General features: G+C 32.5%; 4 protein-coding genes across 6 annotated transcripts; 2 read left to right on the top strand and 2 right to left on the bottom strand.

Moving 5' to 3' along the window:
• The first annotated feature begins 30,903 nt into the window (after positions 1-30,903).
• On the top strand, positions 30,904-36,659 carry LOC100813003 (auxin response factor 5). The gene is made up of 14 exons (XM_006601280.4): positions 30,904-31,716; positions 31,820-31,932; positions 32,118-32,216; positions 32,328-32,384; positions 32,506-32,658; positions 32,768-32,852; positions 33,083-33,173; positions 33,487-33,651; positions 33,768-33,890; positions 34,009-34,084; positions 34,224-34,359; positions 34,445-35,721; positions 35,903-36,093; positions 36,268-36,659. The coding sequence occupies exons 1-14, from the start codon at positions 31,599-31,601 to the stop codon at positions 36,383-36,385; spliced, it is 2,802 nt and encodes a 933-aa protein (XP_006601343.1). The 5' UTR covers positions 30,904-31,598; the 3' UTR covers positions 36,386-36,659.
• A 2,443-nt stretch (positions 36,660-39,102) lies between these two features.
• Positions 39,103-41,666, bottom strand: LOC100812467 (probable methyltransferase At1g29790). The gene has a single exon (XM_003550367.5). The coding sequence runs from the start codon at positions 41,478-41,480 to the stop codon at positions 40,212-40,214; it is 1,269 nt and encodes a 422-aa protein (XP_003550415.1). The 5' UTR covers positions 41,481-41,666; the 3' UTR covers positions 39,103-40,211.
• A 937-nt stretch (positions 41,667-42,603) lies between these two features.
• On the bottom strand, positions 42,604-50,326 carry LOC100781090 (probable pre-mRNA-splicing factor ATP-dependent RNA helicase DEAH5). Of its 3 annotated transcripts, none has more exons than XR_005889448.1 (5): positions 50,128-50,326; positions 46,841-50,051; positions 46,126-46,522; positions 43,453-43,596; positions 42,604-42,894 (listed from the first exon to the last, which is right to left on the bottom strand). XR_005889448.1 is itself a non-coding variant. In XM_006601279.4 (4 exons), exons 2-3 carry the CDS (start codon positions 50,038-50,040, stop codon positions 46,129-46,131), a joined length of 3,594 nt encoding a protein of 1,197 aa, XP_006601342.1. In that variant the 5' UTR covers positions 50,041-50,051; positions 50,128-50,326; the 3' UTR covers positions 43,067-43,596; positions 46,126-46,128. The 3 variants fall into 3 exon arrangements, 1 of the variants encoding a protein (XP_006601342.1); XR_001385770.3 differs by lacking the exon at positions 42,604-42,894 and adding an exon at positions 44,004-45,335 and having other exon boundaries at positions 43,067-43,596; XM_006601279.4 differs by lacking the exon at positions 42,604-42,894 and having other exon boundaries at positions 43,067-43,596.
• Positions 50,327-58,442: 8,116 nt separating this feature from the next.
• Positions 58,443-69,909, top strand: LOC100780547 (3-isopropylmalate dehydratase large subunit, chloroplastic). Its single transcript, XM_003549406.5, has 15 exons — positions 58,443-58,649; positions 58,752-58,865; positions 58,956-59,126; positions 59,980-60,132; positions 60,243-60,311; positions 60,417-60,533; positions 61,374-61,448; positions 61,583-61,660; positions 62,031-62,126; positions 63,804-63,853; positions 64,501-64,555; positions 64,681-64,812; positions 65,460-65,507; positions 65,631-65,789; positions 69,660-69,909. Exons 1-15 carry the CDS (start codon positions 58,599-58,601, stop codon positions 69,798-69,800), a joined length of 1,509 nt encoding a protein of 502 aa, XP_003549454.1. The 5' UTR covers positions 58,443-58,598; the 3' UTR covers positions 69,801-69,909.
• The last annotated feature ends 1,830 nt before the right edge of the window (positions 69,910-71,739 follow it).

The following is a 71,739-nucleotide window of genomic DNA, read 5'->3' as shown; positions in this document are numbered from 1 at the left end:
TATATAGCCAGTGACATTTTATTTGCTAACATTCTCTTTTACCTTTCTTGAGAGAAATCTCAATTCTTGAGTACTCCGTAGAGGATGGTTTCCATTCAAATGTTAATTTCTCCTACTTATTTTTATCTTCTTTCTCCATCCAAACAAAACATATATAAACAAGGAAAAAAAATTACTAGAATAAATCATAATTCACACACTTGATTGATCGAGTGAGATTTCTCCAACACCACTGAGTGAGAGGAATGTGTATCTAACATCTTTCAATGGTTGACATTGTGGTTCCTTTTGTGAAATTATCTCTCTCTCTCTCTCTCTCTCTCTCTCTCTCTCTCTATATATATATATATATATATATATATATATATATATATATATATTATTAAAATCTTATTACTTTCAAAAAATTTACTATTATTTTTCTTTTACATAATTTTTTTAAGATATATATCTTTATCATTATATAAATTATTGTTTTGTTATGAAATGATTGAGTGGCTGAACTAGTCCAAAAAATTAATTATATTTGTATTTTTTTAAAAATAAACTAATCATTATTTTTAAATATTATTTTTTTTGTTTATTTGATTAAAATCTTAACTAGACATACTTAAGAATTATTTATTTTAATTTTAAATTTACTATTTATTTAACAAGGTATAGGCAGCCGAGTAGTTATCATTAAAAGACCTAGACTAAAATTTGTTGCATACGGTCCAAAATCTCTTATAGGCAGACACAGAAAAGTAGTTATATTTTACTTCACTGTGTATCTTAAATTAGTATCATGCTAAAACCCCCTTATATGACTTTAATATCATACCTAAGTTAAATCATTTACTTTTGACAAGAATAATCCCTTATATCTTATCTTATATCTTATTTAATGTATAATTTTATTTTTTTTACTTTAGTCTTTGTTTATCTAAAAATATAAGTCATGTAGAACACTAACACATATTATGTAGAAAATACTATTTAGTTGTATAATCTATTACAAGATAATGAGATATATGCCTTTAAAAACTAGTATAAATATTTATTGGAAGGAAGCTTATACATAATGTCATACATACCTTTTTAAAAAAATTAAAAAAAGAAAATGAATTTAAATTTAATTAATTAATAGTATATTTTAAATTTTTGTTATTTGACACAGTGGAGTATTGTAGCAAATTAAAATACTCACAAGCCCTTCAAATTAAAATATAAAAATAGTGTTGCATGTGTATATATTTTATTTTATGTACTTTTCTTTTTCTTTTTATAAAAAGGACGTCTAGGTTCGTATCCGCATAGTTGTACTCAAACAGTGTCACGGACATCACGGACCCACGGCTCCGTTGCTACTTTTTAGTACCAACAGTGGCAATGCAACTACAATTTTTAAACTGTTGGCCTTTTACAGTTAAGTGATTATATTAATATTTTTTTAAAAGTTTGTTTATTAAAAATTCCTTTAAATAAATATTTGAAATGTCATTTTATAATCCAACTAAAATGGAATCACACTGTAAAATTTTTTTTACACTGTTATTTAATAATATATTATCAATTTCCATGTATGATAAAATTAAAAAAAATTGTAATAATTGTTTTTAAAATTACATACAAGATTATATCTAATTAATAAAGTGTAAAGTATTTATAATAATAATGTATGGAAATTAAACGCTATCATGCTATTAATATCTAAAAAAATATAATACAATTAGCCATTGAAATGTTAGTTTATCATATATATATATATATATATATATATATATATATATATATATATTTTTATCAAATTAGCCATTTTATATACTTAATTTTGTTGAAAATATTTTAAAAAAATTGATGATTTTTTTTTAGAAATCAGTGTGACAAGGTTTAAGATATTTGACAAATTAAATTAATGACTGAATTTTTTCAAAAATAATATAGTGAGGCGTGTAGCTGAAAAATAATTTGAGAGTTTACTCAATTTTAAATTTAAATAAAAAAAAGAAAAAAAAGGAAAGTCAGTAATCTCCCACATGAATTAAATTTAACAATTTGGCACTGCTATATTGCAGTTGCAAATCGCCATTCCCTCACGTAGTCCCTGTTAATTTATGGGCTCCGCTCCTTCTCCTTTTTGACTTCATCAACTAATCCAATTAATTATGAAGCTGAACAAATTAATACCTATCATTTTCTGACAATTTATTTTTATACATCTTCAAATAAATTGTCTATAGAGATTCGGATTGTTGATGGGGATGCATTAATGCGCCATCAAAGTTATACGCAAGCATGTGCTATACGTACGTACTTATATATATATATTACTCAAATCAATAAAAAAAAATGGAAAACAAAGACGTGTCATTTTGAAAAATATTAGTAAAACAAATAACATCTGACACCCATGATCCATCATCCTCGATCTATTCAAAGTTTCAACAATTTAGTTTTCATGTGACATTATTTTCAAATTTGGATTTCAATAAAATGTTCCTAATTGTAAATGTACATTTTAAAATACTAACGTTTTAATATAAAACAGATTTTCTCGATAAATAACGATTGTAATTACATAATTTCATGTTACATGTAGAATATGCTATTCACTTGTTTTTTCTTTTAAGGGATTATATATCTTGGATGTACAACATTTTACCTTGCTTTTTTTTTTTTTTTGAGAGAGAGAATCCTGTTACCTGTATAACAGTTTAACTTAAGCCACTGTGACAATTTTAATTTAAATTTTACAGATACTCTTATTTATATAAAAAAAGGTATAAATGAAAATTCTCAAATTACAGTGCCTATAGTACGTAGATGGCACATGCTAGGTATACGCCGTTTGGACTATAGCGCCTGGTATTCCATAGCCGCACTAAAGCAAAATTTGCGCAGCCACTTTATATGATAATTCATGCTGTGGATGCATAATCACAAGCTTTCGGTGCGTACAAAAACCATGAGAGATTGCCACATTTTTTGTTCCAGTTTTTCGATTTTGTCGCTAATATCATCGCCATAATAATATATAATTAGTTTAATTCTACCACGCCCGTAATTAAGATGAGCAAAAAATGGAATTTGATTACTTTCCACATGCGCTGGTGCTTCCTGAAATGGAGTCTCGATCAGTAAAGTGAACGAACGGTTCTTTCGGTTTGATACATGGAATTTATTGTGTATGTGTTGTATCTATGAATTTAATAAAAACTTAAGGATAAGGTTTTACATTATGAGGTACAGGTACTGCATATAATCTTCTGTCAGAAATTAGCAATATCGTTGCCACACTCATCCATGCACATAAAGGAAATATTATTAACAATAAAAATAACATATATGAAGAGATAAGAACAAACTAACATATTTGCATCAGATTCTTGAATATATGTATAATCAAAGCTTCATGTTATGATATAATGCTTAGCTAGCTATATACTTGCTGGCTAGCATAGCAATTTTATTATACTTGGAAAAAAAAAGTTATAAAAAGGAGAAACGTCTCCAATACTATGGGATAGAATGTGAATACCATATTATAACCGTAAAAAAATCATCTAAAAAATTACTTATTGAATTGTAAATAATTCAACTTAATTGTAACTACTCAATTAAGAATTTTCCTATTGAGAGTTACTTGCCAAACAAGACCTTGGGTGTACGTATGAAATTGGTTGGGTTAGCATAGTAAATACGTATTCACATCTGTTCTTGGGTGTACGTATGATTAGCACATTGCATAGACCTTTGTTTGTATATGTTAGTATCGATTTTTGAGAATGCGCCAAAATGACAATCGGTTGCGTTGTTTGGTAGTTTCATAGATAAATAACACATATCTAATTAATACGAATAAGACTTGATCACGAATATTTGTTTATATAAATATACCATACGATGCATCTAATTTAATTAAAGAGTAAATTTATAGTACTACGGCTACTGCTGCTGGCATTTGCAAACCTCAGCTCTGTATCTCGTCCATGTTGACCTATTGATTTTTTTTTCCTCTTCATTCTCGCACAAAAATTTTGACTTCTAAAACTTAGAAATAAATTATGTCAGTACGTATGAATACTCTATATTAGATACAACTGTCAAGAAATTAAAAGCCATACAGCTCTAACCAATCAAAGATTCCATGGACTCGATCGATCGTGTGGTAACTTGTGAACACAAAATGAAGTTTTTCTTCTCTTTCTGACAATGTATGTTAGTTTTTTTTCAATTACGTTTTAGTATATATATGTTAAGTGAATGGAACTCTATTGTTTTTGTCAAAAGCCACTTTTGTACCAACAGGATTGGATCGAGTAAAAGGGATTAGTTTCTGACAACATTAAATCGAAGCTCAAATTTTTGTTGAAAAAAGTATCCTCATTTAAGTTCTGATCTTATTTTGAACAAAATTGTCTCAGAAAGAAGAGACTGAAGAAAAAAAAATGTCCCTTGTTTTATGTAATACAAAAGGCCATATAGAAGCATAGAGTAACGGACCAAGACTTGTCTATCACGTACTCATTCATTCTTTTACATTTGACCTTTTGTTCCTAAGTTTAATTTCCATCACTTATTATATATTGCTTCCAATATGAACTCAAAAGAAAAAAAAACACGTTGATTTATTTGTGAATGATCTGAAAATTTCAAACCTTCGTCAGAAGTCTCATGACAATTTTTAATTATAGAATTCTATTTTTGGAACATTTTTTTCCTTCTTATTATTATGTAAGCTCTATAGTTGTATTATATTTAATATAAATATGGTGGTAAATGAAGTATTCGATCCGCATCTCGTGCCCCTGTCATTATCGAAACAACCCTTCTGGGCTAGCTACCAGAAAAATTGCGGTGGAAAAGGAATTATAATATATGGATTGAACAGAATAGTACTAATGTGTTTGTATTATTACTTCAGAGAGATTGCAAACGCGTGTTCATACTAGTACTACTTACATTCCATGATTCTTTTATTATACTTATAGAGCTCTATTTATTCAAGAACATATATAAAATATAAAAACAATGATTAGCAGAGTTTATGCAGAGAGAGAGAAGCTAGCTTGGCGACCTGCTCACTGGTCGTTGACACACTTTTTAATTTGCAGCTACTTCCTGCTCGCAAAATGATCTGCAATGAAAGGAATAGGTCAACAACTGCTACATAATTTAAAGTTCACAGAATTACAGTTTTGATCCTCCATTCATAACAACTTTATGCAGTTAAATATTTCGTAGTAATAGATTTTAGTGACGTGACATTAGTGACTAATATGCAGTTTTGTTCTCCCATGATTTAATTTATATATAATATAATATCATACATGTATTGTTTTAAATAATGGAATAATCCTATGGAGGGGTGTATGAAATTTAACTGTGATGAAGCTTATCTTCCAGTAGGAGTAGCTTCATGTAGTGTTGTCATAAGAGGTAATAATGGTAGCTTTGTTCGGGCTTATTCTAAAAGGTTAGGGCGCTATTCGATTTTAGAAGTAGAGCTATGGACTATTTTATATGGCTTATGTGACAAAGGGATACATCGGTAGTGGTGGAAACATAGTCTTTTGATGCTATACAACTATTGGATGATAGGAGTGGCGAGAGGAAGTGTTTTAAAGAGCTTGTAGCTGAGATTAGAAAAAATGTAAGGAAAATTTCGAATCCAGATCCTCTCCAATTGAAAATAATTGAAGAGTCTCCGATTAACAAATTTTCAACCATTAGATTAAATTGAGGATTTAGATTTGATCACATTTCCAATTAACAAATATTGTTGTTTTAAAAATATATTAAATTTTTCTAATATTCAATCTCTTTCATGCACGAGACCAAAATTCCTTTCTCGTTCACATGGCTGCTTCTACTAGCAAGATTGGTTTCGGACGATTGATGTCGAACATCGACAAACGACTTTTCTCCTCTCTCGCTTTTTTTTGACATGGTTTAAATCTGGCGAGGTAGCTCTTCTCTCTCCCTTTTCCGGTGCTTTTGGCGAGGTCACATTCTTTGCGGGTTTCCGTTCAGGTAAGGTGCCCTTTTCTACGCGATTTCTGTTTTAGTCCTTTTTCTCGATTTTTATTGTGTGTTTTTGCCTTTTTGGCTTTTCACATTTCATGGTTAAGAGTGATAACCAACAAATCATGAGTTTGTTGTTTCTTAACTTTGTTATTAATTGTCTCAATTTTCTTCATTTTTTTAAAACTAATTCCTCTTTGTGTTCTTTCTAGTGAAGTTGAAATCTTGCATTTAAAGTGTTGTGATTGTTTAGGAATTAGAATCTCCCTAGTCTCTATTGCCTTCTTTTGTTAGAGATTTTTTCTCTAAGTTTGTGCTATGGATTTGTAACAACTATCATGGATTGAAGATAGAGAGACTATTGTGATTATCTTTGTCTTTGGTTGTAGATAGAGAGATTATTGTAACAACTAACACAGTTATAAAGTTGCAAACTTTACTAAATGAGTACGCATGATTTTTTAGGTTACTAATTCTAAGTAAAGGAACCAACATGAAATGGAAAATGATAGTGAAAAGTATGAACTGGATTCTATCTATTGTAATAGAGTGATGATTGGTTGTTTGGATTTCGTAGAATAAGGGTTATAAAATGAGCATTTGGAGAAATTAGACAAAAGAATTTGTATAAAAATTGAAGTGTGTATTTATTTAACTTTCTTATTTTATTTTATTTCCCTATAAGTACTTCTTGATAAATTTATCCAAATAGGCCTTAAAGGCTTTCCAAAACTCCGGAGGTAAATAATGTTTATCATGTATTAGTTGTATTATGCTGTCAAATGGAAATTGCCTTTATGATTTAGAAGTTATATTCATGCATTTTTTTATTGTATGGCATTTGAAACTCAGAATGACAGTAACTCTACCAAATAGCCCTTTACTCTATATTTGTCATCTTAAAATCAATGAAAAAAGTACTAATAGTTTTGGTGGCATTTACATTCTTTTATATGTGCATGTTGCTAATAATTATTTTGATTTATGCAGGAAGGATACAAATTATAAACGAGTTGCCATGGCTAGCCTCATTTGTGCAATTTACATGCTTGAATTTGATAGACAGGAGAACAAAACACAAGAAAATGCTCTTGCTCCAAGTTAGTGGACTCCCTTCAAGTACAAGCTCACACAAATATTGATTGATGAAAGAGATGGATCCATTTTTGCTGCAATATTTGAATGGGATCGATCTGCAGCATTGGTTGACTTTCTAGCAATTAGACCAAATGGTGTCCCTAAAGCTAGTTTTGTTTTGAGAAAATGGGTCTCTCATATGTATAGTAACAATAGTGACTATATCAGCATTCAACTTCAATCTTTGTACTCTTCAACACCTTTTCAAGTATCACATCTATTTAATGAGAATGATAATTTTTATTAACTTGAGATTCTTTTTGTCTTTAAGTTGGTGTGATTTAATGTTTCTATAGATATATTGAAAAATGGTACAAATGGTACTCATGAAAAAAAAAATGTCTTTTATACAACCATTCCAGTGCCTTAAATTATATGCCCTGCAATTATAACATTTGAGACTATTGCCTTTTTTTTATTATTTTCCAAGCACCTATTAAGCATAATACCGTTGACAAAAGTTGTTGACATCAATTACAAAATATGATCACAAATATCTTTATACATTTCTTTAGTTAATATGATCACAAACACATTCCACCAAAAAATAGATCATATATACATTTCATCCAAAAGATATTAATATAAATCCATGAAACTTAAATCAAGCGCAACATGTAATAAGAATCTAGTCAAGGCTATTCAAAGATTCTTAAAATTTATGTCATCTAATGTTGAAACATCTTTGTCATCAAAGGGTGCCTTCATTATAACAAGACAAAATACCCAATATTACAAACTGAAAAAGAAGTAAGGAAATATAATGTAAGTTAAGTGATTGTACCATCAAGAATGATGTGAAACTAAATTGATTATCGAATGTTTGAGGTAGATCAAAACATGGAGCTGTCGAAGATTGGATTTCACACAATTCATAATTCTAAAGTTTTCATAACCAAAAATAATGAATAAGAAATAATTTGTATATGAATAGTTATACACACACACACACCTTAGATGTTTGACTTCGTGATTGACATCTAGTTATAGTTTTTGTCTTTTTCTTTAATTGTAACTCAAGCCAACTTTTGAGATGTTTTTGGTTGTGCCTCTTTGTGCTAGGTCGTTGCTTGAACCCCTTAGGTTGTGTATCATCATTGATCACCAATGCAGCAACACCATTCTTGTTCTTGTTAGTGCTTTGTGCTTGTAAGCGAAGCTCTTTTATTTTCTTGAACACGACATCTATACTTTCGTCTACCAGTTGACAATATTCTTTAGAAGGAGATACATCAGATGTCACCCTAATCAATTTAGATGCCAAATGTCGATACCTCTTTGTGCTAGAAAGTCTAGGATCCTTTTCAACCTCTCTTTCCCTAAAATCATGCATAATGCCACTACGACCTTCTCTTGTCCACCTCTTAAGAATGTATTTTTCGGGAACAACCTTTATATCATTTGCTTCAAATAATTTCAATGCGTGAGAACAAAGTATGTCAGTTGTCTTAATTTTTTTACAACTATAAGATATAGAGATTGAAGCACTATCAAATAAAACTTTCCAAGATCTTTCATGGTTTATCCTTGTGATGATATATTCAAACAAAGGGAGTGATTCATTTCTTTCTGAAATGCAAGAGGCTAAGAATAATGCAAACTCTTGTTGGAATAAATCAAACATAGTGTGTGTATATGTGTGTAAACTTTCCCCATTTGTTTCAATATTGAAGACATTTCATATCGCAACTTTACTAGCTTATGACGAGAGTCATACTCACAAACTAGCTCATTGTAACGTTTATTCTCAACAAGTCATTCAAAGTGACAAAAGAATTTTTTTATATCAACATCTGGCTTCATGCAAGCTTTGAAATGAGAATTTAAGCTCTCACTTATTTGAGTACTTTGCATCCCAAGTGTGAATGCTTCCTTCATGTAACAAGAAGCCCATTTTTCTTTTAGGACAAATTGAATTAATCCAGTTATTTTCTTAAACATCGTAGTTTGCAATCAACTTGGTCCAAACCTCCTCAAACTCAACCTTAGTGTCAAATTCATACATGCATTTCTTGAAATCTCTTAAAAATGGCTTCCTTCTTTCATCAAATTGCTAAGGTGTTTAATTCCGTTTTGCATCAACTGCCATGTACATAAACCATGATGCGTCTCAGGCATTACTTCAACAAGTGCCTTGGCCATTGCTTGGTCTTGATCAGTGAAAATGGTCTGAGGCTTTTTATGACTATGTGCTTCCAAGAATGTCTTAAATAGCCATTTGAAAGATTCAACCGTTTCATCATATAATAAAGTTGCACCAAAGATTGTTGAACTCCTGTAATGGTTAAAACCTGAAAACAAAGCTAGTGGCCTATTTGCTTGATTGGTACAATAAGTAGTATCCAAAGAGACAACATCACCAAAATACTCGTAATCCAACACCATTTTTGCATCTGCCCAAAATACATTTGTGATTTGTTCATCGATGTCCATTTGGTATGCATGAAAAAATGAGGGATTCTCTAATAATTGTTGTTGAAAACATTGTAGTAGACAACCAACTTCCCCGTACACCATATTTCTTTGTCTTTTTGCTTTGAGATAATTCTTTGCATCTAACCGAGTATATCCAATATTAGCTTTATGCCCCACATGTGTGCTCATAAGCTGAAATGATGCCTTTTGGCATAATCCAGAGTCTTCACCTAACTCAATCTCGTGAGCTTGAACTTCTGTTATTTTACGATGTGAAGCAAGCATGTGTGTTGTCTCTGGAAGTTGTAATGGGTGTTTATGCTTTCCTACAAACTCATGGATTATATATTTTCCATTCTTCCCCAATGACAAACCAACTCTTACAGAGCGATTAGTTCTGGTCTCAGTTCTGTGCTTGGTAGCTTGTCCATCTCTTTTATTTGGCTTTCTAATCCCTTCCTTGTAACAAACATATCTACAAGAGATTATAACACCATCTTACTTTCGCTTGTTTTTGAATTGCTTTCTAACTCCAAAACCTACTTTCTCGCCATATTTACTCCAAAATTTCCATGCTTCTTCTACATCTTGTAACTCTAAACCAATTTTTGGCTTCCAATCACCATTTTCTTCTGTCATGTTTAGTATCCTAATTTAAAAGGAAAAAATACACTCAACATTTAATTAATAATAAACTATTAATTTGGTCTTTGTTTTTATAAGGCATTGTCATATTAATCATCACACAACTCATGATTTCACTAAAAAGAAGCAAGTTTTATTAATTAAAAATACTCAGATTTTTGTATTTTATTTCAGCAGATATAACATAAAGAAGTAAAATATACAGGAAAAAAAACAAGATGAAGTGCATAAAATAGCATGGATTATTAATCATAAACTATTGATTTGGTCTCTGTTTTTATAAGGCATAGTCATATTAATCATCACACCACTCATGAAGCAAGTTTTATTAATTAAAAATACTCAGATTTTTGTATTTTAATTCAGTAGATATAACATAAAAAGTAAAAAAAAAATATACAGAAAAAAAAAACAAGATGAAGTGTAGAAAATAGCATGGATTAAATGTGCACACATACCTGCTGAAGAAGTGGAAAAAATAGCGTGGACCAAGACCAAACTTGAAAACAATGCGGAACACCACCACTGCGCAAATATATAAAATGAATCAACCTTTCAGTTCTTCCATGAGTGAAACTTGTGAGTTAAAAAATATGAGGTAAAACTGTAAAAGTAAAACAATGAGTTTTGTTAAAATTCATCATAATCATTAATTTTAATCTAACGAAAATTATTAGTTTAAATTGAGATTATGCAGTTTTTTTTTTAAATTGAGGAGATCCATTCTCGAAAATTTCAGCTTTACTATTGAAACATATTCACATATAAATGAATAAATTAGCAGATTCATTTGTAAAACATGAGTTATCTCTACAATCTGATGTATGTTTTTATAGTAGTGTGTTCAGTTTCACAATCCTCTCGTTCAGGGGGATGCTGATGTACTAAACTCAAATTTGAGTAATATCTAGTTTTCTCTTGAGTATTTTGTCCAAACAACTAAAAAAACCCTAATTTCGACTAGGTAACATTGGAACTTAGGAAAGGGGCATCGTTTATCACTCTAGCCAGCGTCCTCAGGAATGATAAAAATTCACGTAAAATCATTCTTTCAACAATTTATCACAATATTGCTGGAAAACGTACTGTCGATGAACCTAACAATAGCTCGTGCAATAGTGCTTGGAAAGTTCCCTCATCGCAACAATCTTCATCTATTCCTTCCCGTTTCTTCGGTCTATTTGTTTCTGTCTCAAATTGTTCCGAGATTTTAATTTTTTTTTTCCTTTTTTGTGTCGGTAGCTTTAGGTCTCCTTTCATATTGTCATTCTTGATGTATCGAGGGGGTGAAATAAATAACTTCCCCACTACAATAGTTTTATTTATACAAGGTAAGAGTAAATTTACTTTGATAATGAGAACTTCGTTATCTTCTATCTAAGTTTGGCCTACCTTTGTTATTTGCATTTTTAAATTTATTTGGTTGGTGGTCTGGTGTATTTTTTTATTCCACCTTTTACTTTTAGTTAACTAACAACTCATTCACACATAATAAATTAAACCTATCTATATATAGCTGAACCGGTTGGGAAGTTCGATGTGTAGTTTCGCGGTGAGGGAATAATTCCTAAAAGAAACGCTATGAACCTATGAGAATCTTGGACCCAACATTTGGAATTTTGGTTGTATATGTCGATGCATATGTTAACACGAATGCATATACATAAAGAGAAAAGATAAGGAAGCTTTTGACGCAACCAATAATATGAAAATTGAGCCAGAGTGCAGTTCTGATAAGAAAGATTATTGTTGTGTATCGATAAAAAGTGTAGGACATAAAAGTATTATTGTTTTAATGTGCTCCATCTTAGAAAATAATGTTTAAATTAACTTAATTAACCGTTTCACTGTGACTCCAAAATAAAAGCGCGCTTATGAGGTCCTTGCATTGTCAGAGGCATAATTTGGACGGTAATCATCTTAGAAACTATATAAGAATATTTTCTTGTTATACAATCAATATGATAGATTACATCACACCTACAAAGACCCAAGATTCCTCTTACACTTAACTCAGAATCGTAGAGATGAAGAAATATATACTACACTTTACATTTAACAATTGTAATGTACTCCATCTAGGGAAGCTCACTAACCAATCTGATTGGTTGGCAATGAAAGCTTTATACACATTATATTAGTAATTTAGTATGATACATTCCGTACCCAAAAGGAGTGCCTTTTAGTTATCACTTCATGAACAAAACTTGTTACCTAATTCCCTTTTACTCTTTTCTAAATCCAAATTTAAATCAAATGACAGCACGGTTTTGTCCTCCACTCTCTCATCATCACACTCTGTTAGTCACTATCTTTATGTTAGCTGCAGCCTTACCACTATGGTTTGCAAGCTCAGCTCAAAGTTTATCACTCGAACACGCCACTCATGAATATTAGCAATCAACAATTTATGCACGCACTTGTTGGGTATGGGAGTTTCTCATCTTAAAAATTCCAATTCCCAATAAATTTGATGAAGAATAATACTTTTCTTCTACTTATTAGGCCCCCTTGTACTCTCAATATTTGAAACAGAGCAAAGTAGCAGGTCATATATAACATGGTATATTTGACCTACATTATTCTAGTTAGGAACCATTTTTCTATGGTTGTTTTTCTATTGATATTCTACTGAGAAAATATTGCATTTATATAATTATGCAACAAAAAGGAATAAAAAATACTAGATAAATTATATATAGGAAATAAATAAAGAAAATTATACCATTGAACTCATAAATCAACTGTACAACATTATTATAGCTTAATTGATAATCTTGAATTTGAGTTATAAGTGTTTGGTTATATTAAATACTTAAAAAAGCTTTATAGCATGTAATCATCCTAAAAACTCGAGTAGAATTATTTCTGATAAAGATTCTTGTGGTCCAAAAAAAATGATTTCATATAAAGAAAATAATAACTAGCTTTTTTGTTGTTGTTGAAATATAAAGAATATAACTGTATGCTATATATGTCACCCGTTACTAGCTGTCTAATCACATCCTCTTTTTAAAATGCTTTTTGATCTATATATGTAGACCCCCGATCGTTGAAATGGAAGTATAAAATGAAAATTAAGGAATATTAAGCATTCTCTTTTGACGTGAATAAGTTATGGTTGACGAAGTTAACAAACATCATGATGCCAAGAGGAGACTTCACTGGCGCAACAGTTATGCATTATGATAGAGAGATTAATGTGCCGGACAAATTTTGGTGGGTGGGGACATCGCCCCTAATTACTCAATTCAAATCCCTAATCATATCCATTAACTGTTTTAATTTTTTTAGTCCATCAAATGATTGAAAATGATTGACATGCACTAACTACTACATCAATGAACCATTCAATTAGAAATTGCCCACGTTACGTACAGACACAGATTACCTCCTTCCTTCTATTTTCATGTTTACTTAATACTTCTACTAATAATAACCTTCATAATAATTTCAAGCATATAAATTAAAATCATGCCTAAAAAATACCTAAGTTCTACACTCTGAATTGGTTTAGTCCAATGCCTACTCAATGCACATAAACAATGATACAATCTGTGTTTAGGTCATTTTCACAAATCACTCTATGTTAAACCCATTTTTTTATGAACATTTTCACCGATCAATATAATCACTTTGTCTCATGCAAGAATCAATAAGAGTGTAAATTTTCTGGCCATGAATGACCATCCATTCTCTAATTATTATGCCTCCCAATCCCATATCCCAATTATTGTTGATTGGTATTTAGGTATAAAATAAATTATGTTGGAAAAAAAATTATTAGTTTTATATATATTTACAATCCTTATGAAGATTAATCACCGTTTTCAACAAAGATTATTTTATATTAATATTATGGTAAAAAAAATCTTTATAAGATCTGGATGGTCTAAATGATTTTCATTTATCAAAATGCAGGTGATAGGTCTTCGGCATTACACATGTCCAAAGGGGTCAAAGTACATTATCAGAGAGAAGTAGCAAAATATGGACAATGGACGTAAATTAATGGTTGACACTTGACACTCATCATGCTCTTTGTATTTCATACATATACATACGTAAGTAGAATGAGTACAAGCATGTTCCAATGCCGGATTCTACGGGTGACTTTTGTCATTTTTGTGTTATGTATATTAAACAAGAAGGCCTCACATGGGAGTTGGATGCAACTGAGAATAATTCACCAACTCCAAGCACCACTCTTCTTTCTAACTCTTGAGAATAAGTTAACAAATATATAATAACTTACTTATGTAATACTGTATAATTTAATTTAAATATGAATGCAGTTTAGCTTTCTCAAAATGATGGCTGTAAGTGTTTTTTTTTTTACAAGACGGGTATCCTCTAGACATCTTATTCAAGTTTAATATGATTATTATAAATAATAAAATTATTTTTTGATTTAATTTTAATGCAGTTATATATTTAATTCCTTAATATAAGACTATTAATTAAATCAAAATAATCTCATAGGTGATACAGTAGTAAAGAGGTCTTTTATAAATGGTTCATTCCAGAAGATGATGACGATAAAAGCAATTAATATGAGGTGCACAAATTAAAGAAAAGATAACCGCAAGGGTCAATGATAGGGCTTGATGCTGATGAAATTTGCAGGATCTCAAATCTTCATCATAAAATGATTGGCAAACGAATTGGATTTTATTCAAATATGGACCCCTGGGGTGCATTTATCGAGATCTTCCACCGTTGCTGTCGCATACAAATAAAATTGTGAATCCAACGTCCAAGCTGCAAGAGTAGTCAGATAGCAAATTATTTTACTCAACCCAGATTATTTAATTTCAGTGCAATGTATATACATTTGAAGAAATTAAATGAATTCAGTCCACAGATAGTCATGTCATCATGCAACTTTATCTTCAGTGTTTACTTCTTTTTATGCCCTTATCCTTACAAATTTAGCTAATTTATACAAGTGGCCTGCCATTATTTTCACTTTTCAGTCAGATACTTAGACATTATCGTATTGGACTAAATTTATGATTTTTTTAGTTTATTTCGAGAGAGGAAAAATCGTTTTTTTTTTCATTTTTGAGAACTTTAAAGAAAAAAGTGATTATTATTATTATTATTATTATTATTATTATTATTATTTCTTTTTAAAAAGTTACATCCAAACATATTATAGCTCACACGCGTTGCCTCATTTCAATAGTACGAAAAAGTTAGAAGTCCTTTTAACTTGAAATTTCTTTTTGGTATATGAAGAAGGTACTAACACAATTTTTTAAAATAAAATAAAATAAATCTTTAATGTGAAAATCCGTGGGAAGAAGACTAAAAGAGTAGGAAATATATACAAAAAAAATAGATATATCTCTTTAATCTTTATGGCATTATCGTATCACTTATAAGAATAACAATTAGAATTAAACTTAATGAATACTCACAAAAATTACCTACAATAAATAGGTTTTACTATCAAATGAATTTGCCTCGATGAATACTTGTAAGATTTTGTTGGTATGATCCGTATGGATAATATGTACCCAACCTACCACACACTATAATTAAGGTCTAATGGAGTCAAATGTAAATTAGAACCAAACTATTAGATGATAAAATAAAATAAAAATAATAAAATTAAGTCAAATAACTTTTTCTCAAAATTAACTCAGTCCTTTCCATGAAAAATTCTAAAAAAAAAAAACTACCCCCATTTCACGTGACGTGAAGAACCCAAGTGCATACAATAGAAGTGATTTTCTTATAGAAAATTGGGTTGATTTGGTACGTGGGAGCAAAGACACCATTGATTCCTACCGGATAGTGGCTAGTGGCTACTTTGAAAAAATATATGTTTGAGTTATGCTCACGCATGTTTTTAATTGATGACTTTAATATTTTGTTATTCATAATTTATTTAAAATTTAAAATAATATGGAACCCATTTTAATTATTCTCATTTTCTTATATTTAATATTTCTTAGAAACACTTTTAAATTCACTCATGTTGGTAAAGAATATAAAAATGTCATGTTATTAAAGAAAGCATAAAACACTTACAGTAAAACCCTCTATTGTATGGGTATTTTTGCTCATAAAGACTTATAAGAGAAGGAAAAATAAAATAAATTTATCCACAACTTAAAAACAGTTAATTCATAAATGAATTTGTATAAATTCTCTCATTTAGTTTTTCAAAAGTTAATTTTTAACTTTTGCATAAACTAATTTTTACTTATACAATTAAGCTAATTATATTTTTCTTCCTACGTAACTCCGCAAGTGAGGCACGTAGGAAGGCCTTCATTGGAAAAGAAAAGCAGTGAACTGTGAAGACCCAAAAATATCAAAAAGTTCCTTCTGCTATTCTTGGGTCTCTTTTTATTTTTTATTTTTGTGTGTGTGTGTGCACATTGTTCTTAGATCTTTGAAACTGGATTTCCAACATAAGCAAAGGATGTGTCCATTCCGTGAACCTAAGACCCATGCAAGACAAGGGCTTTACCTAATAGTTAGAAATGGTCTAGCTTTTACTTCTTGCACCTTCCTTTTGTCTTCCTGCATCTCCCAAAAAACACAAATGGTCAAGAATACCCCGGCATTGCTTCAACCTTTCTTGGGACCACGTCGATGCTTCAAAATTAGGGTTGGGGATGAGCCAAGAACTTGGAAGGATCTGTGAAAGGATCTCGGGCTTGCACATTCTTCACGATCTCAGGCTCAAGAGATTTCTAATGGAGCGACAATGGCAACGAAGGTTTCTAATGAAGTAGCAACAACACTCTTTGAACCCAAGAATAGCTATTATTTATCAGTGCAAATAGGCTTTTGGATTTCCTATTCCATATTATTTTTTTCCAGAATGCATAATCCAAAAAAAGAAAAACCTTAAGTAAACATTGAGAAGAACAAATAGTATATACATTAGAGAAAAGAAGCTGGGAGTAGGTCTATGGGATGGGAGGTACTTACTTTAGGAGAAATAAGTAGAGGAAAGGAAAGTTATAACATGAGAAGGGTAGTTTAGGGATATTTTAAATTTGGGGATGCGGGAAGCGAAAAGGGAAATGCAGGAAGTAAAATCCCAATGCTATTCACCGTGGGCTTTGTTTTTATGATTGGGTTAGTCTGGTGCTCATTGTTGGCAGTTAGATTTTTTGCCCTTCAAATTCCAGTCAATAAGGTGGTGAATCATCTAGAGATCAAATCAAAATGAAAAAATGGGCAAGGTATTTCACCATTTTTCTGAGAGGGGTTTAAATATTTTATTTTTCAATAATAATTTTCATTAATAAAAAAATACATTTCTTTCATAGTGATAATATTCTTTCACTCGAGTATTTATTTTGAAAATAAAATAATACAAGAATTAAGGTTTGAGTTCAGCAAAAGAAAAAAAATGATGGGATTTACATTTTCTAGCAAGTATCCTTTCATTGTACGAATATTTATAAATCCATGTAATATAAAAAAAATTAAAAATTAATTTACTTTTAACAAAATATACATTAAATTATATTATATTATATTATATATATATATATATATATATATATATATATGTATGTATGTATGTATACATTTGAAAATTTTAATTTCAAAGTTGAAATTCTATTTTAAATAATATATTGTTTTTAATGATAATTTACAAATGTTTGATCATATTTGATGCTTATTGAGATAATTTGAAAATTAATAAAAGTAAAGTATTTATTTGATTGACTGATTAACCAAAGAAATGAAAAAGACGTTGATTTGACTTCGTATAGAAGTTCATAAACAATAATTATAACCCAAAATGATCATATCAGATTAAAATCATCTCTGATAGTGAATATTTATGATCTAAAAAAGTGTCAATAGTAAAGAAGGTGCGAGATTATATAAGGAAAGTAAGTATAGAATTAAGGATTTGAATTTATAATATAAGATTTATTTTGGAAAATAATTAATGAAGTAAGGGGATTTAGATTAAAAAAATCCTTTAAAATGAATTGTCTTTAAATATACAAGTAAATATGTCTTGACGTTATAATTTATTTCAGATTAAATCAGAAAACAATTTTTTATTATATATATTTTTAAATGAAAAATACTTATGCCATTTCATTTAAAATAAGTGCAGAAATACAAAAGGAACATGCTTAAGGACTTGAGGACTCACATACAAAGTTGACGTCCTAACTAACGTATGAACCACAAAATTAGTTTGACTCTTGACGAAACTCATCAATAAGTTTGAGAAATAAGAATGTAAAATATTAATTACATATATTCAAAATAGCAAAAAGATGTGACTTGTGGGTGTTTGTGTGTTGATTCCATCATCAAGATATTACCTTTGAGCTCGACTCCTATGCCCATTTCAAGGCTTGGTACAAACCCCAAGCTTCTGCTTCTGCCGCGTCAGTAACTCCATGGTGCTAAGAGATTTAAGCTCTTAGGATGTGTTTAGTTTAAAGGATAAAAATATTTGAGAAATTTTTGAATTAAAATATAATATAAAAGGTGTGAATCCCAAAAAAATTACAAAATTTCTTTCTAATATTATTTTTTTCCTCTCTACTAATCACACCATTTGGCCATTGTGATTTCTCAAGCAAATGCCAATGCCAAACCTTTGTTGTTGTTGAAATATGGCTGCGTCAATGTTGCGGTTAATCTGACCGTGAAAATATTTTGATTATATATTACTTCAAAGATAAATATATGTAGTTTTTGGATTCATTGTCCCGTCATAACTTGTTAAACCTATATATTCACAGGTTTGGTTTCTTTTCGAGCTCTTTCCAATCTTGGTTGAACATGAATCTTCTTCTCCAGGAATTGGGTTATAACAGTGGGCTAATGCTTGTTATTTAATTTGGTTTTGGAGAAATAAGCATGTCCATGAGCTTGATTGTATTTGTCCTTTCAAACCATGGCAGCAGGTCATCCAAACTTGCAACGAGTATTATGAGAAGGACCCTCCGGATGAGGGTTGGGTGACCCTGAATACAGATGGTTGAATCCATGGTCTTATAAGGAATCATCAGGGGAGAACTTCTGCTTTTGTAGCGGAACTCTAGGGAGTACTTTTTGTAGGACTCTCTTTGGCCAAGCAATATAACATGCAAAAAGTTATTGTGCAAGTGGATTCTCAAGCTGTGGTTAGAAGTCTTTAGAGGGATGAGAAAAGGTGTGCTTCTGCTTGGAGTTTAATTAAGGTGGTTCGTAAGCTCATTTCTTCTAGCGGGCAGATTCAGATTTTCCATGTGTTTAGAGAAGCTAATGCTTGCGGAGATGCCTTGGCCAACCTAGCTAGCATGTAGGTTAAAGGAGGAGTATGTAGGGGTGACAAATAGATGGATCGCATCAATCCTAATCCGTATGCTAATGGATTGGATCAAAATACTTTATTAATTTATTTTAATTAATTAGAAATTTTTTAATGGATCTTATCCATTTGATGAAAAAAATTATTTAATTCATCAATTAACACTATTTTCATGGATGAATATCCATCCAATCCATCCACAAACAATGAAATTTAAACTTAATTATTTAGCTTTAAAATTTAAAACTTAATTGTTTTGACTGACTTCAATAGAGACTAATTTTTGATTCACATCAACTGATACTATTTTTTAGTTAACATCGACTGATGATGTTTTTTGTCAATGTCAACTTAGGTTATTTTTTAGCTGATATCAGCTAGGAATGTGTTTTTGTCAATGTCGGTTGGTGATGTTTTTTGACAGACATCAATTATGATTTTTTAGTTGATGTTGGTCTAAACAATTTTTTTGCTAATGTCGGCTAGGTTTTATTGCTAACATTAGCCAAGACTTTTGTTTTGCTGGCATCAATTAATTTTTTTTTTGGCAACGACAATTAAGGTTATTTTTTGGCCGACATTAACCATGACTATTTTTTTTTGTTAGTGTTGGTTAGGACTACTTTTTATCGGCGTCGACTAGGGTTTTTTCGATCGACGTCAACTAAGGCTATTTTTTTGTTAATGATGATTTTTGGCACACATTGACCATGGCTATTTTTGGCCGATATGAGCAAGGGTTTTTTTGGTTGGCATCGACTAAGACTATTTTTTTTATTGACATTGGCTAGGGTTTTTTTGACTCATTGTCAGATGAGGCAATTTTCTTGTCGGCATCGGTTAAGATTTTTTTTAGATGATGTCAGTCGGTGATATTTTTTTAGTCATCATCAGCAAAAAAATAATTCCAACTAACGTCAATCGAAAAAACAATAGTTGATGTCAAGCATAAAAAGTCTTAACCAACATCGACATAAAAAAAACTAGTCGACATCAACAGAAAAATGGTCTCAACTGATATCACGCAAAAAATATTATTGGTTAAAAACCCGAGTCAATGTCTGTCAAAAAATTGTCCCGACTAACTATAATTGAAAAAAACACTAATTGACATTGGTCAAATATTACCCATAAATTCTTTTATTATTAAGTTGGATCAATTTTAATCCATTAAGTATTGATTAGAGGATTTGTTCGATTTTAAAAATTAATGAATGGACCATTAATCATCCATAAAATTAAATGCATGAATTTGGATCCATCCATTTGTTCTAATTTTTTGTAATGAATGAATTGGATAAAATTATTGTAGATGAATTGAATGGATAATGAATAAATGGATTCATTTACCACCATAGGAGTATGTGATGTTCGAGCATAGTCCAGCTTTTATGTTGCCTTTGCTAGCTTCTCATGCTTTGGGAACTTTGTTCCCTAGAGTTGTACCCTCGTTGTCTCTTTTCTTAGGCCGTTAGGCCCCCTTCAATACCAAAAAAGAAAACATAAAATAGTTGACTCACTTATAAACTACTCAATTATCTTATCAAACACCCATTAATTTGGTCCTTGATTTGTTCAATGTTGCAAAATATATATCATTCACTTTAGTTTTTTACATCAAGAAAAGAAATCGTAGAAATATATTTTAATTTTGTAACATTTAACAAAGCCAGCGGTTAAATTATTTTTTAAAATTAAAATACTTATAATATTTAGGACCAAAGCATAAGTTTCTCTCTAAGTTTTGTTAGTTAGTATTTAAGGTTTAACAAATTGATTGAGGAACTGATAAAATGATATTGTAATAAAAATTTGTTATAAATATTATAAAAATATTGATAAAATTACACAAACAATTTTTTTTTATAATTTTTAACTCGATCTTTAATAAATACCCTAACAATTGCCTTACTCTATTTACATTCGTGGGCTATATTTATCTTAACGATATTTTGCAAAGTACGACAATTATATTCTATGACGATACAGTAGTACAGTACTAAGCTCAAGCTGTGTTGCGTACATGTTCAATTGCCTTTTTAACTCTTCTCATTAGCAATTTTTTGCAATTTCCGTTTTTCCACTCACCTTTCGGCTTTAGCAAATTCCTTTTGTATTTTTCTTCCACACCGAATAAAGAGGGAGGAAAAAGTGATACAAAAGGTTTGAGACCGAAACCTCTGAATTAATATGGATGATATAAGTCAATGGGTGTGTGGGTGGAGCCAATAAGATTTGTGATAATTGAGTTGCTAGCTTGCTTTGCATGCATGCTCAATTCCAACTTTGTTGCACTTTATCTTGTAACTTTTTATAAAAGTTTAAAGTGGCGATTTAGTAGATTTTCAATGATCGCATTGACATAGATAATTATCACACTAATTAATAGATAGGGCAAAGAATTTGCATGCCTACCCGCCTGCGTAAACCTTTAACTGCCACCGATCACAATAGAGACAAGAATGTTCATTATTAACGTGAATGAAATTTGGATCCTAAAACTAACTTTAAACAATTGAGAGAATGGCCAAAGGTCTAAAAATAATTATACTTTTAATAAAATTAATTTACTCATTATTAATATAAGTTACTGAGTGATAAATTTTATAAAAAATATTTAGTATTATTTTTAACTGTATATAATATTCTAATTGCCACTCTTTTTCCTTACCTATTTGTCTCACTAATGAGCCTCATTTTTCTAACTTTTAGTTTTTATTACTATTTTGTTATATCATGCTACTTCAATACTTCAAAGAATTGGAGTGAATAATTGAAATGGTCAGGTGGATTATACAGGTGCTGACGTGATCTTGATTTATTTTTAGAAATTTAAAGATATTAAAAACGTGTTAACAAAAAAATCATTTAAAATACTATTAAATTAGGTCTTAGACATAAGTTTTTATATAAAGCCCATCCATATTTTAGCATGACCAACCGACATATAAAAAAGATAACAATGAAACATGTCATGATAAAAGTTTCCCGTCCCTTCATTAGGTGTTGACAACCACGATCGAGAAGTAGGCGAAAAAAGCACTTTTGAGAGTCTTGGAGACCTGCCCATCGAGAATCACTTCCTCAAGCTTATAGTGAGAACAATTCCTAAATAAGTTTTTTTATTTTTTATCAGTCCCAAATAAGATTATATGCATCTTGGTTTTGTGATCAGTTAATATATCCGCTACTGCAAAAAGTATACACGTACTCGATTTATGCATGCTTGTTTCGGGTAAATCTCTTGATAATATCTTGATTTTTATTTCGATACATAACTATGATTAGATGAGAATTAAACACAAGTCTCATGTTTAAATAGATCATTCCTGATAATATCTCTATTTAAAACATTAACCTAATAGATATTCTTTAATACACATATTTAAAGAATGAATCTTTAATTACGCATATAAGAGATTATTTATTAAGTATACCACGTTATTATTATTAGGGGATTTCATCCTTTCAAAGGAAATACACTTTAAAGGATAGTAAATGATCATATATTTTAAGGAAATTAATAATCTTAAATATTATTATCATATATTTATATTTTATACAATTTTATCAACTATACCATCAACTATACCAAATCTAGGTTGTTTTTTTCTTTCTGATTAAACCAAATGTAAGATGATAAAGCCTATTCTCTCTCTCTCAAGTAAAAATCGATACTGACCAATTGAACAAAGGAATACACGTGACAGAACTGGAGACAAGCAAAGGGTATAGAACCGATGGGTGACAAAAGCTAAATGAAGAATAGACAAATGTGACTTTTTTCATATTCTTTCACTGGAAAAGCCTTTTAACTTTGAAATGGCATTGAGTACTCTACTCTACATTACAGTACACAGAATACAAACAGGCCCAGCGGTTACTCACTCGCAGAATGAGGCCGAAGATAAATACTAGTAGTGTAGTGTATTAGTACATGGCTCAGACACTGATCCTATTGATTGGTTGGTCCTATTGGGAAAAAAGATATAGAGAGAGAGAGAGAATATACTAATAACTAAATAATGAATTATGATAAGATTATTATGATGATAATGTGTGTTGTTGGCGTGTGGAAGACAAAATGAAGATAGGTCTCATGAAAAGGTTCAGAAGGCATTGTCCCCTTAAACCCGAACACCATGCACTGCTTCCATGCTCCCCCTCAGACCACGCCAACCTTCTGCTTTGCTTAGGTTCTATCACTCTAACTTTTTGTTTGGACTGCGTGCACTCTCTTCTATTGTGAAATAACAGTGGACCCCACCTCCCCTCCCCCCCTAGGCAATTCCACACACCTGTCTTCATTCTTCTGTCCTGACCATCAACGATATGCATGTCCTATTCAAAGACTTCTTATATTCTCTCTACTCTCTTCACTCCACAAAACTTTTGTTTTGCTAACCCTGATTAGACTCTTTGATTTTCAAGTGAAATAAATTTTGAGGTATTCTATCATGCTAGATCAATCTTTGATTTGAGATTTATTTGTATTTAAATTATTTTCATCCTCTCTAATAATATATTTTATGAGAATCTTATCAGATTTTCTTTCAACTAAATATATATTGTCAACTCAGTTAGTTATTTATTCTATAAAATTATACTGCAATTTAAATTAATTTTACTTATGAAAAAAAAGTTTAAATTTTGTCTTTTTAAAAGTTAAAATCAATCAAATTTAAATTTTTGAAATATTAAAAAAATACTGAGTAGACATTTTGTTATTGGATATATAGTTTAATTTCCTATGAGGTGATTGGCAACGTAACTAAATAAATAGGGATATTCTTTTATCTCATTTGTTGTTTATTCTCAAAATTATTTATTCTTTTCGTATCTTTACAAATTATTTTAGTGCAAACTAATTACTGATTATAATTTTCTCTATTTTATTTAATAATATTTTAAAAATAATGGATGAAATGAAATTAAAAAATTAATTATTATTTTATATAACTAAAGACTATGGAGGAATAACCCTTACCATATGTGAAATTGTATTTCATATAACTAAAGATATATAATGTAATGAATAGGTTTTTATTCAAAAATGTAAAAAAAAAAATATAAATTTCTATAATTTGATTTATTAGAAAAATATTTTAGTAGAGGGTGAAAGATTTTTACACTCGATACTATATGATTGACATATATATTTTTTCCTTAACTAGAGTTAAATAAATTACCCTTATATTAATTATTTACTCCTCTTTGAGTCTAATATTACCCCTTGTTATGTTAAATGAGCTCGTTTCAAGTCAAAACACACACACACAAAAAAAAATCTATCAAATATAGGACGCATACTTTTCCATTTTTTTTAAAAAAAGATACATACTTAGATTTCGGGTTGTAGGTACCAATAAATCCAAATTGATCCATCCAACCCCAACTCAAATATTTTGGTTTAATTTTTTAAAATTATTCAGATGAAATTCAACTCAATCCCATCAAATTCACTGATACTTGAGATAAGTATCGAGTTTTTGTGAGTTCATGAACTCAACACAACTCACCCCTTTAATATAACATTTTTTTTATTATATTTGTATTTTTAAAAAAATATAAAAAAGAGAAATAAACACACACATCAGATATGACTACACAAGAGAGTCAGTATACTGACCACAACAATTACACAAGCCAAATGGCCTCACTTTTCCAATCTTTTTATAAGATACAAATTAAAAGTTTATCCTAATTTTTTTATAAGATATAATTTAAAATATTTCCTCTATTATTTTTTTCACAAAATACTTTTAATTATCAGTCATTTTCTTGAGGTGAATAGAAACTCGTTATGTGTATAAAATTTATCATATTTCTGGAAAAAAATATTCAAATTGTATAAAATTCATTCTTTAAATTATAAATTCGAATGAGTTCAAAAAACAAAGTATAAATTCAAATAAAACTATACTCGAAAGTCCAAAATGTATATTCTATATAGGCATATCGATATTAATAAAAGAACAATTAAGTAAATGTATATTGGCAAGTAGCTCTTACTCATGAGTATAAGTAATATGATGATATTCGCCCTGTCTCGTTTACAAAAAAGGCAAAGAAAAAACTTGTTTAACTTACCATTTAGATATTTATTTTCTATCCATCATAGATTTTACCCACAGGAGTCCGTGGATATAAATGATTTAGTCATCCTAATGTTGATTTACATTTCACTTTTTTTTATATCTTTTTATGCAGCTTACTTAAAAATAGACCATTGAAATCATATATATTTTCCTAATTATTAGCCTGAGTAAATAACACTAACATTCTGTGAGCTTTTGTCGAATTTCTTTAGATACCTTTAATTTTTTCTACCCCTACATTAATCATAATTGTTTGAGAACATTTTTTTTATATATTACACTAACTTTTTTAATTGTTTGAAAAATATTATATTGTATATCTTATAAAAAAAAGTTGTTATAAATATTAAAAAAACATTAAAATTGTGTGCAATCTCAAAAAGTATTAGTATATTTTACACTATAAACTTTTTTTGAGATATTACTTTTTTTAAGGATAACGTATGTGTTTAGTATCTCAAAATATTTCAAAGTGTTAGTTTTAACTCCGATAAAAATTTAATATATTTTGGGTCTTTATATTTACCCTAAAATACATAGCTTTAGTTTCTGACGTAGAACTAAAATCTCATCACTTTTAATATATGTAGGGACAAAAAGGGGTAGAAATGTATGTATAAAAGAAACATGTTGTTTAGACAGGAACACTCTCAAGCATCATAAATTGTGGAACGCCGGCAAATTTTGGCTTGAAAATGGTTGAGATATTGTAAGATTACATCAGAGGATCTCTTTTGGTGTGGTGTTTTTCCTTTATATGTGTATTTCTGTTGGAAGTTATATAGTTATGTTTTTTTGGCATTTGCTACATTGGCCATGTAATCTGATGTATGATGGACCTTCGTTTTTTTCCCTCTCTGATACATCTTGTGCCCGAAAGAGGGTTCTTTTAATAATATTCTAGTTTTGCCTTTTTCAAAAAAAAAAAAAAGAATGTAAAATCATAATTGAGATTTGGGTAATAATAATTTTTTAAAGAGTAAATGCTTAAATTGGTTTGTCTCAAAAAAAAATTGCTCAAATTGGTCATCTAAAGAAACGTGAGATTTCATGTTCATGCTCTAAAGACTTTTCACATAAAATAATCATTCACAACTATACTATAAAATAATGATAATTTATAATTTAAAGTATTAATTATTTCAAGCACTAATTGATGTTCAAATATATATTAAAGGACTAAAACGAATGCCACTTTTAAACAAATTAAGAGACCGTGTTTATGTTTAACAGAAATAAATGATTAACTTTATAATTTTTACATCATTTTTTTAAGAGAATATTTCTTACATCATAACGAGTATTAATTTCGATTTTTATTCAAAAATTAAATTATAACAAATACATGTATTTCTTTAAAATTTAATCAAACAAGTAAATCAGTTGACATGAAATTATTTAATTTAAAAAAAATTTAAATTTGAGTCTTCAATATTCAATTACATTAAACATTTAAATAAAGAGTTTTATGTACATAATGATCTTATCTAATACCACCAAGATACTAGTAGTATATTAAAAAAAGTATGATGATATATTAATCGACATAAATACAAAAAACCAAATAGTATGATGATATCTTAATGGATAAAATTGCAAAAAATTATTACCTTTCAAACGAAATGAGATCTCTCTTACTAATAAAAAAATTAACAAATTAGAATTAAAACATCTAACAAGAAACCATAATATTTTAGTTTATGAACACTAATAAGTTCACAACCACAAATTTTTCTATAAAAAAAAACATTCACAACCACAAACCACAAATAAATATTGATAAGTTACAATAAGTACTACAATAAAAAAAAAGGGATTGATCCAATCCAACTCATCTTCACGTGAAGAAAAAGTTGGATAGAGTTGGACTCATTTTCAAAATAGGTTAGAAATTTCCAACCCAAAAATGCCCCATGTAGTAAGCTAAACAAATCAATCGAATAGATTGATCCGATTCTACCATTTTTAATCACAATCATATATTTTAATATATTTTTTTGGGCAGAGTATATTCTACTTTTCTTTACTAAAAATATATAATATTGTCTACATGGAAAGGATATAAGAAAATTAACTTAACTATTTTGTTAATTAATAAGTTGATGAACTTGTAAAGGAATAAAAAAAATGAAAAATAGGGTCGAGCTATATATGGGTTTTTAATGTATTATATGCTTTATTTTATTTATTCTTTTTACCAATGTATTTAAGATCTTTGTTATATCTTTTTAACAATTTATTCCTTTATAATAAAATTAAATTAACAATTTTGAGGGTGATATTATTGTTTTATGTATTCTCATTATTACACAAGACTAATTAAGCTAAAGAAACTCAAAAGATGCAGTGGTAATATAAGATCTCATTAATTTTTCATTGCAACTATTTTTTGAATTAACAATAATCACACATCACAAGTAAAATTAGTCTTTGATCCAGTGAGTTAGAGACTTCATAATTTAAATAAAAAATTAAGTTGGGAATAAACATATATGTGATTAGGGGAAAAATCATTTCTATTTTTACCAATAGGGATTGGTATCCATAAAGAAAAATGGTAGCCTCTTCCCAGTGTGCATTTTTTCCTATTAAACAAAACCAGAGTGGTTCTCTATCCATATAAAGTAGGGAATATTGCTATTATGTTAGAAATAGCTAGGTGACTGTGTCAATGGAAGAAGATAACCTAGCAGTGGCTTTGAGATAGGATACTTAAAAAAGTAAAGATAAACATTCATGCATTTAGACATTTTTTAAAAAAAAATTCTTTTATCACACAAGAGTTCTATTTGGCAAACAAGACCAAAAGCTGGGCTAGATACGTAGATTATTAATAGATTAACTCCTAGTGGTCAAGATTGCCGTAAAAGATTAGCATACTCTCAAATCTAAATTAAACAAGTTGAATTACAAGATAATCAATAGAATTCTTCATGCACAAGTCACTTTGAAAACTTAAAATAGGCTAGTAAGTATAAGGTCATTGTCAAGAAACCTTCAAAAGTGCATACTTATTCGATTTTTCTTCACTAAATTTATGGCGTAAATTTGAATTTGACTTCTAATCTATCTTAACAAAAAAAAAGGAACATATTTGATGTGTGGGTTTTTAAATTTTTTAAGCATTAGTTGTATATATGGATTGAATTAAAGAGAAAAAGATATACAACACGCCATGAGATAGAAACGTGGGATTTTATGCTGTATTTGTTTGTGTAGAGTGTAGACAGTGTAGCAGTGTGAAAGAGGGTAATAGAGGATAAGAGTAGAGAATTATTGATTATTGATATATACAAAAATAAGAGAGAGAAAAAGGAGAAGAATAGTACAAGATCTACCAAAAATGAAATCTTTTTAGCAAGAATAAAATTTTTTATATATATATATATATATATATATTAATTTTCTATTTCATTCATTCAAATAAAATGGTGAGAAATTTTATCATTTACTTTCTTCTCATTTCTATTCATATAAACAATGTATATATCATTATTGTAGTTTTTTTTTTATCATCCAAATTCCCAACTTTGTCTAATCTGAAAAAAAAAACTAGCGTTTTCCGGTGCATAATAAAAATTAAGATAACTACAAAAAATACAATTTATAAAAGCCTAATAAATCATTTTCTGTGCAAGATAAATAGTTGATTTTTTTTGCAAAAAAAGGAAAAAGTGAGTCAAAAAGGACGGGAACGAAGAATGTCAAATGTGGAAAACGGCGCCGTGAATAAATAGACAGCACAGTGACACGTGGCATGCATCTTTGATTTTGTTTCACACTTTTACTTCATTGGTTTGTCGTGAATCGCATGCGTGACGATCGGTCAAACATCTGGTGCTAAACTACTGCTCAGAAGCAGGGGAAAATGTTTTTTTTTTTTTACATATATATTTCTACCAATTTCTAATATCTTTCCAATAAATAAACAATGTTTTTTTAATAAATAAAGTAGAATATACCGAAGATCATTTTCTTCTTACAAAATCACACCATCTCTGTTATTTGATAGTTGAAAGTTATAAATTCTGCCCGTTATTAACTATAACATCAATAAATAGTCTCACCACTTTCACATTTCTACTCATTTTTGGTTGTGTATTATTATTATTATTATTATTATTATTATTATTATTATTATTATTATTATTATTATTATTATTATCAAATGATAAAATAAAAAGATTTGTGTACTTGTGTTATAATACTATACTATATACATTTTATGAACCGAATGAATGTGTGTCATTGACTCATCACCGTATGATTCAATTTTTTTAGTGTATTTAGTATTAAATTTTTAATTTATAAATAAAATAACTGTACTGAGTATTCCAAAATAATAGTATCAAACATGAAAATGCCTTAAGAAGAAAATAAGATATTGGGAAAAAAATATGATGTAATGTTAACGGGGCAGGTAACAAGACTAAGAATATGAATATTAGGGTACACAATACAATTAGAATAGAATATACTACAGTTAGCTCTTTTATTAGATTAGTATTTACACAAGACTTTTACGACATTTTATTTTAAAACAAAAAAAAAACATAATGTACTTTATTAAACATCCGTCGTTATTAAATAAATCTCCCTGCATACTATATTATTAAAGTACACACAAGTCTCTCACTCAAAATAAAATAATGAACAACAACAAAACGATTCAATTGATAAAAAATGAAATTATATCTATTGAGGAAGAAGAATCTCATTAAGTATATATTTAGTTTAATGTTAAAGAATTAATTTTTTATGTTTGATTCCATCTTAAAAATAATTTAGAATTAATTTAATTGAAGTAACTCTTATAATTTTTGCAGTTTTTACGTTAAATTCAAATTTTTTAGTGAATTTTATTTCTAACTTAATTATATAATAAAAAAATTCAACCATAAATCACATAATTTTAAAATCAATTTCAACTAAAATTAATTTTATTGAAGATCATTTTTATCAACGTTCATTTAAATACACACTAAAAGATTATCAATCAAAAATTTTATAACAATGAGATAATTAAAAAAATAAGTCTTTTCTCATTGAATGGTGGCTAAATAATATCGTATTAATAATAGATTCCAGAAAAACAAGGTAAAATTAAATCAAAATGTTAAAGAATCTGAATAATGCAAAAGCTAGTGTGTGTAGCGCTGCATATCCTGAGGCGAGCTAAGATGAGGTTGATAGTGTACTACTACTGTTTTCGTGTTGTAATAGACTAGCTCCACTTTTTTCTGATTTTCATTTAATACAAGTTATACAGTTATACTACTAGTTTTTTTGTTTTTGTTTTGGTCTTAGTTATTTAAATGATATAAATAGCTTAAAGCTGCAAAGGGTAGGACTTAGTAGCATGCACACTACTTCTTGCTGTTTGAAGCAAATAGAGAGAGAAAGAAGGGACAAGGAGGTTTTGGTTTTTGGCATTGGTGCTTGTGCTTGAGAAACTGAAAAGAAAGAAAGAAAGAAGGGAACAGTATCAGCGTCAGTGTGATGAGTGGTCTCACTGAAAGGTTGGTTTCTTTTCAAGGTAGAAAAGAAGAAAAAAAAAGCCACAACAAGTGTAGTACTCAAAAACTCAAAACCAATAATACAAAGCACTCACTCATGCTTAGGTCCGCGTGCTTTTTGATGCAAACTAATGGCCTTTAATTTGGTTGCTTTGTGCCAAAAGCCTCACCCGTTGAAACAAAGATCTGCACTTGTGCCTTTTTTCCACAGGCTTTGGTCTCTGCTTTGTTTTTTCTCAGAGATCAACAGCAACAACAACAACATATGAGATGAGATTCTTCTTCACATATTAACAACGTGAACCCTTTTCTTCTCTTCTTCTTTCTAATGGGGTGGGGAGGGAAAGGAAAGTTTTTTTTTTGTTTGGTGGGGATATAATATAACTTGTTGTGAATTGATGAAGAAGACGTAGAAACACAGGTTCCTCTAGTGGTTTTTAAGTTGAAGGCGTAGAGAGTGGTGCAGACATAGGAATAGGATATGATATGATGGCTTCCGTTGAAGAAAAGATTAAAACTGGAGGAGTTGGAGGAGGAATGGTTGTTGGGGGTCAAACTCTTGTTGCTGAGATGAAACTGTTGAAAGAAATGCAAGAACATTCTGGTCTGTTGTTTAATTTTTGCTTTGGAAGATCATTTGTTTTTTTACCTTTTGGTTACATTTTAATGACATGCTTGTTTGATGCTACTACCAAATTTTTTTGCAGGGGTCAGAAAGACTTTGAATTCAGAGTTATGGCATGCTTGTGCAGGCCCTCTTGTGTCACTACCCCAGGTTGGAAGCCTTGTGTTTTACTTCCCTCAGGGGCATAGTGAGCAGGTGAATGAAATGAGTGAATCTCTTGGTTCTCTTTTCAAAGTGCTACCTTTTCTAGCCTTGCTTTGTTATCTCTTAGATCATTAGTTTCTTTTGAATATTTAGCCAGGGTTCTGAGGTGTGAGTGACTTTGTTTGTTTTGGTTTGCTGAAGCATGTCTGTTCCCTTTTATTTGAATATATGAACAGGTGGCAGCTTCTACTAGAAGAACAGCAACATCACAGATTCCAAACTACCCCAATCTTCCATCTCAGTTGCTGTGTCAAGTTCAGAATGCCACACTTCATGTGAGTGTTGTGTGCTGGTTGATTTGACTTGACCACTTGTTGCATCTTCAAATCCATCATAAGTCATAACTCCGAACTAAATTTTACCTTTTTTCTTGTATGTTATGATAGGCAGACAAGGAGACAGATGAAATCTATGCTCAAATGACTCTGCAACCACTGAATTCTGTAAGGATGAAGTCTTCAGTCTTGGAATTTTTTGTTATTGAACATTTTAAATGTCAAGGTTTAGTTGTGGTGTATTGGACATTCTTCTCAGTTTGAATTTGGATTTTGTCTGTTGTGCCAGGAAAGAGAAGTTTTTCCCATATCTGATTTTGGGCTAAAGCACAGTAAACATCCCAGTGAGTTCTTCTGCAAAACTTTGACTGCTAGTGACACGAGCACGCATGGCGGCTTTTCGGTTCCACGCAGGGCAGCAGAGAAGCTCTTTCCTCCATTGGTATGGCTATAACATCTGCTGGTTGCAAATCATGTTTTCCCTGTGCTTGGGAAGATTTTGAACTTGAATTTTCATTTCATTTATTGATATGTTTTATCTTTCACTTCAGGATTACACAATTCAACCCCCAACTCAAGAGCTTGTTGTTCGAGATTTGCATGATAATACCTGGACATTTAGACATATATACCGGGGTGTGTATGCTTTTTTGGCTTTCGAATCTATTTATTGCTTTACTAGAAAAAAAAATTGGAATGATCGTTTTGTGAGCTTTTTTGCTGCAAGTTATTGTTTGGCTTTGCAGCTTTCTGCTGAAGGCATATTATTTTTTAACCTTTAATGGATTAGAGTCCTCATATTTATTGTTCGAACAGGCTGAATTGGATAAAAGTCCTCACTTTTATTTTTCACATTTTTTTATTAGGTCAACCAAAGAGACACCTGCTCACAACAGGATGGAGTTTGTTTGTAGGCTCAAAAAGGCTTAGAGCTGGTGATTCTGTTCTTTTCATCAGGTAATTGCCTAATTGTTGGCTACAAGAAGCATTCTTTATTTGCTTGTTATATCATAGATATAAAAGACAGCATTTTGTATTTTAAAGGGAAAGGGAAGTAGCACTGTTTAGTACTTAATTTTTGTACAAAACAAAGTCTGCAAAATTTTTGTAATAGCTTGTCTATTCCACACGGTGACATTGCAATATAATGGATCCAGCCAAAACATTGAGAATTATGGAATTCAGATTGGCAGATTATTCCTTTCAGTTATGATTACTGAGTGCTGCATAATTTTCTTCATACTAAAAATGATGTGTCAATTGCTACAAGGGATGAGAAATCACAATTGCGAGTTGGCGTGAGGCGTGTTAATCGTCAGCAGACAACACTGCCATCATCAGTACTTTCTGCTGATAGCATGCACATTGGTGTGCTTGCTGCTGCAGCTCATGCTGCTGCCAATCGAAGTCCATTCACTATTTTCTACAATCCAAGGTATATTTAGCATATTCATAGTCTCTCCTAACATATGTTTAAGATATAATTTTGTTGCAAATATAGCTTGTGGTATGCTTTCGAATAGTCTAATATCTGTTTCTACTTATTTGTAGGGCATGCCCTTCAGAATTTGTTATTCCTCTGGCCAAATACAGAAAATCTGTATTTGGAACTCAGGTCTCAGTTGGAATGAGATTTGGCATGATGTTTGAGACTGAAGAATCGGGTAAGCGCAGGTAATTTCTTGAATGCTTGGATTATGCTACAGCCAAATATTTCTCCTAAGCTATTTTGGTGATAGGTGTGAAATCCAAAACAAGCGTGAAACTTGACACGTACTTCATCTTTCTGCAGATATATGGGTACAATAGTTGGTATCAGTGATGTGGATCCTTTAAGGTGGCCTGGCTCTAAATGGCGCAATATTCAGGTAAATTAAGTTCTGGTTAAGTTCTATTATTCATATTTGTTGAATTTTCCAATGAAATTCGATACATTTATGAAGCATAGTGCATGTTGGAGCTTAAGTTTAGTGGAAATAGTTGGCCTAATGATTTCTCTGCAAACAGGTGGAGTGGGATGAGCCAGGGTGTGGCGATAAACAGAATAGAGTTAGTGTGTGGGAGATTGAGACTCCTGAAAGCCTTTTTATCTTTCCTTCTTTGACTTCAGGTCTAAAACGGCCATTACCATCTGGACTTTTGGGTAAAAGTCTGTTACTTGTAATATTTCTTTTCCTACTTTGTAGACGAGTCTTCTATTTAACGACTAGTTATGTTGATTGGTGCAGAAAATGAGTGGGGAACTTTGTTAACAAGACCCTTCATAAGAGTTCCAGAAAATGGAACTATGGAGCTCTCAAACTCAATTCCAAATCTCTACTCAGAACACATGATGAAAATGCTTTTTAAACCCCAGCTGATTAACAATAATGGAGCATTTTTATCCGCCATGCAACAAGAATCTGCTGCTACAAGAGGTCCCTTGCAAGAAATGAAGACCACTCTGGCAGCAGAAAACCAAATGCTGCTTAAAAATCTACATCCTCAATCTATCCCTGACCAACCTAATGCCTTAAACATGCAATCACTGTTGAAAAATGATCAGCCTGAAAAATTTCATCCTCTTGCCAAAATTGATAATCATCTTCCTTCTGGGATAGTTATTGACAAGCCAAAATTAGAATGTGAGGTATTACCTGACCGCGTGATTGACTATCCTTCCATGGAAGGGTGCAACAATGAAAAGGTGGCAGTAAATCCTGTTAACCAGCAAGGCCTAGCAACCCAATTGCCATTCCATAATCAAAACCAGAGTCCACTACTCCCTCAATCCAGTCCATGGCCTATGCAACCTCTGATAGAATCCTCCATGCCCCATCCTCAAATGATTGGTATGGCTCAAGCTGATTCTGCCATGGTAAATGGCCTGTTTCCTCAGCTTGACATTGATGAATGGTTGGCGTATGCTTCTTCCCAACCTTTTGCTGGGCAGAACAGACCAACTGGACCTTTTTCTGACTTGCAAGAACATAACTCACTTCAGCCTCAAGTAGTGAATCCCCCTTTACCTTCAATGAACAATGAAGTATGGGATCATTATGTCAAGAACTTCAAGTTCTTATCTCAAGCAGACCAGCTTACATCCATCTGTCAGCCAGGGATGTATGGCCTCAATGGCGTACCAAGCTCAAATAATTTGAGGGATCTTTCCGCTGAGAGCAATAACCAAAGTGAGATTTGTGTCAATGTTGATGCTAGCAACAGTGTAGGCACCACCATGGTTGATCCTTCTACTTCAAGCACCATTTTGGATGAGTTTTGCACGATGAAGGACGGAGAATTTCAGAATCCTCAAGATTGCATGGTTGGCAACTTGAGTTCAAGCCAGGATGTCCAGTCTCAGATAACCTCTGCTAGTCTAGCCGAGTCACATGCCTATCCTCTTAGAGACATCCCTGACAACTCCGGTGGCACTTCATCAAGCCATGTTGATTTTGATGAAAGCAGCTTCCTGCAGAATAACTCATGGCAGCAAGTACCTGCACCCATCCGAACCTACACAAAGGTTTGTAGTGGAGAGAAAAAAAAAAAAGAAAAAAAACCTTTCCTCATCGGCATTCATACTATATGTGCTAGTGCTAATTGATTTTGTTCTTTTTTGTCATGATTTATGAAATTTTGTCCTCTAAATTATTTGGCTCAACATCATAAATCATGTATATCTTAATGGTTTTGGTTTCTGACAGGTGCAAAAGGCAGGTTCCGTTGGAAGATCAATCGATGTGACTACTTTCAAGAACTATGAGGAGTTGATCCGTGCAATCGAATGCATGTTTGGACTCGATGGCCTGCTGAATGACACTAAAGGCTCAGGATGGAAATTGGTGTATGTAGATTATGAGAGTGATGTTCTACTTGTTGGTGATGATCCTTGGGAGTAAGTTTCTTATCAACTCTTGTGATGTGTGATATTCCAAACTTAAAAGTTTAATACTAGGCTTAATATGCTTAGAATTCCTTTGAACCAAGATAATAATCCTTTGAGTTTAGAACCTTTCGAACAGTGCTATCTTGTGTGGCATTCTGATGTTATTAAATGTTGGGTGTGTAGGGAATTTGTAGGCTGTGTCCGCTGCATAAGAATTTTATCACCTTCAGAAGTTCAGCAGATGAGTGAAGAGGGGATGAAGCTTCTAAACAGTGGAGCTTTGCAAGGGATGAATGTTTGAATATCAGGTGGTGGCTGCATCCAATGTCACTAAGCCATGCTTTGTGATGTTCTTGTACAAGGCAATGTTTGAAAAGCAAAGGCATATGTTGTGGAAGAAGTCAGTATTATTAACTTGTATGGAACAAACCTTGAAGATGGAAGAGAGTTTGAGTTTTATTATCACACAGATCAAAAGTTGTAAGATGATGTTCCAATGAGTCAAGGGTGTTGCATACCTTATGTTGTAAGAAATTCTTGCTGGCAAGTGGACATATTATGCTTTATTATTACTACGCATTGGGACCTTTCCAAATAATCAACCATCGAACGCTACTTATTTGCATTCTAGTGTAGTGTGCCTAGAAAGCATGGGTACAAGGCAATTCAATGACACACTTATAACGAATTTTTAAATAATGTAGAACATGGCCATAAAATTATAGAGAATTAGTATATAAAATATTAAACGAATCTTTAAAGTAAACTTTCTAGGAGTGAGTTAATATGAGCATGGTAGCATATTATTTCCCGTGGTATTTTTTGTTGTTGTTATAAGCAATAGGTATTGAAATAATCTTATTCGAATCAAATTAAGATTATTGTAAGAAATATTTTTTTTTGCGTATTTAATATAATTATATAGTTAGAATTCATATTCATTACATCCGGCTAAGTTAAAGTAATTTCACATCAATTCATTTATATTTGATGGTCTTTTTCTTTCTGGGTATTGAAATGTTTTTTTTTTTCTATTCCAAAGTGTTTCATGATTGTGCACCATTTTGGTAGAGCATAATTATCCTTGTAAGAGGTTATTAGTTAAGTTAGATACTATTATTATCAATATCAAAATTCTTTGTTGGATATTTAGCGCAGCAAAATATTTCAAACTCAAATTAGCGGATTAAGCTGAATTAATTTCATGCTAGATATATATATACACACTCGTTGGTGCTTGTGGACCATTTGTCTATTTTCTTTTTCTTTTTTATTTGCAAGCAAAATAACAACCGAAGCAATCCAGCGAGGCCAGCAACATTTATGTCAATTTAAAGCTACACGAGTTCCTATAATGAATGGGCTAAATAGAAGGTATCACCACTTGTTAGTGTTACATCGTTTATGTCAATTCTGACTTCATTTGTGTGGATTTCTGATTTTTTATCTCAATCACATACCAACGTTGATGAATTTGACGGTGCAACAAGTAGGAGTAGTAACTATTTTGAGACTTCCGAAAGTGCATGCATGAATGAGACGATTGATTAATGTGGTGCACATTTTAATCCACAGCCATTGACCCCTCCAATAAAATACTGACAATAGCAGGCTATGGTTACTGCACCTTGGAGGCGTGATAAAAATAAAAAACAAAGGGGACAATTAATTCAAATTTTTTTACCCATTATATTTGTACGAGGTATTCATTAATTTTTGTTAAAAAATCTGACTGATTATTTTAGTGAAATTTTTTCTATCAATCATTTTTTTTATCCAAAAGGCTTGAACATGAGATCTAACTTAACAGAAAGAAGTTTAATACTACTTGGATCAAAGATTGGTGAACATTTAATTGATTTAATTCCATAAGGGTACACTGACATAATTCATCTCAACTGCCATGACTTCACACTGGTACATGCCCCAGCAATCAAGCATCCCACAAAAACGGTGCTCTCGTGTTATTATAATCATAGTAATTAAATAGAAAGCTTCAGCTACAAGGCTTCATAATTAAATAGAAAGCTTCAGCTTGAAGCTATTACTAAGATTATGGATACATGTCTGGTTTAAGTTACTGGTTATTAAGCACCCAAGTAAATTTAATCAATGCGCGTTCATTATTTACCTGCATGTGATGAGCAAAGGTATGCAATAGAAAAGTTGTAAACAGATTTGAAAATTCAAATCAAGGCCTTAGCCTGGTAAAAAATTTCGGAGTAATTATTAAGCACCCAAGTTCCATGGCCCAATACGCCAAGACAAGCAAGGCTAGCTTCTTTGAAGCAAATTGGGCTTAAGAAGTAAATTTAGGTAACAAGGAATGTGAAGTGGATGCTGCAAACAAAATTGAAAAATGCTACATACTATACAGTACTACACTTTTACCTAGTAGATAAATTTCATGTGGGTCATATGTGAGTCGGCTGTTGCTTCCTGCACCTCCAAGTTGCTTCTTGCACCCTTTACGAAATATTTTTTTTACCTTCCAGATTGATCATTCCAGAAGCCAAAATAGGAGTGCATTCCGGAATGTGAAGCCAAAAAGGAGATGGAGGAAGCAACAGCCATGGGAGTCTCATCTCATTCTCCATTTCATAAGATTCACTTGAATTCAACTAATGAGTGTATTGTAAAGATAGTATTAAGAAGTGTGTTGTTGGCATTCCTCAACCAAATTTGTATTTTTATATTTCCTTAGCTCGTCTTTAACTGCTGATTGTTGGTTTATACCCGGGTCCTCTCAACTATGTCCTTTCCAGGTTCACCTATTAGGTTTGGAGCCTTAATACACATGTATGTGATTAAACACAATCTCCACTTTCTGTGAGAATTTGTAATTTTGACAAGGCAATGTGAACAATGAAATGGTTTGCTTCATAACTATGGAGTGAAGAGGCACATTTTTATAGAATATGAATATTAAAACCTTATCAGCAAGTATGTAAGTCATCAATATTAATCAGCAAATTGGGCTTGAAGAATAAATTTAGGTAACAGTGAATATGAAGTGGATACTGTGAACAAAATGAGTTTTGATTTTTGGACACTCGTTCGGTACAAAGACTCCATTGACACCCCTCATTTCTCCCTAACTCTCTTTCCTTTTTTTATCATATCATATCATTTGTCAGATATACACATCTCCCTTTCGAAGTTCACCTTTTAGGTCTGAAGCCTTATTAAGTCCCTGTGATTAAAAGCAATCTCCACATTCAGAGAGAATTTATAGTTTTGTCAAGTCAGTGTAAACAATGAAATGGTTTAGTTCACAACTATGAAGAGGCACAAGAAGCAGTTTAACAGAATATCAAAATCCTATCAGCAAGTCATCAATACTCATCAGCTGCAGGCCTCAATACCTGGCATCTTCATGACTTTTTGCAGGACTTAACAAACGCATCTTCCATTACGAGACAGGCAACATTCTTGTGAGTTGTCTCATTAGAATCTTTGGTTTAGAGCAGTGAGTAGGATGAACTGATGGTTATAGAACTAAATGACAGATAAATTCTTGTTTTGCTATACTTTAGAGATAAACCCGGGTTCATGCCTTTCTAAATGAAGCTAGGTGCCACAAAGTTGTAATGCCATTGAGAATGGATGATTTCTTTTAGATGTGAAACAATCCTTAATGATTGTACTATAAAGATAGCAGTGGTCAAGCATATGATGCAGTAATATCAGGTAGAGAATGCATATAGTAAAATTATCAAGACCAGTTGACCAAATAATCTTGAAACATATGATTGGATTCATCATATTCAAGAAAGTAAAATTATAGCCTTACAATATAAAGACTAAAATTGACTTTATAAGTTTCAAAAATATAATCCATTTTTCATCTTTCTAATAACTTATCAATACAAAAAAAAAAAAAAAAAAAAAGCTAATACAGAAATTCAGAATGGGATATAATAAAACAGAGCATGAAATACAGAATATATGTCACCTCAAAAATTTGGTTTACAATTGGTAAGGAAACAATTCTTGTACTTATTCCAGGTCCAATCGGATTTGATGATGATGCTGGAAGCAATTCATTCACACAAAATTATGTGCGAAAGAGATATAGCAAAATCTCAAGATTATTCTTCATTCTTGTTGTTTTATTGTATAAGCCCCTAAGCTCTAACAGGTTTCTGAAGGACAGCAGATAACACAACCTCAGGTTTGCCTGAGCCAACACTATCAACCTTCTCTCCCACAACCCATTTCAACTTTTTATACCCAAACCTTTCAATCAACCGAGTCAAAGTTTGCTTCTTCTCTTCATTGGCACAGAAGAAGTTGTCCAGCCAGAACAAACCACCAGCCCTCAAAACTCTGTCAATATCAAACATCAAAAACTCCAACTTCTCACTCTTCCCTCCAACATCCAAGCCACTGGAAGCGTGAACCAAGTCAAACACATTGTCATAGAAAGGGAACCTATGGTCCAAGCTCAAGTAAAGAGGAAAAAGCCCTCTTGCAGCAATGAACTCACTGAATGGGGCATCGACATTGAGAGTGCTAGTAACCACGGTAACATTCCTATCCGCCATTCTGGCGGCAAAGGATCCCGACCCTCCACCAATGTCAAGCCCTACTCTAACCCCTCCACCTCCCAAGGCCATAACATCGTCGACCAGAAAATCATTCTTACTCTTAGCCTTAACAAACCTAACATTCTCATTGCCATGAACCAAATCAAAGCAACCAATGCACTCCCTACTCAACTTCTTACCATTCAAACACTCAAAATTCTTACAATTAAGACCACTCCAGTTAACAGTCTTGTTACCAACAGGCTTCCAAAGAGAATCTGGAAAAGGGTACCAACCTGCCTTGGAAACAGTCTTTGCAAAACACCTCCTCCTAGGCAGAGGCTCACACCCTTTTAAGATCAGCTTCTGTGCCACACTCCAATCATCAGGGCAAGCTCCAAAAACCTTGTAATTCATGAACTGAGACAGAAAGTCTGAATTTTTCTCACACGTGTGGCCAACAGATGGGACCATCTCAGTGATCCCAGTTCTTGAGTCTTTCCCCAGAGGGAGCTGGTGCCTCTGGAGGAAGAGTTTGAGCTCGGATGCAATGTTGGGTCTCGAAAGATCAATGCTTTCGTATCCAAGAAGCTCTTTCTCCATCTGGGCAAGTTTCTTTTGGGATAAATCGATCTCTCTGAGGATGAGTGAGACTTGTTCAGAGATGAGAGAGATGTTTTTGTGGGCATTGTTGTGGTGAAGGAGAGAGTGTTGGGGTTGATTTGGGGAAGCGGTGAAGGCATAGAGAGCAAAGAGGTTGGTGGTGATGACAGAGAATATCATGAGAATGTTAACAGCTGAAGAACACAGTGTTGCTCTTTGGAATCTGGCTGTTCCATCTCCTATTTTCAGAGAAACTGAACCCATCTTAGTCCTTTCACAGAGAGAGAGAGAGAGAGAGAGAGAGAGAGATCAGAGTCACTGAATCAGAGAGTGAGGTTTGGAAGTGATGATGAATTATTGAGATTAGATTTGTTTGGAGTAAGTAAGTGAGTAAGTAAGAAAGCTTAGTTTCAAAGATAACCAAATCTAAATGGAACCTTGTCGGTTGTGCTTTACTGTGTCAGTGTGTGTGGTTGTGTCTTGATCCAGACCTTGCTAATTGTTTACTCAGAAATTAAATCTATGGTAATATTAAATCTCTCATGATTTATTAAAGAATTTTTTTTCTGCACAAAGATTAAGAGATCTATCGTCAACATGCAATTCTCTTATTGAAAAATAAAACAAACATTTTCTTGTATAAAAATATTAATTTGTAGACAACGCTGTGGTTTGTTCCAATGAAGTGATATTTTTTTTTTATTGTAATTGCTTTGCAAAACAACTTCCTATTCGTGGAAGGAATTGCTTTTTACGAAATACTTTGTCATGCTTTCTAAATAAATAAATAAAAAAGTGTTGTAGGTTTAAATGGATTTTATGAATCAAGAATAAAAAATTTCGATATACTTTTTTGTACCGAATGCCAAACAAAATAAAGTATGGCACTTAGCAATTCGTTTACATTAATTTACTAAATTAGTAAATCACTTTGGAGAGTGTTTTGCGCTAGCCCACCAGCACAAATCTTGAAAAAAAAAAAATCAATGCAAATAATGGAACCAAGTTCAAATAATTAATTTTATAAATTTATAACTTTTTTTCATTTTTATGTATAATTTTTTAATGAAATTTCTCACTTACCATCTTTTTTAATGTAATATTAATTATTATAATAAATTGTCTACTTTAAAATTATATTATTATTTTAATTCTACTATTTATAGTATTTTTTAATTTTTAATAATATATATGACCTTTTTTATTATTATTATTTAAAAATATAACTTTGTCAGCAAAGTAAGAAGATAGTAAAAAAATATATAAACGTATTATTTTATATCACTTTAATTTTTCTATATTTTAACAATGAATTTTAACACTGCTAATTAAATTTCCAGGTTTAATAAACAAGCCAAAGCTAAAAGTCAAATACAACAATAAATCGTGAAGAGAATCAATTATTTACATATTAATTAAAATTAAAAGACATTCAATAGTTTTTGTACTCCTTAGTTCCAAAATAACCCTAACCCACTCTCACTCCTAAATTGAAGGAACAATTGCTTTGCTTTCATATGGGGCATTATGCAGTAAACAGGTTTGGGTTTGGAATGTTGACTTGCATGGAAAACGAATCCGAAAGTTATACCATCTGAAAGCTTTGTGTGTTAGCTTTTGAACAAAACAAATGGTGCTGAAATCCGACCTGTGATAAGAGCTATGCACCAAATTGCGACTGCATACAACAAAAGAAGTCCATGTAAAATTCTTAAAACTCAGGTATTCTTACTACCATTTAAGAGAGAGATGGTAGAGGAAATAGGATATGCAGAAGAACCAACAGTTATGCCAAACTGGCCAAATAGCAGAGACAGAGTAGCCATATCAATAATTTAGTGCTAAGCATCAAACTCAATACTACAATTATTGATCTCATCCTTGCATGGCCTACAAACAAAGGCACTAGTCTTGACAGTTTTGCGCTATGAAAATAAACAAATGAAGAAAAATACATCACATGTTCTGAACTTGGCCTTCTTTCAAAATGAGCCTCACGCAACCTTTCTATGCAACTGACACTTGTAATCAGTAGGTAACTAATAACTAACCAGTACTGATCCTACAATTACAGACAATGAGGTTCCCAATAATACATCAAATGAGCAGTCTGTTATAAAAACACATCATGTCACTAACAGGTAGGTTCTGAACTGCTTGATTGCACACATCACATGATCTCTTTAATGTTAAACAATTTAACTGCACACTCTTGATATGCCCAGTGCAAGTTCACCTTTGCAGGTGCACTCCATTTGAAGGGTATCAGCACCTTTCTCCCAATTCAAGCAGACAGATTCTTTTGCAGAAATATCTTCCCTTCCTCATTTTCAACTGAACCAGAACTTCAGACACAAGATGGATATTGATAGAACTTAATCTGCAGACGAGAAAATGAAATTAATAAAGAAGGAAATGATAGGGAAAAATGAAAGCTTAACAGGAATGAATAAAGGTTAGTAGGGCAATTCATGGATCATCGTCAGAATAAAAGAATAGCAATAAAGATAGAAAGGATTCAACAAGAGTATAGACATCAATAACTTCTAGGTGATAGCACAGAATTAAATTAATGGAAACAGGACAGCAATTAATCTCATATCCAATATCATGTTTAAAAAGACAGATATGCCTCAAAGCATCTGTAATTTGAAGTTTAAAAAAAAATGGCAATTGTGTATTGTGTTTGAGATAAATAAAGTCACTAGCCTAGAACTCAGCTTCAGATCTTGAGAATGAAGGGCTGTTCTGGTTCATTGATTAATCAAGTAAGGGGTAACAGCTCACCTGGTACACCACAAGGGTACTTTTGAAGTTAAAAGCTGCAGAAGTGGGCAAGCTGTTTTGCTTTTCTTTCAAGTGTCTCTATTCTTCGCCTGTAATCCTTTTCTTAGTCTGTGTCATTTTATAGGTCTCCGAATACATAATACTCAAACATTACAGACTTGCTGCTTAATTTTCCATCTCAAGTTTTATCAAAACAGTCAGTAACCAACAATACTGTGCCATTATTTTACATTACAACCACCTGAAAGGAACATGGACGTATGCTGCTTTTTGTTTTTCTCTTCCTTTGTTTTTGTAAGGACAGGACCACAAACAATATATCAAAGTCTGAAAACATACAAAATTTTGACACGAAGCCATAATGGTATAATCATATATATATATATATATACACACACACACACACACACACACACAACTATTAAGTGCAGTTAGCAAATTTATCAAGAGCTTTCTGGGAGCCAGTTATGGTCACATCTACTTCCCATATCTGTAAGGAAATCAAGAGCACAAATGGAAGATACTCCAACAATAAGGAGGGCTGGATTTCGGTAGGAAACCAAGTGTCCAAAATACAATGTGAGAACATTCTCATTAAGACCACGCTAGAAAACAAGGATAGGCAACATTAAAAATCCAATGATTACAAATGATTTAATACATTTGAAGACCTGGAAGAGGCAATAAGAAAACCCATTTTCATCAAAGAATGACGAAATTTATGTCAGTTTATGAATGTAGATAATCATTGTCAAGTTGAACAAACTTTGTTTGAGTTCAATAGTGATGTTCAATGTGAATAATCTGCCCAAGTTTCAGATGCACAGCCATAAGAGTCAAGTTAAATGCTAATGATCAATGCAATAACTGTCACTCTATAAATACTGATAGAACAGTTATGTGAACAGTATGGCAGTTATGTATGTGTTCAGTAACTTTAGGGCAGTTGTGTTTAGTAACTATTTTACAGTTACGTGTGTGTCTCTTATGTATATAGCATGTCAGTTTCTGCATTCAGTGTGGGGATTGTATTGTGAGTGTGATTGAGAGAGGAACAATCTGCTAGGGCTTCAGCCTAATATTGTGTACTGAGACAGGTTATTCTGTGAGGGACTTTTTTCTGTACTCTTTTACTGTCTGTTATCTATTGCAACATTTTTTCTAGTTTCACCCAGAAAATATATAAATAAAACTACCTGGTTTGTGTATGTAATTTTCTTGAGTCTAACAAATAATACAGCCAATTGGAAAGTTCACATACACAAACTTCAACGATGCTATTCTACCCAAGCTTCAGATATCCTCTTAATAATTACTACTTCCCAAACAAACCTGCAGAAAATCAGCCTCATTTCAATGAAAATGGTGCTGAAGAGTTTATCCAAATAGCATATGAAGTTATGAACATATATCAAGACACCAACAACTAGCAATTGTAAGAAGCTATAACAAGAAGATATGAACAGGGATGGATATCAAAGTCTAGAAAACATATTAACAACCCAAGTAGTCCTACTAATCTAATAGAGATACTAAATGACTAAAAAAACAACTAAAGCTGCAATCAATTATCAAATATGTCCAAAATGGAATTCCTTCTAAAACCTTATTACCACCCAATGGAACTAAGCAGTTACCGATAATGATATCTTTGAACATCAAAGACAAATAGATTTTGTGCCTCTGGCAGTTTATAGAGAATAAAGGATTCTCTCGAGTCAAGTTTCAATGGAACTAACCTATTCATCCAAGCTCCAAATTCCACTTTAGAGGTTCTCATTGAAAAATTAAAGCAACAAGACCTTGACATGGAAGACCTGGTAGTTCTATCTGGTATATTTATTATTTATTCAAACAATTAAAGTAACATATCAGGAACAGAAAAGAATAGGAAATAAGACTAATGAACCAAGAATTCTTAACATTGTAATCTGAACCAATTTCTACAATAATATTAAAAAAACAGTTGTATATCATAATTTAAGCTTTCCTAGTAATGAAAATAAAAATATGTCTAACTTTCCATTTAAATCCTCATATAAGGACAAAAACTGCATTTAAAACTAAATGCAACATATAACAGTATCCAAGACATTGCATAAAGAGAACATAGATGAATTACATATTATGCACGACGTTTACTCAAACGCCATGAATTTGGCTCATGGTATCTGTCATAAAGTGGTTCAATTCGCTCTTGACGCTTTCGCTTGCTCATCTTTGTAGGATCTGCCACTTTGAAGTATCTTGGAGCCAATTCAACAAGCCATTTGGGGTCTATGACAGTGACCTCACGCATATATTCCTTAGTTGTCATCACAAGCTCATGGTAGATGACCCAGTCTGGTTGTCTCTGGAACAGAGCTGAACTTGGATGGATATACACAGGCTGGTTCTCAACAAGGGTTCTGTAACCTTCCTGGGGGTCCTTTCTAGAAGCATGGAAAAAGAACCCTGCAGTGATAGCCTTCCTGACTTTGGTGAAGTTTTTTCCCGCACTTACAACATCCAATTTGTACCTGAAATATTCATACATGTGATTTAGAATGCAATTTATGATCAAATAATAATGCAAGGGACTCCAATCAACACAATAACTACTGACCATAGCAAAATGCTGATTACAATCACAAGAACAGGAAGCCCAAAGTCAAAATATTTCGGGTATCTCTTACATAAAGAGAATAATTTCCATTTTCCACTATACATAAAATTTTATATTAAAAAACAAGAACATTTGTAAAACCATTGGGAACCTTAATAATTTTGTGCAAGGTAAATGTATCAAACAAAAAAAACTGAAATCAAATATTTAGAAGAATAGATAGATATCATACTTATCCATAATGGTGAGAAGTTGTTTCCTGACATCCTGTGCTCTTCTCAATGATCGGGATTGAACGAAGTTTTCAAAACACCAGGGTCCAGAAAAATTCTTGGCTTTCCAGGCCTCATAAACTGCAAGTAGGGTAAGATGGTCACCCTCTGGCTGAAAAAACTTTGCCCTCTTCTGATCGGCTTGGGCTTGCTTTTCCCTTGGCCTGTAAAAAATATTTCCGGTCTGGATCATGGCAATTATGGTCAAAATCTCATCACTGCATCCAAGGTCCACGCTGGCAAGCAACATCTTAGACAACGGTGGATCCAAAGGAAATTCTGCCATTTTCCTCCCTAATTTAGTTAAAAGGCCCTCTTCATCCAATGCTCCAAGACTGTAAAGCTGCTCCATGGCAGAAATCAAGGCTTGGGGTGATGGTGGATCCATAAAATCAAAAGACAGCAGATCATTTATCCCCATAGCTTTCATATTAAGCGTAGTCATCCCCAGATTTATCCTTTGAATCTCAGGAATTGTAGTAGGAGACATCTCATTCCTATAAGCACTCTCAGTGTAGAGGCGATAACACTTCCCAGGTCCAGTACGCCCTGCACGTCCAGCTCTTTGTTTGGCTGATGCTTGTGAAATTGGAGTTATCACCAAAGAATCAAGTCCTTGCTTCGGGTTATAAACATTTTGCTTAGCAAATCCAGGATCAATCACATAAAATATCCCATCAATAGTTAAAGAAGCCTCAGCAATGTTAGTAGCCACTACCACTTTCCTTTTCCCAGGAGGAGCAGGATCAAATATCCTAGACTGCATTTCACTAGGAAGGGCACTATAAACCGGTAAAATGATTAGCTCTGGAACATTCTTACCTAATCCTTTCATTCTCTCATAGAGAGATTGGCAAGCAAAATCAATCTCTTCTTGACCAGTCAAAAAGAGAAGAATGTCTCCCTCAGGCTCTGTCAAGTGGATCTGTAGGACAGTGATTAAAGCTGCATCTAAATAATCACTTTCAGGCTGTTTAGTGTATAGTATTTCCACAGGAAAAGTTCTACCAGGAATAGTAAAGATGTTGCAGTTAAAGAAATATCCTGAAAATTTCTCGGCATCCAGAGTAGCAGATGTGACAATCAATCTTAATTCAGGTCTACGCTTCACTAGCTGCTTCAGCAGTCCAAAAAGAACATCAGTATGTATTGTTCTTTCATGGGCTTCATCAAGCATTATAACAGAATACTGTGACAGATTCTCATCAACCAATATTTCCCTAAGAAGCATACCATCCGTCATGTACTTGATAACGGTATCTGGTCCAGTGCAATCCTCAAACCGAATGGCATAACCAACTTCCTCTCCCAATCGACAACCAAACTCTTCTGCGACTCTCTTTGCAACTGACATTGCAGCCACCCTACGGGGTTGAGTACATCCAATTTTGCCTCTTGTGGTGTAGCCCGCTTCAGCAAGATACTGTGTGACTTGAGTAGTCTTACCTGAACCAGTTTCTCCAATAACCACCAAGACCTGATTATCATGCACAGCCTGAATCAATTCCTTTTTTAACTTGTAAATTGGCAAACTCTGCCTCTGCTCCTGAATAGAAAGCTTTGACCTTTGCCCAAAGGTAATGGTTTTCCCATAGGCATCCTTCTTCCATTCCGGCATATCATAGGCTGATAAACCAACACCCCTAAGCTCCTGGGCAAGATGCCTTTCACCTGACTCTGGCATAGGGTCTTCCCAAGGTCGATTGAGATCCTTTGGAATTGAATCAAGCATTGTGCGTTGTTGTTGTTCTCGCACTTCCCTACGCTCCTTTATAAGTGCAGACTGGAGTGCAGCAGCTCGACCCAGAGAACCTTCTGGATTCTTAAAAATCTTAACAGGAGACATATCCATCGAGTATCTGCTCTGCCCTTGCAAGAATGCAGGCTCATCTTCATTCAACTCAATCTCAAGCTCCTCCTCTGCGCCTTCCTCTTGGTACAGCAATCCATCCCCCTCATCATCGTAAGTTGGATACTCTGAAACACTCAAGACACCCGAAGCAATCAACTGTTTTGCTTCCCATCTCTCAGGAGAGCTCATTCTTTTCAGAGGTCTCCGCGAAGAACCAACATCACCTTCTTCCACGATCCTGATACCTGAAAGACCCGTCCTGGCAACAGGCCCATCTTTTGAATCCTGCGGATTCATCCTCAACGCATCATCCTCAGAGCTCTTCTTCAGTGGAAGGAGATCTTTACCGGTATGTTGATCAACGTCTCTCATGGAAAGAGACAACTTCTGGCCTGAAACTGAGATCACTTTTACATACACTTCTTGATCACGCTTGACAACATCTTTGGCATTGGTAATCCTCCGGGTGGCCATCTGTGAGACATGGACCAACCCCTCCTTCCCTCTGAAGTCATCCAACTGTACAAAGCACCCAGTCTCCATTACTCTGGAGATTCTCCCTTTATAAACTGCATATAATTCAAGTTCACCAGAACCGTGCTGTAAACCCTTCCTATTACCATCTCTATCCCCATTCTCCCTTCCACGCCCATGCTCTTCTTCATGTTCATCTCTCCTGCGCCTCTCATATCTATCTCTATCCCTGTCATATTTATCTCTTCCTCTTCTGCCGTAATCCCTTCTATCATCTTCATCATCTCTATCTCTTCCTCTTCTGCCATAATCCCTTCTATCATCTTCATCATCTCTATCTCTGCCTCTTCTGCCATAATCCCTTCTATCATCTTCATACCTATCTCTGCGCCTATCTCTTCTATCCCTGTCTCGGTACCCATCATCATCTTCCTCAATTTCTGGCTTCTGCTTTTCTCTGGCCTCGGATTCTAACTCCTTCTGAAGCTCCTTGGCCCGGTCCCTGTCGTCCGCGATGGCCAGAGCCTTGAACTTGGTGGTCTTGCCGTTGACACTGTCTTTCTCCTTCTTCGAATCCATCGGCTTCGGAGGGAGAATGGCGTGGATGATGGTGAGGAGCGTTCGCACAAAGTAATCCGGCATCTCCGCGCCATTCTCCTTCAATTTCTCGTCGAATTCCTCAACATTCTCCGATGATCGACCCAACTCAGTGATGAACTCCGCAAGAACCTTGTCGCCGGTGCCGGTGTGGGACTCCAACTCGGTGCACACCTTCGACACCAGCGACAAGTATTCCAGCTTCTTCAATCCATCCTCGGGATTTTCAACCGCCATCTTTCAAAACCCTAATTAGAAGAGTCAAATTTGATTGAGTTCAAACCAAAAAGGCACTGAAACAAAAGAATGTGACACTGTACGTACCTTGTGAATAGAAAAACAGAGAGGGGTGTAAGTAAGAGTTTCGCGATTCGATTCAACAATCCTCACACTCACTCACAGCACGAAATAGTTAGTACCTATTCGATTGCTACAACAGAACTCACAGGGACGGTGGAATTCGAGGTAGAAACGGGGAACAATAACCTAGTCGGAAAATTCACTATCTCCATAATAATTTTTTGAGAAAAAAAAATGAGTGGATAATGAGATCATTATTATGTAGCTTGATATTATAAAATGAATTTAAAAAGGTTAAAATAATCCTTTACTTCTATATAATAATTATAATTATATAAAATAAAAAAATATATCTATATAAACTAAGAATTTTTTATTTAAAATAACTTAGCTAACCCTAATGAAAAAAGTGAGAGTAAGATTGTTTTAATTTTTTTACTATGGCAAACCACTTCTCACTTTTTTTCTCTCATACTTCTTATTATATAATTATTTTATTAGTGTATCTCATATTCTTATTTATTCATTCTTACGAGGATACATCCTTTAGAGGGGTGATGAATTTTTAAATGTGACTAAAAAATCTCATATTAAGTTACATAATCATAATTCATAAAGGAACTAAAGTTATATGAAAATATTAGAGATCTATTGAAAAGTTAAATGCTTTGATTATTGTAATTAAAAAAAGATAAATGTTCATTTTAATATGTGAAAGTACAAGACAATGATATATTATTGATTTCTGAAAAATGAAAAATTAAAATTTAATACTCGAATATAAAAAAAATGCAACAAATTTATTTTAGTGTTAAGCCTCCTATGTTAACTCAAATGTTTATGTTTAGGGACCTTTAAATCCAATTGTCACCCAAAAGGATGTTTGTTTCTTACTCTATGAGACTAATTTGTCATATATTATCAATGAACTAGTTTGCAATTTCAAAAATTATTAATTATTTTTAATTTAGTATTTGAAATTAACAATTTGTTATCATATGTTGCTTAATCACTTATTAACATTTTAGTCTTAGAACTTAATCACATATGATCATTTTGGTACTTGAAAGTAATTTTAAATTTTCAATTAAATTGCATGTTGCATGTAAATTATTAATATAAATATTATCATATTCTCTCACTTCTATGATATCCCTTCATGTTTTTCACCCTCCTCTTACCCATTTTGTCATTTAAATTATAGTATAAATATGAAATTAATTTATGAGGGATTACAAAGCAGTATTTAGCGACTAAGTTCAGGATGTCACTAATAAGATTCTATAAGATTTCAAACCAAATCTTTTACCCAAATCAATTTATTATCTTGTATGTTGTTAATTGGGTAGAATGTTAGATTAATTAATTAACTAATCTATTTTATGGAATAACATTGATCGCAAAAAGACAGTTAAAAAACTTGAGAGTCGTGAAAGGAAGGTAAGCGAATGTGTTATAACCATTCCCTTACATATCATTTTGATGGGAGCAAGTGTGGTACATCTTGCTTCTATTTTTTAGTCATTGCAGTTTTCACATCATTGCTCAATGATCAGATATCAGAGGACATGACCCTCTAGTAACAAGCAAAATACATGTCTTTTTTCATTTTGTTGATCACGTTTGGAAGAGTGGAAAAATTTAAGGATGAAGAATGTGCAAGTGAGAGGGTGGCATAAGATCCATACATTCAATTGACACAGACCAATAATCAAAATGAAAAGATCAAGCATATCAAACAATGTAAACAACAAAAGTTTTTTTTCATTAACTACTATGGCAACTTATATATAGACATCAAGGAATTTTAAATGTAACGGTTACATGAGAGTGTTAAAGAACCTATTTGAAATTTTTTAATTGAACAAAATGTAACTTTAAAAAAAAAAACTAGACAATGTTTATTATTTACTAAAAAGGTAAAAGTCAAGATGAATTACAAGTTGCGGAAAATGAGGTAAAAATTATTAGGGATATATAATGAAAGTAAGGGGATATGATGATGATTATGCTAATAATTCACATGAGCGTAAGACTTAATTAAAAATTCAAAACTACATTTAGGGGTCAAAATGTTTGTATGTGATTAAGTTCAAGAACCAAAATGTCATCGGATCGTTAAGTTCATAGACTAAATTGATAGCAAATTGTTAAATTCAAAAACTAAAATTTTAAAAAATTAATAATATTTTAATCTGGCCAATTAGTTCATCAATTATTTTCCATGAGAATTGGGTCCATATGTATTAGGTGTTACATAGGCACAAACTTTGAGTTAACCAATGAGACTTAATTATAGGATGAGTTTGTTACAATTTTTATATATTTATATATTAAATTTTAAATTTTAAATTTTAATCTTTTAGGGATCAATTTATCATTGTCTTGCATTTTCGACAGGGACCAAGATAGGAATTAACCCTAATGTTATTTTTTTTTTCATTCTTCCATGTCTTGTTGATACCAAATGATGAAAAATTATTAATAAGAAAATGATGAAAAGATTAAAATTAATGTTATTTTTTTATATTTGTCTATGTATTTTCACTCTGCTTGATTTAGAAAAGAAAATGAAAATAAAAAAGGAAAGAAAATGAATAAAATTTGAGACAATTTTGAAAATTGTTTGATAGGAAAAAAAAGTAAAACAAAAAAAAACATAATTACATAAAATGACAGAAATATCTATAATAAAAAACTATATAAAAATAATAATATTTTGATAATTTATTATACAAAAACACACTTCTCTCTGTCTTTCTTCTTTTTCAAAATGATTACTCAATATGTGGTCTCATTTTTTTAAGTGAGGTGTAACATCTTTTTATCTCTATTTTTTTAATATCCATAATAAAAAAAATACAAAAATAAGAGTATTCTTATAAATATATATATTTTTTGGTATAGACATTTATAAAATATAATATATGATTAAATTTAATAATATCATTAAATATTATATAGCCTTAAAAATAATATTTAATAATTATAATACTTTGTTAAAATTAATAAATATAATATATACTAGTACTTACATACAGGGTGTAAAATATACATTGAAATCTTAAATTAATACAATTCATATTTTGTGCATGTTATATTTAAGGGGATCCCTAATATTCACTCTAGTTAGAGTGCATCAACAAAATATTTAAGACAAAAATATTCTCACGTCTTTTGTTTTTATTCATTTATTATAAGATTATTTTAATAAATTATTTAATTAAAAATACATTTCTCTCTTTCTTTTACAACTTAATATTACTCCTATTTTTTCTAACTCCGTATTTATTTTTTACACTAATTTCTCTTATCTCTCTCATGTAACAACTCATTATCATCTCCAAACAAAAATTGTCATAAAAGAGGAGAGAGAGAAAATATTTTTATGTTTTTTAAATTAAATACTAAATTACCACAATGTCCATAAAATAAATTATTTTGAGTAAAAATACTGATATTTTTTGTCTCAAATAGGTATAGGTGTAACTTGCTAATTTATTATTTCTAAAAAATAAGTGATTGTATGTTAACAAAGATGTATAAGATTTATTAATTTACACCCACTTATTTTTTAGAAACAACAAATTAACAAGTTATAACTATAAATTTTCTTAAAATATACCTAAGTGTAACTTGCTAATTTTTTTTCTAAAAAAAACAAATGAGTGTGAGTTAACAAATTTCTACTTTTTATTGGTTTTTAAGTGAATTTATTATGATGAGATGTTACGACCAACAAGACAATAAGTTTTACATATAATATATATATATATATATATATATATATATATATATATATATATATATATATATATATATATAATTTATTGTTAAAAGAAAACAAGTTAAATATGCATGGCTCAAAATATTGGAAGAACTTTATATATAAATTTGTTGAGGAGTTGAATTTTTTTTTAAGGAAGGGGTTAAAGTTTTTTAAAATGTATTATTTTGTGTCTATAAATTGATGTTTATTTTTCTTGAAACACCACAACAATAATTCAATATCTATATAAAACTCAAAGTTATTTTGTAAATACTTAAAAGAAGAGTTATGATACAGATCAAGATAAAAAGTATTGGGGTTGTGATTATAATCGTAACTATTTTTTGTTTCGCACAAGCTAATCACAATCTTTCATTTGTGCAAGTTAAGTCAAAAACTGACCCTCAGATTCGATATAAAATTAAATGTGCATTCAAATGTCAACCTTATGAACCAGAGCCCCCTATTTATTCAAAATGTCTCATTGATTGTCGTGCAAAATATGATAAAATATTCATCAATCATGTCTATGATTGTATTACTCATTGTGGCTTGATCAAGTTCATTAACATCAATATTGGTCTATTTTCATGGTTTTATAATTATTCTCTATAATTGAGTTAATCATGTTTTTACATGTTTTTTACTTTACTTGTTAGATGTTTGTGGTCGTGCAACCTATTTGGTGGATTGTTGCTTGCAAAAGTGTCAAAACAAGTAATAATATGTTATAAGAATGTCAAAGAAAAAAATATTAGGTAAAATAATATGGTTTTCTACAAAAAAAAAGGTAAAAACATATGCATACATATTTGATATATGTAATAAATAAATCTTAGTAGATAAGAGTAACATCTATCATTTGTTTTTTTACAAAAAAAAAACATTTCACTTTATTTTTCTTATTTTCCTTTCATATTATCACAATCAAGATAATGAAGGAACAAATGATTTTTTTTTAAAAAAAAAATAGTCACCACAAAAATTTATTAAGAAAAAACATTAGAAAAACCTTTTTTTTATAAAAAATATCTTTTAAACCAGTTTTTGGATTCAAAAGTTTACTAATGGTAGGAGAGATATTAGCATCTATGAGATTAATCGTAAAGATGGTTACATCTAATTAAATCAAATGTACAAAATTAAGAAATTTTTAAAATAATATTTTACCCATTTCCAAAACATCCAAAAAAATTAAATGGATGAATCATATTTATTTTTAATACAATTATATTATGAAAAAATAATTGTGTCCTGGTGGTTTTTTAAAATTATTTTTAATTAAAATTTGTTGTGGTACAATGGATCATATTAATTGGTTGTTTGTGTAAAGTTTATTTTTCTTGATAGTGTAACACCTTTAGTCTCTTATTTAAAAATGCAATAAAAATGAGAGATCGCCATAAACTTAAGGGGGTGTTTAGTTTGGTTGTTTTCTGTTTTTATTATCACTAGAACTAGAAAATGATAATGAAAATGCATTTGGTTCGATAATAATAAGAAAAAAAAAATAATGAAGTATATTCAAAGCTTACCTTTTTCACTGCGAGCAAACATATGTCTCAAATACAAAGAATGAAGGGTTTCATAAAACAATGAACTTTAGAATGACTTGAGAATGAAACGGAAAAATTTAAATATTACTACAAAAGATGAAAAGGAAATAGAATATAAAAATTGAAAAAAAAGACACAATGGTTACCTTTTTTCAAACATTGTCAACAAAACATGTCCTAAATTAAAAAAAAAAGAATTTCATAAATCAAATAAGATAATAAAAACATCAATTTACAATGTCAACATGTTTTTGAGTGTCACAATATATAAATGAAAATATTAGAGATGATAAAAACTTTCAATTTTGAATTTTTGGTATATAAATACAGAGAAAACCCTCATGAAATAAAAACAGAAAGAACCATCAACATATTATTTGTTATTATCTTTATTTTTGCACTTTTAAATTATTGTTTCTTTTTTCATATTTCAGTGGTATCTCTAACAAGATACATATCTAAAAATCATGACTCACATTCTACGAAGGAGTTTAGCTTTCTAAGTCTTTGTTGGTGACTATTCACCCTCCTAAGGCTTTTATAGTAAAACAAGAGTTGATTGGCATCCCTTGCCATTAGGTTTTCTAAGTAACATTGTTGGCACAACAAAAGGTTCTTTGGGCATGCTACTTTTGGCAATATTTTTTTAAGATCATAGTAGGGCTATTGCTTCTTTCACTTCTCAGTTGCTTCTTGCACTCCGTTTTTATCTTTCAGAATGATCAATCTGAAATGTAAAATTACGTTTTGTAATACATTTTCTTTTTAGATTCCGTAATGATCAATTCAAAAGGTCAAAAAAAACATTTCAAAAAAAGTGCAAGAAACAATTGGGAAGAGTAGGAAGCAAAAACCTAGTAGTGGTGCTCGTTTGGGTTGCTTTGCTGCTTATGTTGACATCTCTTCGATCCTTTATTCAGAGCTTATTGTGGTGATATTTTTTATCAGCAAATGTTAGTAGTTAATTGTTAATTTTTTTGTTAGCAGGAAAATCGAACTCATAATCTTTTCCTCCTTCCCTTCCCCTTTCACCACCAAACCTACCGTATAACTTAGTTTACTATGGTGATGTAATGTAATGGCTCTTCCAACTAAAAAAAGAGAGACTGAAACATAAAATAACTAGGAAAAGCATGAAACATTACAACAACCAAAAATAGCAAATTAACTAACAAACTAGTAGTCGCCTTTAAGGTTGTTGACAATATCATAAGGAATTGGAATAACAGTCTCCAACATAGTTGCATCAACCATGAAACTCGATTTTAATCTTCTACTACCAAAACTCCTCTGTGCATTGTGAAGGCATCACGTGCTCTACATGGATTTGGATCCTCTTTCTGACCAAATGGTTGGAGACCTGCTTGTTGATCTCTACACCAAAGGCACATCATGTGCTCCATTTTGTAAAGTGCATAACAAATATAAAAACATAAACACATATCCATTGTATATTGATAGTTACACGACATAAATGTGTTTCTATTGCAAAAATGGGATTGAAAAAAAATAACACAACAGAAATATGTTTCCATTGTGTAACCATCAATGTATAATAGAAATGTGTTTCGTTTTTGTTTATGCGAGGGGCAATTTTGGAATATCGTGAAAAGGCACCCATGTGGGTATTGCCAAAGCAATACCCTTAAGTAAAAAAAAAAATTACAAAGCTATGCAGACCTTATTGGTGGGCCTATGAGGATTTATGATGGGCTCTTGCTAAATAAGCCTCCCTAATTTCTAAACAAACCCCTTTTCTTCTAATTAAAATTGTTATACCCGTTATACCCTTTGTCTACACCCCTACAAATGTGTTATTCTTTAAACCTCTTCACTCTTTTGATGCTACTTCCGATTTCAACCAAAGAGAAATTGATCATACCAAGAACCCACATCAACTAAAAATCAATAGATCATTACTCATTTACACTAAAACAAAAACAAAAAAAAACCAACTGGATCATGTTTAATAACTATAGAAACATATACTATGTTTATAGCAAACCACCCCCACCGCGAACCTTTGCCAAATATCAAAACCATCATCAACCACACACACCATGAACCTCCATAAATCATCCCTACTTCCAAACCACTGTGAATCCCTTAATATTTGTCACCTTTACTCCCTCTTGCAACCTCAATCAGACCTACAAATAGACCCAAAACACAAACAACAAATTGAGATCCAAAATCGAAACCCTTAATATAGAAAATGTAGCTTCCTCACCAATTAGGTGCAACCATTTTTGTCATTGTCATTGCCACTGGCGACAACAACAATATGTTGGGTCCCAATTCGTCTTGAACAAGACCACGTTTGGCCATGCTTTGGACTCAAACACTAACCTCCAAGATCAAGGGCTTCCCTTTCTCAACCATGGCGTCCTTAACCCTCTTTTCCACCGATGCCTCATTGTTACAATAATCTTCACCTCGCTTCTTAAAGTTGACGACATCGTTGAGATTCCCTATAGTGTGCGCTAATTTCGTGAAGGTGAGGGTTAGGGCAAAGGAGGAGATAGAGGCATTGCTAGAAGAAGGTGTTATCAACGACGTTGTTGGAAATGATATGTAAGGGCCTGAGGGTTTCACATGTTGATTGAAGCTTGGTAAGGGCTTCATCGGGGGTGTTTTGATGGCTCCAATGACGGTGATGTGGGGTGGAAGTAGGGCTCATCGAACTCGGATTAGAGGGTGATCATGCTCTCGAAGAGGAGGCTAGAGAAGAAGGCTTTGGACCAATTGAGGCAGTTGGTCTCGGTTCAGTGCTAGGGATTGTAGTGTGAATGTCAGGCTTAAAGAAAAGGGTATAATGGATAATAATAATTTTAATTAGAAGAAAGGGGGGCTTACTTAGAAATTAGGGAGGCTTATTTAGCAAGAGCCTTAACGATGGGCCAATGTACCACCTGGCCCAATAGACACGTGTTACGAAAACGCGCAGCTGTTTGCGATTTGAGCACAAGCACTTATCGCCGCAAACGTAAAGACAGTCACAATGGCGGCGGAGCAGAACCTCTCTCACTCTTCTAAACCAACGGTCATGATTATTCTCGCACCGTGCACCACACACGCAAGCACCCGTCGACAACACCACATAGTTTTAAAGTCAGAATCATACCCAGAACCTCCACTTATTACTACTCTCTTTGTTCATCACATATTCAATGGCTTCCTCTCTTCTCTCTCCATCATTCACTTCCTTCCCCCGCATAAAGGTAAACCCCCTTTCATCAGTCTCATTCTTCAAAAAGCTTCATTTTTTCTGCACCCCTTCTGCCCAAAGGTGTTAACTTGCACCCCTTTTGTTTCTCTCTCAGAAGGATGTCTCTCTCTCTGCTTTCACTTCTCAGCGATGCTTCAAAGCGCTTCCAAGGAGAATAATCCGTTGTGCTGTGGCGGCGCCTCAGCGCCAACCTTCCACCACTGGATCAGTTCAGTTTTTTTTCTTCAAAGGGGTACCCCTTTTGGATTCTTGGAGTTTTTTTGGGTGTTTGTGATTGTGGCCTGTTGATGTGTTTCAGGTGAGGACTGCAATGACCATGACTGAGAAGATACTGGCCAGAGCTTCTGAGAAGGTACAGCTGACCCCTGGCGATAATGTTTGGGTCAATGTTGATATTTTGATGACACATGATGTGTGTGGCCCTGGTTCTATTGGGATTTTCAAGAGGGAGTTTGGTGACGATGCCAAGGTAAGTTTGCTAATTGTCTTAATTGGCTGCTGTTACTTCGGACTCTCTTTTTTAGGGTGTTTTGATATTTTTCTGATGCTTTGTGGATATGCATTCCATGTGGTTGGATTGGATGGCCATTGAAATTATGAGGGTTGTTGACATGGTATTGGAGTTCGGAGCCTATCCTAAATGGTTCCCTGTGTCTGTCACGCTTTAGGCAGTGTGAGGGAGATGTTGGATAAACTACCTAAATTGTGGTCACCCCTACATAGAGGGGGTGTGTTGAAAGTCCCACATGGCGGGTAGCCATGGACAAACGGAACATGTTGAAGTCCCACATCGACTAAAGGTAGTGTTGAGATAAACTATATAAATGGGGAGTAATTCTCACCTTGCAAGACCTTGCAAGCCGGTTTTGTAGGATTAAGTTAGGTGCAAACCCATGTTCTGCCAAATGTCAAATAGTGAAATCTATTTTAGGAACAATCTGAGTGATATTTTCTATTTATCGAAAATGAAGTTATGTCGTATGTGCTTTCTTCTTGGGAGTTTTTTCAATTTACAAGTCATGTGAGTGGTGCTACAAGCATTGTAAGTGCTGAAAAAGGGATATAAAATGATGATGATTTTTGCAAGCATGGACTTTAAAATACATTTGCTGGTTTAATTGTGCATTTGTTTCTGTCCGTTATATGGTTGATTCTTTTACCTTGAAAGTTACCTGTGCTGAAAAATTATCTTGGGCTTTGAGGGATAGAAATATGTGGCTTGTAGAATGATTGTAATTTTTCTTGGATTGCTGTGGCAGTCAATCTAGTTACATGCTGAGACCTAAGTTCTGTGATTTCCTGATTGTGTTGTTCTTTTGAAGGTTTGGGACCGTGAAAAGCTTGTAATAATACCCGACCATTATATATTCACAAGTGATGAACGTGCCAATCGCAATGTAGACATATTAAGAGATTTCTGCCATGAGCAGAATATCAAGTACTTTTATGATATTAAGGATCTCAGTAATTTTAAGGTATGCATTCTTTTGTTTTTTTTTCAATCTTGATTTGTTCTTTTCAATTCTTAAAGAGCATTTTAATGCACAATGTCCAAGAACATTGACTGTGAGATTATAAAATACAGGTAAATCCAGACTATAAGGGTGTTTGCCATGTTGCCCTTGCTCAGGAAGGTCATTGTAGGCCTGGAGAGGTTCGCTTAGTTTAACCAGTTTTTATTTTATTATAGTGAAGTATTGTTCATTTGTTTGACAGAAGTTTGGTTCCTGCTTTGCTAATTTCTCTCTGTTACCTGCAGGTTCTCTTAGGTACTGATTCTCACACTTGTACTGCTGGAGCATTTGGCCAATTTGCTACAGGGATTGGTAATACTGATGCTGGCTTTGTGCTGGGAACTGGGAAACTTCTGCTTAAGGTAGTTTCTGCTAAAGGCCCATTCTAACTTGAGGGTTCCTTCCAGAAACCAGCCATAGATACCCTCAGTAGATAGGGAGAGAAGGAGAGAAACCTCTCTTTAATTATTGGGATCACTGATCTTACTGAGTAGGTTCTGTATCTATATATTATGCATAGATTGGGGTCACTGATCTTACTGATCAGGCTCTGTATCTATATATTATGCATAGACAAGGGTTTCAACTTACGAGAGCATTAGGCCCCTACTTGTCCCCAACACTTGTATCATTAACACACATTGTTTTAACACAATTGTACTATTAATTGCTCCTGTGTCAGGAGGTGGAGGGGAGGAGGGATGGGGTAACAATGGCAAGGCTCACACCTCTTAGATTTTAATAGAAAATATGCTTTATGATCATTATATTTTTTACCTTAATCATCAACTCCACCCTAAGGTTTTATACTTGGTAGTTATAGACCCAAATAGGTTTATTATGTATTATTTTTTGCTTTTCACATCATTTTACTCTTATCTGCTTGGCAGACAAAATTTGCTGTCAACTTTGTTGTATTTCTTTTAACAGTCTATAATATTCAAGTACTTGAAAGAACATATTATAGCTTTTCTTGTTAGCCATTTTCCATTGGCTGCTTAATGTATTTCCAAGAGTTATCTGCTCATTTTGAGCGAAAAAGAATTGAAGATACTATGAGGGCAAAACAGAAAAAACAGAAATTAATAAAGATTTTTTAAAATATTTTGTGACAGGAACAAAGATGGAAAAGTACTTTTTTCTTTGATTTATTAATAGTAGAGATATAACTGTTTTTCATAATATATCTTATTCAAATTCAGGTGCCCCCAACTTTGAGATTTGTAATGGATGGAGAAATGCCTGATTATTTGCTTTCTAAGGATTTGATTCTGCAAGTAAGTGCCTTGATTCTGTACTTTTGTTTCTGTTGGACATAGCATAGCCATCAGGTGACTATGATTGTTTGCTCATTTTCATGCAGCAAATATAAAAATTACATCCTTACATGAATGGATGGTTTACCTTACAGATTATTGGTGAAATAACTGTGGCTGGTGCAACATATAAATCGATGGAGTTTGTCGGTACAACTGTTGAAAGTTTAACTGTAAGTATGCACAGCAAGATGTTATATTATGATGTAACTCCAAGTGCCTGTTTACTTGTATTTTCTTTTTCTGTTTTCATTTTTTGTTTTCTCTTTTTAATTACAAAATTGCCGTCTTGTTTTCAATTTGTTTCCTGTTTTTGAAGATTTATACAGGAAACAGATAAAACAAAAACAAAAAAAAGGGTTGTTTTCAGTGTTTCCTGTACAAGTCTTTGAAAACAAGGAAGAAATTGAAAACGAAGTGGTAGTTTTGTAATTAAAAAGTGAAAACACAAGTAAACGGGCCATAAATTTTTCTTCAATCTCAGAACTCTTTCTTTTTTATTATAAATAAAAGTTGTTTTGGTAATTTGTTCCTCTTGGATAGATGGAAGAACGGATGACATTGTGCAACATGGTTGTTGAAGCTGGTGGAAAGAATGGTGTTGTTCCTGCTGACAGCACTACATTTAAATATCTTGAGGTTTGTGCAACTGAGTAGATGCACTGAAATTGGTATCTTGCCTCTAAAGTTATATGTTCTCATTGGCTTTCTCAATGGATTTTTTAAGAGAAGATTGTATTAGCATTTGGTCATTGTTAAAGATTTCATAATATCTTGATTGTATCCTAGAATAATTTTAGATGATCACTTAGTAATGGTTTCTGTATTTCATTATATTTCATGATTTGTTTCGTTATTTGATTAGGATTAGGAGTCTAGTATAATATTATGTACAAGTTTAAATAGTGGTTGGTGCTGTGTATTGCCTCATCATACACAATATCAGTTTTATGTCCTATTATGTTGAGTCTCCATTCTATTTTTTCTTCCTTCTCTATCTAAAACTGTTATTTTAAACCTGACATCATCCTCTGTAACCTGTCTTGTTAGTATTCCACTATCTAGTTTTTCAAAATTTGGAATTTTGTTTGTCAAATAAAATAGATAATTTTTTTATAATATTAAGATCCAATAGCAAGGTATAGGACTTGAGTCTCACATTGGAAGTATGGGATTCTAGTGTGGGGTTTATAAAACCTTGGGCTCTTCAACTACAACAGTTAGCCTTTGTGGTGTAGTTTTCCCAAGGTTCTCGTCAAAGAATAACTAATCAAATAATTTAATCATATCCTCTTTATCTTTCCATTGGATGTGACAAATTCTGGCCACCAAAATCCTGGACCAATATCATTTTCTTCCTCTTATGCAGCTGCAAATGTCAGATCTACCTTGCCCATGCAGCTTTTCATGTAACTGTTTTTGCCATCAACTCTAGTATGTCCAGATTGTCCACCTTCGTCACTATTTGTCCTACCGCACCATCTCCAGGCAGGACAAGCCCCATCACCCTTGTTTGCCACCTTGATGTGGCTGTCTGCCTCCCTTTGCCTGTGTTCTGCTTCTGCATTGTTTGATGTGATCTGGTATGTTCTTTGTAGTACCATCATGAGATTTGAGTTATTTTTGGTAGGCTTGGGCTGTTTTTTGAGATTTCTACCGTGGTTATCTCTGTTTTTTTGTGCATTGGGCTTTGTTTGGTCTTCCAGTTGCGATTATGGTGTGTTAGTCATCTTTCTCATTCCCACTGATGAATCATACTAGCATGCAGCAATTACTCTTCCCATTAATGATGAAGTTGCCTTTTAAGCTATGATTTATGGGAACCACTTCATATTTATGTTATTTTCTATTTTGTAGAATATTTTTTTGTAATAAGGTAAAAGCTTAGCAAGCTTTAGCTTGGGGGGCTTGGTGGAAGATCTGGTAAATATTTCATAATATCATGAAGTATCTCAGAATCATTTTAAGTATCTTAGATGCTCTTGACACTAAGATTCAAAATTTGTAATTGTCTGGCTGTTATCTTAAGATGAATGTGCAGTATTTTGTCTATCGTGGATAATCTTGATTGGTATTTGGTATTGAAAGAATTCTGTTTTTCTTTTTTTATTGGTTTGGGTGGCTTCTGAATTACATCTCATTCAGTTTTGATGTATTAACATAGTGGGTGCCTATGTGTGGTTCCTGATCAATCATAATTTCCCTTTGCATATTATGCCCATGTCTTTTCCAGCATTGGTTTTAATATTGTTTCCCGTTGCATATTATGCCCATGTCTTTTGCAGCATTGGTTTTAATATTGTTTCCATTTTGCAGGGCAAGACATCTCTGCCATATGAACCTGTTTATAGTGACGATCAAGCAAGGTAGTTATAATTTTCTAATTTCTTCTTGTTTTCCCTCATTATATTCAGTGTTTAGGAAAATCCAATGCTGAATGTATCGCCTTGTATTCAATAAATTGCAATTTGTCTGTTGAAAGTCTTGATGGACAAGTGGCATTTTATAAAATTCATTGTTAGTATAAATAGACATGAAAAATATTTATCACGGTATGAAAAATCCTATGGTGTTGCTTGTACTTATCAACTTTTCAATGTCGGTATGGTATAATTACAGATTTTGTTACTCTTATTCTGTCATTAAGAAAGGAAAAGCTTAAAAAGGAGTATGAAGAAAGGAATATAAATTCACTGGCCATTTGTGTGAGGAACAGCTTGGGATTGCATGTTGACTTTGGGGATTTTACAAAGAAAATGTTTCATTTTGTGAGGATGATATGGTACACATATAGAAAGTATAACAGACTATCTACTGATCCTTCCATTTTGGTGTGTTGTGGTTATGATAGCTGCTTCATGGTAATGTTATATTGCAATTGGCTTGCTTTGTAGATTGAGCTACAATCACCTCCCTGGATTTTATCAATTTGATACATGAACATATTAGTATCCATTGGTAATCCGTTTTAATTATTATTAATTACTAACACCTTTTTTTTGTTGCCATCTAGATTTCTTGCTGAGTATAGATTTGATGTCTCAAAATTGGAGCCAGTGGTGGCCAAGGTTAGTCTATTGATTGCATTTCCAATGAGGTTTTGTTCTGTGTTTATTTTCCATGCAGCTGTGTTGTTATTATCTGATGCTGCCACTAGGTTCCTCAGTTAATATAATGCTTATAAATGTTGCAGCCTCATTCTCCAGATAATCGTGCTTTGGCAAGGGAGTGCAAGGATGTAAAAATTGACAGAGTATACATAGGATCTTGTACAGGTGGCAAAACGGAGGATTTCATGGCTGCTGCAAAAGTTTTTCTGGCATCAGTAAGCATCATATTTTGAATATTTTCCTATTGCATATATATGGTCTAAGTTATAAAAGATGTTAACTTAAGTTTTGATAAGATATTATTAACAGCTTTAGTAGTTGAGTCCTAGACTTCTTTACTATATTTATGTACTTTTCACTTGTTAGTACTCAGTATGGTATACTAATATGTATCCTAAAATGGATAAGGACTGGTCAGCATGTTTTCTTGTATGGTGTTTTTTTTAATCTTGTATTGCAGTTAGAATTTTCTAGCTTTTTGTTTCATTTGTGCCAATGTCTCCTATGAATTTTTGAATTTAGAGGGGGAAAGAAAGAGATAGGACAGAATATTTTAGCAAGAATATAGAGAATGAAATTATGGGAATATTTTTTATTCAGTAGAATCAAGAATGTAATACATGGGTTTATGGAAGACATCCTATATATAAAGGTTCTGAAAATAGACTTATTGGAGACTGTTTCCTAGGCTACTATTAATTGAATGCAACTTCGTAGACACTAATACCCATGAGCACTAAATGCATTTTAGCAATTTGATACATGAACATATTATTTCCTAAGTGCATTAACTTTTATTATTTCCAACATGAATTCCTTCAACTATTTCCCATAATGTAGAACATGATGTCTGCATCTGCAGGGTAAACAGGTCAAAGTTCCTACATTTCTTGTGCCTGCAACACAAAAGGTCTGGAAATTTTCATATTTATATATCTTTATATCAGTTGATTTACGTGTGATTAAGAAAATTCTCTTGGGAAATCATGGTGGATGATAATTTTCCAACTTATCTCTATCAATGGAATTTCAGGTTTGGATGGACTTATACTCCCTTCCAGTCCCTGGATCTGGTGGTAAGACGTGCTCCCAGATATTTGAAGAAGCTGGGTGTGACACACCAGCTAGTCCTAGTTGCGGTGCTTGTTTGGGTGGCCCGAAAGATACTTACGCACGCATGAATGAACCTAAGGCAAGTTCCTTGCTTCGGCCCCTGCATCTTGTAATATACTAGTGTAGTTCAAATTCTACCTGTTACTTTTATCCTTATTATTATATTGAAGGAATTGCAAATATATGCATTGACCCGTCTTGGGCTAAATATAATTTCTTTATGTAAGCAAATTAGTACCTGTTCATTCCTATACTGTTTTATGACATGAAATGAGATGGTTTATATTTAAAGAACATTGATTGAACCTTTCAGTGATGGAAATCATCAGCATGTGAAAACAACTTTTTCTTTGTAATTAACAAGAGTTGTGGTGCCCTTCTTAATGCTTCTCATGCCCAGCTGATAATGGTATGCTGAGAGGGATAATGATAAGCTTATCCAAACAAACCCAATTTCTATATATTGGCTTTTAGTCATTAAAACTTTTGTTTTAAGATTTAATATATCAATAGATCCCTGAACTATTTCGGTATTTTTATTTAGGTTCTTAAACTAAAAAAATTGTAATTGGGTCCTTGTTCTTCTACAATTTTTGTAATTAGATCCCTCTGAATTTTAAGTTGTGGTATACGAAAAAAATCAGATCAAGAAATGGGGTAGGGATTATTGTGGACAAGGAGTGGAAGAAGGATGTCGTGGATGTAAGAAGAGTAGGAGATCGTATCATAGCCTTAAAATTGGTAGTGGGACAGGACACCTTTAATGTTATTAGTGGGTACGCACCTCAGGTTGGGTTAGCAGAACACTTTAAGGTAAAATTTTGGGAGGATCTAAAAGGGGTACTTCAGGATATACCCCAAGGAGAGAAAGTTTTCCTAGGAGGGGATCTCAATGGACATGTAGGTAGCGTGGCTAGAGGTTTTGAGGGGGTGCATGGGGGTTTTGGCCTAGGGGAGATGAATGGGGAGGGTAAATCCATCTTGGAGTTTTCGGAGGCTTTGGATCTTTCTATAGCCAATACATGGTTTAAGAAAAGAGAGGACCATCTTATCACTTACAAAAGTGGAGGGACATGTTCTCAGATAGATTTCTTCCTTATCAGGAAGTCTGATAGGAAGTATTGCTTGAACTGTAAAGTTATCCCGGAAGAGAGCCTGACTACCCAACATAGAGTTTTGGTTATGGATGTAAGAATTAGAGATAGGGCAAAGAGAAGAAGTCCTATGGTAGCACCAAGGATCAAATGGTGGCACTTGAAGGGTGAGAAACAAGGAATCTTCCAACAAAAGATATGGGAGGGATGGTGTGGACAATCACAAGGAAGTGCAAATGATCTGTGGAACAAGATGTCCCAAGAGATTATTAAAGTGGCTAAAGAGACGTTGGGTGAATCTAGAGGTTTTGGACCTAGGGGTAAAGAATCGTGGTGGTGGAATGAAAGTGTTCAGAGCAAAGTTAGAGTAAAAAAGGAGTGTTTCAAGGAGTGGTCTAGGTGTAGAAATTCTGAAACTTGGGATAAGTATAAGATAGCTAGAAATGAAACCAAAAAGGCGGTGAGTGAGGCAAGAGCCCAAGCTTTTGACGGACTATACCAAGCTCTAGGAACCAGGGACGGAGAAAGATCTATATATAGGCTTGCTAAGGGTAGAGAGAGGAAGACTAGAGACCTGGATCAAGTAAAGTGTGTTAAGGATGAAGAAGGCAAAGTCTTAGTGCATGAAAAAGATATCAAGGAAAGGTGGAAGGCGTATTTCCACAACTTATTTAATGATGGATATGGATATGACTCTAGCAGTCTAGACACAAGAGAAGAGGACCGGAACTATAAGTACTATCGTCGGATTCAGAAACAGGAAGTAAAGGAAGCGTTGAAAAGAATGAGTAACGGTAAGGCGGTGGGGCCAGACAACATACCTATTGAAGTGTGGAAAACTCTTGGAGATAGAGGTCTTGAGTGGCTCACCAAACTCTTTAATGAAATTATGAGGTCAAAACGCATGCCGGAGGAATGGAGGAGAAGCACGTTAGTGCCAATCTATAAGAACAAGGGGGATATACAAAATTGTGCAAATTATAGGGGAATCAAGCTCGAGTCATACTATGAAATTATGGGAAAAAGTGATCGAACGGAGATTAAGAAAGGAGACTCAAGTTACTGAGAATCAATTTGGTTTCATGCCGGGAAGGTCGACCATGGAAGCGATTTATTTATTACGGCGGGTGATGGAGCAATATCGCATGGACCAACAAGACTTGCACTTGATTTTTATTGATTTGGAGAAAGCGTATGATAGAGTGCCTAGAGAGATTTTGTGGAAAGCTCTAGAGAAGAAAGGGGTTAGGGTTGCATATATTCGAGCTATCCAAGATATGTATGATAGGGTATCGACTAGTGTTAGGACACAGGGTGGAGAGTCAGACGATTTTCCCATCACAATTGGTTTGCATCAAGGGTCAACCCTTAGCCCCTACCTTTTTACCTTAATTCTGGATGTCCTCACGGAACAAATCCAAGAGATAGCGCTGAGATGCATGCTTTTTGCAGATGACATAGTCCTCCTTGGAGAGTCGAGGGAGGAGTTGAATGAGAGGTTGGAAACTTGGAGACGAGCTCTAGAAACACATGGCTTTTGCCTAAGCAGAAACAAATCGGAGTATATGGAATGTAAGTTCAACAAAAGAAGGAGGGTTTCTAACTCAGAGGTGAAAATAGGAGACCATATTATCCCTCAAGTCACACGGTTTAAATATCTTGGGTCTGTAATACAGGATGATGGAGAAATTGAAGGGGATGTGAATCATCGCATTCAAGCAGGATGGATGAAATGGAGAAAAGCATCGGGGGTGTTATGTGATGCAAAGGTACCGATCAAGCTAAAGGGAAAGTTTTATCGGACTGCGGTAAGACCGGCGATTTTGTACGGAACAGAATGTTGGGCGATCAAGAGCCAACATGAGAATAAAGTAGGTGTAGCGGAGATGAGGATGTTGCGGTGGATGTGTGGTAAGACTCAACAGGATAAAATTAGAAACGAAGCTATTAGAGAGAGGGTTGGAGTAGCGCCTATTGTAGAGAAGATGGTGGAAAATAGACTTAGGTGGTTTGGGCATGTAGAGAGAAGACCGGTAGACTCTGTAGTGAGGAGAGTAGACCAGATGGAGAGAAGGCAAACAATTCGAGGCAGAGGAAGACCCAAAAAGACTATAAGAGAGGTTATCAAAAAGGATCTCGAACTTAATGATTTGGATAGAAGTATGGTACTTGATAGAACATTATGGCGGAAGTTGATCCATGTAGCCGACCCCACCTGGTGGGATAAGGCGTTGTTGTTGTTGTTGTAGATCCCTCTGAATTTAGTAAAATCAACACAAATTGTTACTTTTCTGGTGGTTTCAAGCTACTGTAAACTAATCCTATGAACTCTATTACAAAAATTGTAGAAGATCAAGGACCCAATTACATAGTTTTAGTTTAGGGACTTCCTGATGTATTAAAAGTTCAATACAAAATTGTAAACTAATCCCAAGAACTCAATTAAAATTTCCCTAAAAATTCAAAGACTGCCTGATGTATTAAACATTTAAACCTTATTTTTAAAATCTTTCCTAGAATTGTATTTGACACAGCAATAAAGAAGCCTAAAAAAAGTTATAGACTAAACATTACTTCAATTTTCTTGGTGATTATTTAATAAAATGGAAGGCCATGAGAAGTGTGCTCTTTATAATAGTATTACATACAATTCTTTATATCTTGGAGTTCTATAGATCTTTGTAGATTATAAAGATGTGTGCTTCAGAATGTTCAAGCAAGCAATACTGTCATATTTTTTTTATGTGATGAATGGTTGTTCATCTGCCATATGGTTGCTTTTGTATGCTTTCTACATAAGTGATGAGATTGAGAATCTGAGTATTTACTCCATTGTTTACACGCTGGTTGTGCAGGTTTGTGTTTCAACTACGAACAGGAACTTCCCGGGCCGAATGGGACACAAGGAAGGTCAAATCTATTTGGCTTCCCCATATACAGCTGCTGCATCTGCATTGACCGGTTATGTTACTGATCCTAGAGAGTTCTTGCAGTAGAATGTTGTTACAGTCATCCCATTGGTGTTGTACACGTTGTTGGTTAGTTGTGTATTCTCTAGCCATAAGTTAAAACTGATAGCTATTTAAGCCGACCAATCTTTTGGTATTTTTTGTCTGAAGAAATTTTCGGTGACTATTATTCAATTGACACAGTTTTGGTTGTTAAAAAAGATTGGTTCATTTAGTACTTGTTGAGTATGACTTGGTCGTTGCTGTTACAGTTGCAAGTATGATTTCATATGGATTTTCTTGTCAACCCGTGTTTTATTAACTTTGCTTTTTGTTTGTTCTAAGTTGATCTTTAGAATCATTCATTCATATATGTGGGTAGATCAATTCAGATCAACATGAAGTTCAATTTCAAATTTAGTAGTGTTTGGTCTTATTTTTTAGCTTCTTTTGTGTTCTTAAAAGTAGAAACTATATTAATTAGTTTTTTTTTTGGGCTTTTGTTCATTTGAAGAAAAAAAATACTTTTACTTTAAAAGCATTTTTAACTGTGTTTTAGCCTGACTTTTTCTTTTAAGAATTAACAGAAAAAGTGAGCCAAATGCTACCTATGCAAATCTTTTATCCCTATTTTGAGACTAGGTATTAGAGTTAGTTTAACCGTGTAATGTTTGCTCTTTCACCAATTTTCTGTGAAAAGTATACTTGGGAGGAAAAAGGTATTTAGACATTCTAATGCTTTTAGGCACCTGAGAGAAAAAAAGAGATAAAAATAAAGATACTAATATGATGTGATAGAAAGAGGGGAAAAAAATTTGATATTGAGACACTTCAATCAACAACTCTCCACCTTGTCTCTAAATCAGAGAACTCCTTTCACAACTTTGTACAATATTTATTTCATTAATCAGTTAAGATCTAAATAATCTATAAATCAACTCATCACAACTGAGTTCTATTGTGTTTGGATACAGTTGCCTATCTAAAGTCTCACTGTTCTATTCACATTAGATTTGAGAAAAAACATAGGAGCTATTGTAAAAATAAATAAATGCTGCAAATAAATAAAACATTGAAACTGTTCTTTGTAGCTTTTGCTTGACGTGAATCTATTGTTTTTTTTTTTTTTTACAAACGGATTACAAGACACGATTTCTTGTTGTACATATTCAAAGAAGCATCCTCTGTTGCAATAGGTTAGATCAAATATGAATGTTATCTTTTTAAACAAAACTAATGAATCCAAAGTGAATACACCGTAGGATATATTCATAAAATATTCGGTGGCTGAGATTCAAGAGAGAAAACAGGATAAACTGGTATTTTTAAAATACATTTTTTATTCTTTTTTGATAAAATATTTTTTTCTTTTCTTTTTCTATCATTTTCTACTTGTCTTCTGCTGTAGAATCTCACAAGACTAATGAAATTTCATCCCAAAAATTACCATTTTCTGCTACTGATTTCTTTAATTTTCTCATTCCAAATATCAAATTTAAATCCATTCGTTCAAACATTTTAATCCATTATATCATCCGAACAAAAAGAAAATACCAAGAAATTCAAACTGTAGCCACCCACCACCATCAAACCCTCATCCACTTAACCTTAGCAGAGCACAATTGGGATTTTCTAATTTCAGAGACAATAATACTGTTTTCAGGTCAAGTAAGAATGACTATTTGGACCTTTCACTTCAAAATAAACACGTTAGTTAACGGAATTGGTAAGGGGTGAAATTTTTTTTTTTTACTAAAGGGATATGTGTGTAATAAGTTCAAAGTTTTGAGAAAATATAAGTGTAATTTACTCTATCTATATTTAATGGTTAAATTTTCCACATTTAATTAAAAACAAAATCTTAGATTTTGGAAAGTATAAAATTTGAATTTTAAATAGTCAAGTGTTAATTCCAACATTAAACATTTCTATCATTAGCAAGCCATTAAATGCTAATCAAAGACATTGATTTTTTTAAAAAATTAAT

This window comes from Glycine max, chromosome 17 (assembly GCF_000004515.6).
Source record: "Glycine max cultivar Williams 82 chromosome 17, Glycine_max_v4.0, whole genome shotgun sequence".
NCBI lineage: Eukaryota > Viridiplantae > Streptophyta > Magnoliopsida > Fabales > Fabaceae > Glycine > Glycine max.
This window is presented reverse-complemented; position numbering and strand designations above follow the sequence as displayed.

What these genes read in the sequence shown, in the direction of transcription:
- LOC100813003 (XM_006601280.4), top strand. Translation starts at nt 31,599, where the DNA reads ATGATGGCTTCCGTTGAAGAAAAGATTAAAACTGGAGGAGTTGGAGGA. An exon ending in CTCAGGGGCATAGTGAGCAG is followed by an intron (nt 31,933 to 32,117) that starts GTGAATGAAATG and finishes ATATATGAACAG; the next exon opens with GTGGCAGCTTCTACTAGAAG. An exon ending in CTCTGCAACCACTGAATTCT is followed by an intron (nt 32,385 to 32,505) that starts GTAAGGATGAAG and finishes CTGTTGTGCCAG; the next exon opens with GAAAGAGAAGTTTTTCCCAT.
- LOC100812467 (XM_003550367.5), bottom strand. Translation starts at nt 41,480, where the DNA reads ATGGGTTCAGTTTCTCTGAAAATAGGAGATGGAACAGCCAGATTCCAA.
- LOC100781090 (XM_006601279.4), bottom strand. Translation starts at nt 50,040, where the DNA reads ATGGCGGTTGAAAATCCCGAGGATGGATTGAAGAAGCTGGAATACTTG. An exon ending in CTTCTCACCATTATGGATAA is followed by an intron (nt 46,523 to 46,840) that starts GTATGATATCTA and finishes TGAATATTTCAG; the next exon opens with GTACAAATTGGATGTTGTAA.
- LOC100780547 (XM_003549406.5), top strand. Translation starts at nt 58,599, where the DNA reads ATGGCTTCCTCTCTTCTCTCTCCATCATTCACTTCCTTCCCCCGCATA. An exon ending in AGTTTGGTGACGATGCCAAG is followed by an intron (nt 59,127 to 59,979) that starts GTAAGTTTGCTA and finishes GTTCTTTTGAAG; the next exon opens with GTTTGGGACCGTGAAAAGCT. An exon ending in CAAAAGTTTTTCTGGCATCA is followed by an intron (nt 64,813 to 65,459) that starts GTAAGCATCATA and finishes CTGCATCTGCAG; the next exon opens with GGTAAACAGGTCAAAGTTCC.